At 37.1% G+C, this 72,089-nt stretch overlaps 1 protein-coding gene across 1 annotated transcript; it reads left to right on the forward strand.

The window, feature by feature from the left end:
* Positions 1-13,115: 13,115 nt before the first annotated feature.
* Positions 13,116-59,752, forward strand: TRPA1 (transient receptor potential cation channel subfamily A member 1). The gene is made up of 27 exons (XM_012786359.3): positions 13,116-13,309; positions 17,519-17,678; positions 19,317-19,492; positions 23,804-23,911; positions 24,517-24,625; positions 24,807-24,952; positions 25,927-26,063; positions 28,827-28,875; positions 30,424-30,523; positions 31,173-31,273; positions 32,232-32,401; positions 32,488-32,652; positions 33,640-33,754; positions 34,615-34,781; positions 36,158-36,251; positions 39,509-39,568; positions 40,108-40,206; positions 43,431-43,501; positions 44,425-44,587; positions 45,367-45,456; positions 47,085-47,254; positions 49,048-49,177; positions 49,609-49,791; positions 53,023-53,091; positions 56,883-56,996; positions 58,738-58,835; positions 59,542-59,752. Exons 1-27 carry the CDS (start codon positions 13,199-13,201, stop codon positions 59,750-59,752), a joined length of 3,366 nt encoding a protein of 1,121 aa, XP_012641813.3. The 5' UTR covers positions 13,116-13,198.
* Positions 59,753-72,089: the final 12,337 nt, after the last annotated feature.

Raw genomic sequence — 72,089 nt, forward strand, 5'->3', positions numbered from 1 at the left:
ACAAAATTATATGCCATAAATAAATTAGGTGATTGGTTTTGAGTAGGCAGTAATCAAATTTCAAATCTCAAATTATGAACACATAGTGTTCACTCACCATTTATATAAGGTAGTCTAATAAAAAGGCATAATATTGACTCTTAGAGTGAACCACCCTTTGTATAATTATATGGGACTATAAAAGTGGGTGCAACCTATTGACTGTGTGAGAAAAGGAACAGTTGTCCACTTCGTTATTTAAGCCTGTGTAACATCAGAAACAGGATGTCAATTTCCATGAACAAAGGTAAACACTTTTTTTTCAGTATCTTGTAATTTTCCTATTTTTACAGGATAATGCATGTATTTTAGATCTTAAATGAGTCAAAGTTTCTGATATATTAAATAAGTATATATATATTAATTATATTTATTTTATATATATATATATATATATATATATATATATATATATATATAAATGCCAATTGGGGTTTCAATTGTAAAGAATGTAGCTTCTCATTTTATACTTGATATTATTTAGTTACAATTTGATATAATTCCCATCATGAATTGGATGAGATAAAAACTTTATTATACACCTAATTCTATTTGAATTATTTGAACTATGGTTGTCCAGAATTCACTGAAAGGCTTATGACTTGGAATTCTCAAAAGGTTTTCTCTTCATAGACTGGGATAAATGAATATATCTTTGAAACAGTTGAACAAGAGTGTGTGTACATACTGAAGACAAACTTCAATCAATGTTATTGTTGATCACAAATGTTATTGTGTTAGCTACTTAGATAAATTTAATAAAATATTTCTACATAATAATTTAAAGTACCTCTGCATTCTGAAAGTTTCATATATAATAAAATTATTAATGTAAATAGCAGGGATGCTTAATGAGAGAAGAGCTTTCTTTTATAGTTTTACCGTGCCAACATAAAATGATCTCGGTATAAATTAAGTGCATAGCTGGCAACGTTGTACCATAGAGGATTTTTATACTCAATAAGTGGCTTACATTATATTTCCAAATCCTATAAAGTAATACCGGTACCATAAGAACTCTGCCATATCTCTCATTCACGGGCGGATATCATGGAAACACATTTTAAATTTTGACTGGTGCTTCAGGCTAAATAGTTAGAAATAAAAATTCACAACATAAAGATTAATTCCATCATCTGATTAAATAATAAAATGTGTGCACATTTACTAGAATTTAATACAAACAAAATACATTTATCTATCTTATTTTATGCTTGGAATTTGAAATACTATTTTCTCTGACACGACTGTTAAGCTAGGTTTCCCTTCTCTGGGGGACAACTTAATTAGCTTTTTTAATATCTCACATTTTAAATAATCTTATCAGATTTGTATTTTTATTAATGGTTACTTTAATCACTCTAGCCCACAGTTGCCAGGGGCCCTGGAAATGGTGTTGCTCAGGACAATCTGTGTGTATCAGTTGGTCTTCTGGGAAGTAGAAAGGGCAAGGCAAGATCTGTTTCAGGTCTCTCTGCAGCAAAGTACACTAAGTTTCTCTGATTCCCTGGTAGAATAAAAGCCATTTCATATGTGTCACAGAACATGTGTGTGTGTGTGTGTGTGTAATTTATCTTACCATTTATCCATATTAAGCAGAATTTTCTATCTGGAGCTCAGTTGTCTTCAAGCTAAAGACACAGCTTGGTATGTAGTAGAATCTCAATGAACACCAGTTTCTTCCTTTCTAACCCAGTCCTTTCTAATGTCATTCAAATATTTCAAGAGAAGCTATAGAAAAATTTTCTCCTTTCCATATAATTTGGTAGATATAGGATAGAAAATTTAAATTCCATAGAAACTAAGAGAAAGCAAATGGATTAAGATTGTTGTCTGAACACACCTATCTACCTTCCTTTCTATCTGACATCTTATAAAATGACCAAAAATTAAAAAAAAAAAAGTATTTCTGAAGAAAAAGTAAATCCAAAACAGGATGGGAAAAAAGAATGCCACCAACAGACTAGAAATGTTAGCAGATTCTGGAAAGATAGAAAGTAGGCAGGATCGGATATACAAAGTGACTAAAATGAAGGAAAACATATGTCAAACACAGGCAAAAGGATACTGTGATGGGAAGAATGGTAGGGGAGCCCTGGACACAAATTCAGTGGCCACAAGGATACGAGGTGGCCTCAAGCATTCATCAGAGAAGTTATTAATTGGGGAGCAACAGTGAGAGGCTAGTCAGCACTGCTCCCCTCTCTGGTCTGTACTAAGTAGCAGGCAGCAATGGTGTTTGCTCGTGGCTAAGGCTCAGTGTGGGCAACTGGACCCTGAGGCAGAGCAGTGCTCCAGGAGGACAAAGAGCTTCCATACCCAGAAAAGGAGCCAAGGCACATAGCATAGCCTCCTCGGCAGCACATATTGAGCCTTTCTCACGAGGCCGACCTTAACGAATAGAAGAGACAAGTGAATAGAGACACTGACACATAAAAATGAGTAGACAGGGATTATTCAACATTTGAAAGAAATGAACACTATTATACTGAGAAAATGAGATTAACAGGATAAGTAGATCAGCTCTCTAGAATAAAATAAAATGTGAGAATCTTTTACATTTACAAAGATTCAGAGACTTTGAAATAAAAATTTCTTCATACGATTAAAAAATATACTTGATAAATGGACATACCTGAAGTACAAAACAGTGAACTGGAAGATCAAGTCAAAGAATTTTCTCCTAATACAGTGTAAAAGAACAAAGGAGTAAAATATATGATAGTAAGCTTAAGACGCAAGGAAAATGGGTTGAGGAATTGTAGTATGTAGCCAGAGAAATCAGAGAAAATGGAAAGAAGGTATGTAAACATCTATACATCCAGCTAGAAATAGACACTCAACATCAATTCCTCCTTTTTAGCCAATGGTATATTCAAATTTCTCTCGGGGTGATGGAAACTATCCTCCCCCTTTCTCGATCTACTTTTATTAATAGTTTACCCAAATTCAATTTGAGTAAAGTTGGTTCCATGCCTGGGCTCAACAGGGGGTAGGTTATCTCAGGTCTGGATAATCTGATTATTGTTTTCCTGGCCAGGTGACTGAGAGATTGAATTCATAACTCAATTAGAGCCAATGATACACTATAAAATTTTATGAAGCTGGTAGAAAATTCAGTGATCATATCAGTAGATATATATTTGGAATATTTCAGCCTCATGCTGCCATAGCTATATAGGTGAGCCTTCAAAGAAGTAGAGAAACTTCTTTCTCTCAATGAAAAAAGAGATAAAAAGAAAGAGAACAGCTTTAATGACAATGAATCCCCAAAGTTAGCACTACCATAGGCCTTTTTAGTACTGCGACCAATGAATTCCACTTTGGATTAAGCCAGATTTTGGTTGTGTTTTTCTATCAATTGCCACGAAAAGATGCCTAACATATACAGAAATAAATGATGGTACTAATACAATCGGATGAAATTTCCCTAAGCCAAAGAAAGATAATCACTAGTTTGAAAGTGACCACAAAGTACAGAACAAAGTAAACAATAGAAGATCCCTTATTGAGTTGCATAATGGTGAAATTTCAGAACACCAAAAATAAAGATAAAAGTCCTGAAAGATTCTAGAGAGAAAATGAAATAACTTACAAGGAAATGAATGAGAAATGGATTGATATGGTACTTTGTCTGCAATAACGGATAATGAAAAGTAATATCCAAGTCTCTAAATTTATGAGAGAAAATGACTTTGAAAGAGTTTTATATCTGTTTAAACTACCATTCAGTAGGAGCCCAACATAACGACAGTTCCATTGTAGCTAAGGATATAAAAGGACTTAGAAATTTTAGTACCAACATTCCTTCTCTGGAAGAATTACTTATGTATGGAATACAGAGAATTAATATGAATACAAGACAGAGAATGATAAAGATTATGAGAAATAGCAATTTAAATATGATATAATAAAAATAAATTTTAGAATTGTGTAAGTATTTTTATAAAGTTTAATTTTTTAATTTGAAACTAAAATGCAGGATAAATTAGTATGGATGGGAGAGGTGGGGAGGGAGGAAAGAAATGTAGCCTTTTTAAGCTTATTGTATTGCCCATGGGGATGATATAGACAATCTTTCACTCTTGAGGTTGACAAAAATCTTAAGCTAAAATGTGATTGTTAAAATTAAGGAAAATTACAAGAAAAAAATAGCACGTTTAGTCCCTAAATTACAATTTAGAAAAATGCTCAAGGTAAACTTCATCAGGAAGGGAAAGTATAACAATAAAGAAGAAAACAGGTAAAATTTCAAAAGCTATATAGAAAGAACAAATGCAAATGTATTAGTGAGAACATTAAATATAAATGAATTAAACTTCTCCATTAAAAAGAAGAATCTTTCAGATTGGATTAAAAGCAAAACAAAACCAACTGTAAGCTGCTTGCATGAGACACATCTAAAGGAAAAAAGAAGTGCAGATAAATGTTAAAAATAAGGAGATAGAAAAATATATGAGGAAAATAATAACAAAGAGAAAGATGCTATGGCAGTATTAATATCCAATAAAAATGAAATTCAAGTAGAAAAAGCATTAAAGAAGACAAATATATATTTCACACTGTCAAAATTATAATTGACCAAAGTATAAATATATCACCATTGTTATGAACATTTATGTATATAAAAACATAGACTAGAAATATGTAAGAAAAAAAAACTGATGATACACATGACTAAATTTTCAATTCCACAATCGTAGTGAAATCCCTTAACACAGAAGTTCATATAAATGAAAAATTCACTAGCAGTCTCAACGGCACTTTTGAGATGGAAGAAAAATCAGTGAACTTGAAGAAAGAACAATAAAAATTATCTGATTTAAAGCAGAGAGAAAAAAGATTGCAAAAAATTGAACAGAGACTCAGAAACTCGTGGGGCAGTGTTAAGCTTATCAACATTTGCATAATGGAAGTCCCAAAATGAAAGGAGAGAGAGAGAAAGGAAAAGAAAAATTTCCAAATTTGATAAAACGTATTAACCTATTAATCTACAAATTCAAGAAGCTCAATGAATACTAAGTAGGATAAACACAAAGAAATCAACACCCAGACACCTTATAGTCATGTTGCTAAAAGACAAAGGCAAAGAGAAAAATCTCAAAAGCATAAAAAGAAAAACTACTTATCTCATTGTAACGAACAACAATAGGATAATTTGTGACTTTTCATCAAATACAATGGAGGCAAGAAGGCAGTGTAATAATATTCAACGTGCTGAAAGAAACATCTACCAAACAAAACTTCTACATCCAGCAAAAAAATATTCCTTATTATTTTTTTTGCAAGCAGACATCCTGTATAAGAAATTCTAAAAGTCCTTAAGATTGAAAGGAAATGACACCAGAGAGTTACTCAAATCTATAAGATATGTAGACCACAAGATATGGCAAATATGTAGGTAAATATAAAAGTCTCCATGTGTGTATGTGTATTCTGTCTTCTCTTAATTTATTTAAAAAAGTAAAATTGTTTAATGCAATAATTATAACACACTATTCTGGAGTACATAACACAGATGTAACATATATAAATGTATTACATATGGCAATAATAATATAAATAGGGGATAGGAAATGGTGGTACACTGGAGCAAAGTTGCCATAGTTTACTGGAATTAAATAAGTATTAACCCAAAGTAGATTGTGATAAGTCAAAGAGGAACATTGTAATCATTATACTATGAACGTAACTTTAAAACATCTAAAAAAAATCTACCAATGAATTAGAATGGTATGCTAAAAGAAATGTTAATTACAAATGAAGGCAGTAAAGAAGAAATGGAGTGACAGAAAAAGATATGACACATAGTAAACAATTTTCAAAATGGCAGTACCATATAAACAATTACATCACATTTCAGTAGCACAATGAGTAAACATTGTAATCAAAAGGGAGAGACTGTTAATCTAGGTCAAAGAGCAAGATCCAACTATATACTATTTATAAGAAATACCTTAAAGACACAAATACATTAAAAGTAAAAGGATGGAGAAAGATCTACCAGGCAAACAGTAAATATAAGAGATCTGGAGTGACTATATCAGGCAAAGTAGACTTTAAGACAAATATTAATGAAGACAAAAAAGAAAATTTTATAATGATAAAAAAGGAAAATATAGTGGAAAGACAACAATTATAAATATACATGCATCTAAGAATAGAGAACCTCCCTTCCCAAAATGAAGCAAATCCTGACAGAACTGAGAGAAGAAATAGACAATTTAACAATTATAATTGGAGGCTTTAATACTCCTCCTTCAGTAACTGATATAGCATAATAGACAGAAAATCACTAAGACTATAGAAACATGAACAATACTATTAACCAACTGGACCTAATAACATATTCAGAAACTACCAGTCAGCAGCAGAATACACATTCTTTTAAGTGAATATAGAAAAATATCCAAGATAGAGCTTATGCTAGCCATAAAACACATTTAAATAAGTGCACATTAAAATCTACATAGATTGAAATAATACAAAGTATGTTATCTGACCGTAACCAGATTGAATTAGAAACCAACAACAGAAAGAAATTTGGGGAAATCTCACATACTTGGAAATTAAGCAACACACTTAAAAACGTAATTTGTGAGTCAAAGAAGAAACCACAAATGAAAATACAATAAATCAAAATTTATGGGATGCAGTTAATGTAATGCTTAGCAAGTATTTTGTATCCTTAAATGATTACATTAGAAGCAAGAAAGATCTGAAACCAATAACCTAATGTTCTACCTTAAGGACATAGAGAAAGAAGAGCAAATCAAACCTCCCAAGTAATTAAAAAGAAAGAAAAATCAGAGAGAAAAAAACATTGAAAAAAATGAAATAAAAAACAATAGAGAAAAATCAATAAAATCAAAAGTTGGTTCTTTGAAAAAATGAACAAAATTGATCAACCATTATCTAGAAAAGAGAGATGACACAAATTACAAAAAAAGAAAAAAAAACAGGAATGAAAGAGGGAGACATTAGAGACCCTACAAGAATTAAATTGATTGTAAAGGAATTGAATGAACAACTTTATACCTACAAGTACATAGAGAACTTAGAGGAAATGGACAAATTTCTCAAAAGATTCATATTACCAATTATTCAAGCAAAAATATTAAGTCAAAATAGTTTTATAACAGATAAGAAAATTGAAGTAGTAATTAAATATCTTCCCAGAAAGAAAACAAAAAGCCCAGGCCCAAAGGGCTGCACTAGTGAATTCTATTAAATATCAAACATTTTAAAAAGAAATGATACCAATACTATATGAACTACTTCAGAAAATAGAAGGCAACATTTCTCAATTTATTCAGTGAGGCCACTCTTACACAAAGCTATACAAATGTACCATAAAAAAAGTAACTATAGACTAATATTCTTCATATACCTAAATATAAAAATCTTTGACAAAATATTAGCAAACTGAATCAAGTAACATAAAAAGGTTGATTTAATATTAAAAAATAAATTAATATAAAATAGTAGAATAAGTGAGAAAAAAACACATGATCATCTCAATGGTTGTAAAGAAAGCATCAAAGTTCAACACCCACTCATGACAAAAACTCTCAACAGAGTAAGAATAAAAGATACATTCCTCAACCTGGTAATAGGCATCTATGAAAATACTACCATTAACACCATATTTAATGCTGAAAGAGAATGCTTTCCCTCTAAGATTGGGAAAAAGGTGGAATGTCCACTATCTCCACTTCTATTCAACAATGTCCTAGAGCTTTTAACCAGTGCACTGAAGTGGAAAAAATAATTAAAGATATACATTGGTGAAAGGAAGAAGCAAACTGTCTTTATTAGCATAAGAAACAATCATATATATATATTTCTAAGGAATCAAAAAAAAAGCTACTAGAATTAATGAGCAAGATTAGTAATGGTATAGGAAATAAGATCAATATAAAAATTCAATTGTCTTTGCATATATTAACAACAGATATTAACAATAGACCATCTGAAAATGAAATTATGAAACCCATTCCAAAGCTGGAACTAACCAGTGGGCACACATGGGCACAGACAGAAGTAAAAGTCATTGGAAATTCAGAAGGGGGTAGGGGGGAGGAGGGGAGGGATAAAAACCTACCTGACAGGTACAATGAACAGCATTCAGGTAATGGGCACAAAGCTATCCATGTACCAAAAACACTTGTACCCCCTTAATATTTTGAAATAAAAAAGAAAGCCATTCCAATCAAAATAGCTTACAACTAATAAAATACTTAGGAATATATTTAATGACAAATCTACATGATCTGTACATGGAAAACTACAAAATGCTGCTGAGAGAATCAAGATAGATCTATATAAAAGGGGAAAATTACCACAATTACAGATCAGAAGACTCAATATTTTTTAAATGGCCCTTCTCGCCAAAGTGATCTACAGACTCAATGAAATTCTTATAAAAATACTAGCAGTCTTTTTCATTAAAATTGACAAACATACCAAAATTTATACAGAGGTGCAAAGGACCTAGCATAGCCAAAACAATATGAAAAAAGAACAAAGTTGGAGGACTTACACCATGTGTATCAGCCAGGGTTCTCCAGGGAGACAGAACCAGTAGCCTATATGGCAGGGAATTTACTAGGGGGAGTTGGCTCACAGAATCACAAAGGTGAAGTCCCACATTAGGTCAACTGCAAGCTGGAAAACAGAGAAGCTGGCAGCATGACTCAGTCTAAGACCCAAGATTCAGAACCAAGGAAGCCAGCAGTGCAGGCCCCATTCAGCTTCAAGATACTTCTACCCCACATACCAGAAAGCTCTTGGTAGAAGTCCCAGAGTCCCAAAACTGAAGAACCTGGAGTCTTATGTCCAAAGGCAGGAGGAGAGAAGAAGCATTCCACTCCAGAAGTGAAAGAGAAAACAGAGGGCGAATCCATCTTCCTCTGCCCCTTTTTTCCAGCTGGGCCCCAGCCCATTGGCTCCTGCCTACCTGCACTGAGGGTGGCAGGTCCCTGCTCAGTCCAGTAGCTCACATGCCAATCTCCTCTAGTAACACCCTCACAGACATACTCAGAAACAATCCTTCATCTGCCTCCTAGGCAATCCTCAACCCAGTCAAGCTGACACCAAAAATTAACCATCACATGGTTTGATTTCAAAATTTACTGTGAAGCCACAAAATCAAGACCACGTGGTATAACACAAGCCATGTGTCTTAAACATAGAGATCCATTCCATTTTGATCAATGGAATAGTCTAGAAACAAACACTTGTATTTATAGTGAATTGATTTTTGTCAATAGTTCCAAGGCAATTCTATGAGGGAAGTATAGTTTTTTCAACAATTGGTAGCAGTTATGTATATGTATGCTATAAAAATGAATTTAGACCTCTACCTCACACCTTACCCAAAAATTAACTCAAAATTGATCTATGTATTAATAAGAGCTAAAACTTCTAGAAGAAAATACTGAACAGAAACTTTTTAATCTTGGCATAGGCAAAAATTTCTACATGTGACATCCAAAGCACAGTTCAGAAAAAATTTAGAAATTAGACTTTTATCAAAATTAAAAGGTTTGCTTTTCACGAAGACACTATTAAGAAAATAAAAAGAAGCCACAGACTCTGAAAACATATTTTCAAATTATTTACCTGATAAAAGACTTGCATTTAGAATAAAGAACTCTTACAATTAAATAATAGTAAAAAGACAATCTAATTTAAAAAGAGGCAAAAGAATTTAATAAAAATTCATCAAAAAATTTCTAAACAAGAGAAATGCAAAATACATGTCCACTAAAAGGTTTATTTGAAAATGTTCAGCACTTTTATAATATTAATAGCATTATTTATAATAGACCAAAATTGGAAATAATCCAAATATCTGTCAACTGGTAAATGAATAAAGAAAACAAGGTATATCCATACAATAGAATACTATTGAGCATTAAGTAGTATGTAGTGTACTTATGATGCACTACAATATGGGTGAAATCTCAAGTGCATTATGCTAGTCAAAAGAAGCCAGTTGTAAAAGAGTATATACTGTATTACTTCATGTACTCAAAATTTCTAGAAAAGGCTAAACTATAGAGACAGAAACTATGCTATAGAGACAGATCAAAGGTTGCTTAGGGCCATGGGTGGGAGAGTGGAATGACTGCATGTTAGCATAGCTAACTAGATTGATGGAAGTATCCTAAAACTGGATTATGCAGACAGTGGCATAATTGCATAAATTTACTAAAAATCATCAAACTGCACACTTACTATGGGTGAACTTTATATGTTTTTGAAAAGATGCTACTTTCCATTCCTTCGTATCTTTATTAGGCCCCTTTTCATTATATTATTGAGTTAAGACACTTAAGGTAACCAAGCAGTTTTCCCTTCGGTTATCGGTACTAATAACATTATATTTGGATTGATGGCTTCAAAAATTTTCTGTAATTTGTAAATAAAAATTTTGTTTCAAATTTAAGGAACAAAATAAAGATAATTTTTGGTAATTTAGATTTTTCCTAAAAAGTTATTGAGCTTATATATGCATACTATATTTTCCCTGATCATTTAAATAAAATCACTTATTATTACTTTTAATTTTTTTGAATAAGGTCCTATGTAATAACAAAATATAATTTGATAATAAAAATTACCTTCAGGAAATTTCTATGAAGGCTTATTTTCTTTAATAATTATCCTTGTGTTGAAATTATAATTGGTATAAAAACATTGCATTTTATTACTATTCATCAATAATTAAACTTCAAAAGTAATAAGATCCTGATCGTAAATGGCTGGATACCATCCTGTTCATAACTACATTATGCATTTTAAGACCAAGATTTGTAGTAATTTAAAAGGGCGGCTTTATGAAAGAGATCATTTTTGATGGGCAGGAAATAATTTAACAATTAATAAGAAGCAGTCATGGGAATACCTAAGAGGTCTTAGGAAGATGCTGCCTGCAAAGTGCCTAAAATGGACAAGACCAGGAAAAGATAAAAAAAAAAAAAAATTAATACTGAATCCCTTTGTTTTTACAAGCAGAAAGCAGGAAAAAACATTCAGATCTATAATACCAACTATCTATAATTTTCAGTGTTAAAGCTGGAGAGGACAAGTTAAAAAGAATACATGCTTTGGGGGATGTAAATGAGGTGCAGAGCAAGAATGCAGATGGCATCATTCTGCAGAGATTCTGTGCTGGCAGCTGACACCAGGAGATGTTACATAGAAGGGGTGTTGTTGTTTTGGAGCCCCCCTCCTCCCCACAATCCCCTCCACCCTCCATTGCTGGAGTTCCCTGGCCCCCACAGCCCTCTCTCCCAGGGCCAACAGGGCCATCTGGCATTTGCTACCATGACATGCCCACTGCTCCAGCTTCCAAAATGACCCCTTTTATTCCCTTTTTCCCTAGTGACCCTTTTCAGCTGAATGTTGGGAGAAAAGCAATTGATCAAAGTAATTCATAATAACAAATAAAAAGTCTTAATATTCCTATGAGGCATTTCCACTCTGAAACATAAACCTGGTGTATGTAAAATGCCAGGTAGATGACAGTGGCTCTGTGAAAGTTATTCTCTTTTCTCATCCGTTGGATTCATTATTGGTTTTTCCAACTGCATTACCTTTAATTTAGCTGCATTACTTCAGCTAAATTGTAGCAAGGTATGCGGCTGATCTTTGTTTTGCACTCTCTGAACATAGATGCTGGTGGCAAAAGTGTGCAGAGGTGAAGCTGAACATCTGTATCCTTCACCAAGCTTTCAGCAGGCCACACTCACGGATTCGTGATGTGATACACTCAACATTAGCGTTCCAAGGAATTCCACTCCAGGGGTGGAATGGATAGCAATCTGCCATATGCATTGGAAGATTTGGGGGGACCTTTCATGGTTCCTCAATATCATCATGACCACTCTGCCTACCCCTAAGTTCAGTGCACTGGAGCCCCTAGATCAGGAAGTTCACAAACCATTACTGAGCCTCAGCTCTATGCCAGGCCCTGGATCCATGCGTGGCTTGTGTTAGGCACTGGAAATAGCCAGGTGGAAAATGGCAATCCAGGGCTTCAAGGAACACAACTTGCCAAAGCAAAAAGACTGTCAAAGCTACGTTCTGTCATGTGCAAATTATAATCAGCCTTGGAAAGAGGTTTTCTTGCTTTCTGGCCTTGCAGCTTAAATATACTGGCAATAATTTCAGAAGCTCCCCTGGCTGTGCATACATGTAGAAGCACCCTCTTCAATTGAGAGGGAACACCTTTTACTCTACACAATTAATACCTATGCTGTTGATTAATAAATGCAGCACGGGCCCATGAAGTCTCTCCAACAGAGCTGAGCGGGAACAAGCTCACATCAGTCACTAGTGGCTTATGTTTAACCAGACAGTCATTTTAATTAACCACTCTTAAACATCAAAGCATGAGGCGAATCAACATGATTAGCCACAGGAAATGGGCCCTGAGAGTCACAGGGACTTAATCTAGTCCTTCAAACCGGTGCCAGGATTTAACCATTCTCCCAAATGTCCAGAAAGAGAAGTTTTGCCAAAAACATTATTTCCAAATCAAAGAGAGGCCCCCAAAAGGAGGTGGACATGAGAAAGACAGGTCCATAGGCTTTAAAGGTTGGGGAAAAAGAAATCCTGAAAACTAAAAATCTTCCCAATATGCCCAGTTATTCTCGCATTCCTTCTTCCTCTCTTTACACACACACACACACACACACACACACACACACACACACACACACACACACCCCTCTCTCGGCGCTTTTATTATAACAAATTCGTTGTATCCACCCTGACCTGGCATACTTGGCTCGGCGAGTGCGCTGAGGCTGCTGCTACAGGACAGAGGGGACAGGCAAGTCACAAGTCACGTTGTTCCCCTAAAGGGGCGAGTCCCCTGGTGGACACGAGGTTTGTGTTTCTGCCTCCTTCCTGTGCCCCGCCTCCTTCCTGCGCTACAAGTAGCCCGAGCCTGAGAACTCCTTCCAGAAGTTCTCCTGGGCTTCCCGCGGAGCCCGTTTTTGCTCACCCCGGGAAGTGCAGGGTGCGGGAGAGCTCGGGCTCTGGCCCCGCCACCGGTGCAGCTCACGGCGCGCTCTCGCCCGCAGGTGCCGCAGGTGCCGGCGCACGTGGGGAGCAGCTGCACCAGGTGGCGTCAGGGGCGGGGTCAATGAAGCGCAGCCTGAGGAAGATTTTGCGCCCTGGCGAGAAGAAGGAGCCCCAGGACCTTGGCTACCAGGGCGTGCAGGTCGACATGGATGACTGCAAGGAGTCGCTGAAGGTACCCTGGGCGACTGGCGGTCGGGGACGCGCTCCGAAGTCCGGGCGGGGGTCCGGCTCGAGCTTCCTTGCGCGCAGCCCTTGCTTGGATGGGAGGGCAAGAAGTGGGAAGCCCGGAGAGGCCAGTGGGGGGTGCTCGCTTAGGGGCGTGTGCACACTTTCCAAGAGGAGACCTTCTCGCGGCGTGGGGAGCCTGCGGGGCCACGCTAATAACACGCCCACACCGTGCCTGCTTTGTCCTTCTTGTTTGCTTGCTTGTTTGTTCAACCTGTTCCTGCTCCTGAATAGGCAACTGCAGTCCGGGGAGAGACTTACTCAAAAAGTACCTTTGGCGTTTGGCTAAAAGCAGGACAATTTGGAGTGTGTGCCGTTTCACAGGGACCTTTTTGTAGATTTCGTATGCAGCCACACAGCGTGTCGGATAGCCCTCGGGTAGCTATTCAGGCAAGAGGTGCTTGGCGGAGAAACGTTCTTGTTTGATAGAGTGACACGGAGAAACCAATGGCCTGCGAATGAAGCCTTGTGGAGAAGGCGCTGGTAAAACGCAGGCAGGACTGGAGAATTCCTCCCCCAGCGAGTGGGGGCGTCAGGAAACACTGTGTGGGATGAGACCCTTTGAAGATGGGAGAGTGGTCTCCTGGGGACGCCAGGGGCTGAGCTGGGGGCTTCTATTCCTCATGCGCTTCTCCAGACAGTGGGACCTAAGGCGGCGCAGGGCCTGCCGGCCTAGTCTGAGGCATAGAGGCTGTTGGGTTCTCAAAACCCACCACATTGCCAGCAGGAGGAAAGGTCTCTTTTGAAACGTTGAGATGTCATTAAAAATTCTCTCCAAACCCCCATGACAAATCCCTTTCCGCAGTGGAATCATGTTAACAGTATGTATTTTCCAGGAAAAAAAAATGCCTCTACAAATACACATATGTTCATATATGTTTTTTTTAAAAAAATTACTTATAAAAGTATGAAGTCACAGAGATTTCCACTTTGATTGACTCACAAAATATATTTTAGAATACTGTTCAAATTAGCACTTGGAGTTATCCCTAGCTTTTTTTTTTAGCAGCTTCATAGTATTGCATTGTATGAGTGTATCATGATTTCTTTAGCCAGTCCAGCACTGATGGACAGACACTTAGGCTGTTTTTGTTTTCATTTTGTCTTGCTATTAGACACATAATTGTGTCTGTGAGTGTAGACGTGGCTTCTCTGCCTATCCATTCATACCTTTGTTGGTATGTCTATATGTTCAAGTCCTGACAGGGTCAAGAGGTATGTGCAGCTTTAATTTTAGGAGAAATTGCCAAATTGCTGTCTAAACAGCTTGCACAAATTGTCACTGTTGCCAACCATGTATGTGAGTTAGGCATGTGTAGTAAATCGCACACACCAACAAGCCAGGCCTCCCCAGGTGAGTCTGCATATCTAGGTCGATCACAGACATTTTTTTCTCCTAAATATTAGCATGTTAACTGATGCCATGTGGCTTCTCCAAAGAGCTGAGTCATGAGTGGATTTCAGCCACTGGGATAGTCTTACAATTTATACTGGACAGGAAGAAATTTTAAAATTTCAAAAATCACCCATGTGGTTTGCTTTTTCTAGAGACATTTGCTGAAGGATTTCTGTAGCTCAAAGTCTCAAACTTATTTTTCTTTATGTTTTTGTTTAATCGTCTTTAGTTTTATTGCCTAAGTACAGCCACTTATGTTATTGAAGGCTTTTAGAAGCTACATTAGGGCTTGTAGATTAAGGATTTATATATTTTATTTTATTAACTGCAGTAATTCCAGATCATTTCATAAAAAACACAGTGGTTAGACTTATTACAAAGCAACATATGTGAAGGGTTTTGAACTCTAGGGATTTTTTTATAGCTTCATAATATAAAAGATATGACATATAACATATTTTATATGCTAGCATTTGACCTTTCAGTTGTTATAATCTTTCACCTTAATTTCCTTCTTTCCTGCCCCATTACTGCCTGTCTGTATTTCGTTAAATCAACCTAAAGCAAATGTATTTGATATCTCTGTTTAAAGGGTTTTAGTTAAAATTAGCTTCTCTAAAAATGATCTAGTCTATTATGTTCTGAATCTAATCATATAGTTCAAAATCAACAAGAGTATGAAGTGGACCCTCTGACAACAGGAAACTACACTGAGTGTATAATAATTTGTCTAAATGACATCCTTGGCTTACTTTCAGGACTGTCTTTGAGAAATCTCTTCAAAGCCTGACAATATGTCAGGTACTGGATTGACACTGTTTAGCACAACTGATATTCTCATATAAAGTATCTAGATGCTGTTTTGTCATTGTGAATTCAGTGAGTTTCTTAACCTAGTACTTCCTCTAAAGAGTGTGGAATGGGTTTGTGGTGCTAGCACATACTGAATAGACCCTGTGCTCTTTCTGGCACTGGATAGTGGGCAATGCAACCCCTTTATTATCACCTGAAGAATATAACAAATTCAAGTACTAAAATGCTTCTGAATGGATTTGGGTAAATACTTTCTTTGATAGGGAGAGACATTGAGAAAGAGCTTATTTCTTTAAGAAGTCCATTTTTAATTTAATACTCAGTATGTATAAATTTGGAAATAGTTGGATGCTCATTGTCATATCCTGTAGTCACTAAAGCTATCATATGTATAGCATATATGGAATTCAGTTTTTTAGTTAAAAAGTGACACATCTCTATTTAAAAGACTGCCATAGAAGAGTGATTTTTAGGTACTATTCTGTGATAACAGAAGCAAAATCCAAAGTTCAAAATTTTAAGATATTAAGTTGTATTTATTTCAACCTGACATTTACTGAATGAATCCTAATATGGTAAATTCTTTATTAACTATATTAAAATGCATTAAGTAGTTTAACACTTCATTTTGTTTAATAGATTTTCTTCACAGTCGTGAGAAATGCTCTGGTTATCTTTTAAATAACAACTTAGAGTTTCAACACATATATATTATCATATGGCAAATGTGACCAGTCATGGGCAAATGTAGAATTAAAGAAAGTATCTAGGCCATTTATTACTATTTGGTGAAGATTTTTACATTTTCAGAAAATTGTAATTTCACAATGGTTTCCATGAAAAGCTACTGTCTTTATAGTACATTTTGTTTTTGGTCTATGTGATGAAATGTTTGCTAAGAAATTGAAAAAATTTCAGGCACATGTATCATTTGATCATATATTTGCAAAAGCTGAAAGAAGCATTGAGAAATAATTTTTAGTCTATATGTTGCCATAAGGCTGGAAGGAGGTTCTTTTAATTTTTCTTATTTTTAACATTGATTTTTTTTAAGCCTCTAGGGAATTAAAATTCATCAAATAATCTGGGGAAATTCTGGTGTGTATAATAGTCCATGTGGCCTGACCTGCTCTGTGAGAACTCTGCTTTCTTCTTCCTATCTCCCTTTCTCTCTTCTTTTCTTATTTTCTCCCTCCTTCCCTCCTTCCCTCCTTCCTTCCTTCCTCTCTTCCCTCTCTGGAAAAATTATTTGCACATATGAAAGTATCATGGAAAGATAAGTATACAGTGGGTAGTACATATTTAGCAACAGTGTGTAAAATGAGAGATTAAGAAAGAACTGGAGAGTGTTTCTCAAACTTTTTGTCTCAGAACCCTTTTAAACTTAAACATGATCAAGGATCCGGAAGAGTGCTTACTTATGTGAGTTATAGCCATCAATATTTATCCTATTGAAAATGACAGTGGATGAATATTTTAAAGCACAAGGCACAGCACACATTCCAGTAGCTATTAGTGCTGTGAGGTCACCATGCATCTTGTGGCATCTGGAAAAGCTCCACTGTGAACTTGAGGGAAATGAGCGAGAGAGGCTGGGCTGAAGACGGGCTGCTAGAGCTATCAGGAGGGCCTGCTAAAGGAGGGGTGCTTCAGGAAGCTAGGTGGATTGGGAACAAGGGAAAGGAAGAAGGCCTTTATTTCTACAGCATATGCAAGTTGGTGATCAGAAAATAAAAACATTTATTTAAAGTACTGATCAATATTTAGGCATTTGCTTATACCTTCTTTATGTCTGTAAGAATGTTGTGTTTTCAAGAAAAATATTTACCTTATTATAAGCATGATAAATAGTCTTGGATAATAAACTTTTTAAGGCTATAAAATGATTAACTTTATAAGCATTGCATATGCTTGCTTGGTGTAACAGTTTTTTTTATATACCTCTAGGTTGTTTTTGAAGGAAGTGCATGTGTATCACAAAACTTTATCCAGAAACAAAAGAGATTAAATGGCAAAGATGATACAAATGCCTCCCCTTTGCACCATGCTGCAGCTGAAGGTCAAGTTGAGCTGATGAACATGATCATCAATGATTCCTCTTGTGAAGGTAAAAAGTGTGTTACAATGAGTGTTCCATAAATCTATTATTCCATTAGATTCATTGGAAAGAGTGGTCTGAAGTGATTCTGAAGGGTAGATCAGTGCCAATTATAAAAGGCCCTAAAATTACCAACAATGGTAGGTAAGGGTGGAGTAACCAACATTCAGAGGCAGGTGGCAGAGGAAACGCCAGGAAAAGAATGAAGAGAATGATGGATAAGAGGTTGATGATGCAAAAGCCAAGGGAGAAGTTCCTGGGGCAGGTAAGTTAGAAGCAGCAGTTCCCACAAAGAGACCAAGTAGGAAGGAGATCACAGTAAAGCCCTTATTTTCGACCTTTGTAAAGATGATTTCTGAAAAGTGGTGAAGATAAAAGCCAAATTCAATTAATTTAATTAATGAATGGCAGTTTGTAGGTATAGGTCCCTGTTTAATTAAGTTTGGTGCCAAACAGAATGAAGAATGGAGTGACTCGTCTTGATCAGACAGAACGTTCAAGAGATGTGCGTGAGGATATGTGTGACTCTTGGTGTGTGTGTGTGTGTGTTGTTGAGAATGAGGCGCTCGGATGAGTGAAAGGAGATAGCGGAGAAAGAAATTTTTAAAAAGGAGAGAAACAGAAAACATGCCTGCCTGGTTCCAGGTATCATAGGTGGTCCCCAAATCATATTTATGAGCAAATATTTTTTTCTCCCTCCCCAGACATCAGGATATACTGCCACTAATTTAAATGGTTGGTGAAGCAGACAGCTGTGTCTATTTTAGAATACCCATAGCACACTGCAGGATGAAAAGACCTGTTGTTCTTATGCTGAGCTGACAAGGAAAATAGTGCTATATATCGTATTGTAGAAATACATGCAAACCATGTGTGCATCAGGGGCTCTAGCTTGAATTCTAGTCTTGTGGTTTATTAGTGGTGTTTCTTTTTTCTGTTAACATTTTTTGAACCATTGCTATCGGCCAGGCATTCTGCTAAGATCTTTAAAGACATGATTTAGTGTTATTCTCCCAACAACTTTGCAAGGAGTGTGGGGGGGTGTGCATGGGTGTAGGTGGATGTGTGTATGGTTCTTTTTTTTTTTTTTAGTTTATTTATTATACCAAATATGAATATGAGTGAAGTTCAAAGAGGTCAGGTGACTTTCACACCTCCTCACTTGCCGTGTGATGTGGGCAAGACTGCTAGCCTCTCTAGGCCTCAGAATCTTCATCTTTCTGAAAATTGATCATGCTGGTACCTTGTGGGCTGTTGGAGGCTCGAATGAAATAATAGTCATGTGGAACCTCCTAGAGTGCCTGGCACATGGTTCCTGCTTTTACATAATCTTGGTATTTTATCACACTCCCCAAATTCATGAACACATAAAAACATGTGGCAATAGGTGCTGTTTCTTATGAAGGCTCTTGATAGAAATTTAACTCAGTTGACAAAGTCAGTGCCATGCTTCTGTTTATTCTTGACAGGTGCCCATTAAGGTGGCTCGTGTTTCATGAGAACCGAAGCCGTGTCTTTGCTTTTCGTAAAGAAGATGCAGCTGATCAGAGTCACATTTAGCACTGAGTTTTGAAGTGAGGCGGCGCTCAGGAGGTGTTGGATACAGTCCCAGCAAACTTTAATCTATATTTTGGTGTCTTTTTCTAGTGCTGAATGTAATGGACGATTACGGGAACACCCCTCTGCACTGGGCTGCGGAAAAAAACCAGGTTGAAAGTGTTAAGTTTCTTCTCAGCAAAGGAGCAAACCCAAACCTTCGAAACAGCACCATGATGGCGGCCCTGCACGTGGCAGTGCAGGCCGTGCACAACGAGGTGGTCAAGGTGAGGATGCCACTGGCTCTCCCAGCAGCATCTCTGGCTGCTCCCAGCTCTGGCGCTCTCTGCCGGCCGGAATGGCCACCCTAAGCTGCCAGGGTAAACCAGATGTAGTTAGTGATTACAGTGTTTGCTTTACTTCTCCCCTGTTGATGATGACGATAGTCCTACCTTTATTGCGAAGCTCTTATTTACCACGCATTTTTCTAATAGTTTTGTGTGGTTTCGTTTATGAAATCCTCATTTAAAAAAACTCGCTATCAAGGAAGACTATTAATATTAGTATTTCCATTTCATAGCTGAGTACACTGAGGCATAGAGAGAACTGAATAACTTGCTTAATGTTGCATAACCCGTGAAGGCAAAGATATAAGAATTTCGTTCTTATCTCCATGTTTCCAAGTTCAGGCTTTATCATTTTTACCTGACTGATTCAATGACTAAGAGGAAGAAGGTAATGAGTGCATCAGTGAAAACAGAAAACATGGTTATAATTTGTTGGTTTTGTCAGAGGGATTAGTTAGTATAAGACATAATGATGCTATTGGGAAATTTATTGTTTTTCAAGGTTTGAGACTAAATTTGGTCAAATAAAGGAAACCCTGGTAAATACCTAAAGGGTAAGATTTGGGTGATGGCTTTTAAACTACATCTCAGGGTCTCACAGACACACTAGAACACAAGCATGCTTATCTAAAGAAGAATGCAATTTACAAATGGACCATGTTCTAGAAGTTCATTTCTAAGACAGGCTATTTGGAATTTATGATAAAGTTTTCCTGTAAAACAATATTGCAAATAATGATTTGCTATTGTGGTAAGCCACAACTAAACCTAATTGTCTGTAAATCACCAAAGAGATCCATGAGTTTCAAGTTCACTATAACTCAGAAACCTTCCTGTCAGCCCTCTGAGACCTTGGCTCCTTTAAGTCTGGCATAGATGGTGTGAGGGGAGCCCCTCCCAGCTCTCTGACCATGCCTTGTGTACGGCTCTATCGCAGTTCCCAGCACATGATCTGGGAATCAGATATCCATGTGCTTTTCTCACCACACTGGCTCTCCTTGAAGGAGGGGCTGTGTCTTACTAATCTAAATACCTCCAGTCCTCAGCACTGCTGGTAAATGATGGCTGTTGGATGGATGGATGGATGGATGGATGGATGGATGGATGAATAAATAAATGAGTAAATGGGAATTCTGGCTGAAGGAGGAAGGGAGAGCTGAAGTGTCAGTACCTATGACAATGAGTGAAGGCAGCCCCCAAGCAGGTTACCAGAAAGGCCCCTGAGATAGGCTGGTTTTTCTTTTTAATATCTGCATTCTTCATGAGCCAAGTGCCCTTCCATACCATCTGGCTTGGGCCTCTAGTGACTGCAGGGACTCCCCCAGAGATGTCACTTATTTCCTCATGGAGCTCTTGGTGCTTCCTCCAAAGGCTCTTTTTCAGAAACAGATGCCCATTAACTTAATTGATATTGGCTTTGAAAGTGTGATTTGGGAATTCAAATAAAGGCAGGTAACAGTTGGAAGACTCTTGTTAATTAGAAGGAAGAAATCTTCAGACTAACAAATATAGAAAGGGAGCTAGCACATAGAAATGGAAAAGAAACTTAAGCCATAAGCTCATAACTGATTTATAAACTAGATGGCAGACCTGAAAGAAATTTTGCTTCTGGTGACACCAGAATAAGAAAAAAAAATAGGTTATAAGAGTAATATAATAACTGTTATAAAATTGTCTCTTTCTTACTGGGTCTTGCCAACCATACTATGTCTAAAAACATTTTCAAGCCACTTTGGTTCACCAGAGATGAGAGTAAAAGAAGGAGGAGGAGTTTTAGAGTGTTTCCCTTTGTGCTTGCAAATAGCAGTCCTCCCTGCCTGCCTTTCCCAGTGAGACCCAGGAGTCAGGCCTGCACCTGCCCAGCCCTTGCCGGTTTAGAAAGCTGCTCCATCAGCTTCCCCCAACCCTTCCCCCGCTGTCTATATAGTTGAAAATAATAAATTTTCATCTGCGCAACACCTCAAGTCCCTGCACAGATGACCAATGGTATGCATGGTATTCCCTGGGACACGGCCTGGAGATTCGGGGAGCCCTGTGTCTCGGTGGCCTGCAGGCCTTAATCCTTGGAGCTTAACTTCAAAGTATCCAATCGTTTGAACCTTCCATGGGGCTTCCTAGATTCTCATCAAAGGGGTCTCTGGCGAGCTCACCTTCGAACCTTACAGACTTGCCTGGTCATGACTGAGTTTAGAGTAGGTGCGCAGTTCAGTTGATCTCTCTGGGTCTCCTGCCGCATGTAATGTAACATGGCTCTTTGAAAGACTGTGCTGGGCTGGGCGCGGTGGCTCACGCCTGTAATGCTAGCACTCTGGGAGGCCGAGGCAAGTGGTTTGTTTGAGCTCAGGAGTTCTAGATCAGCCTGAGCAAGAGCGATACCCCGTCTCTACTAAAACTAGAAATTCGCTGGACAACTAAAAATATATCGAAAAAATTAGTCAGGCATGGTGGCGCATGCCTGTAATCCCAGCTACTTGGGAGGCAGAGGCAGAAGGATTGCTTAAGCCCAGGAGTTTGAGGTTGCTGTGGGCTAGGCTGATGCCAGGGCACTCACTCTAGCCTGGGCAACAAAGCGAGACTCTGTCTCAAAATAAAAAAAAAGAAAGATTGCGCTTATGATAGTACAATAATAACAGCCTAATATAGGTGACAGATCTATGATCTATGATTCTAAGAGGTCAAAGAAAGAAAAATCTCTTTTTGTAGGCTTTGGTAGATTATTTTACATGTGAACCCAGACTTTGTAAGAACAGAAGGTGCCTAAAGTCCATAGAAGGAACATGTCCTCATGTCCCTGCATCCATCAATAATTTCCCTGTGTGTTCTTATGTGCTGAAATCTTGGTTTAATTTCCTCTTATGAGCAGAGCTAATTAGTAAGCCTGAATCATTTGCTAATAGATTGGGGTTCATTCTGTTAACAGGTGGCTCTGGTATTAGGTTGTATAGTCAAGGCTTTTAAGAAACAGTTTATTTAATAAATTTTTTAAAATAATTTATAAGCGCATGTCATAGTTTTATCATAGTCTTGCTGTAATAGGAAATGCCTCTATCTAATAGACTAATTCAAAGGTTTCTCTCTTGATAAGACATCTATATGAGATTATTTTGGTTACATTAAATATAAAACGAAGACTAGTTAAAGATCTATAGACTCTTGGGCAATAATTAGCAGGTAGTCAATCAGGTGAGGAAGTTACAGGTCTTCAATGAAATTCCATCAGAAAAGTTACTTGACCATTATATCAGCATGCGAATTTCTTATATTGTAGAAGAAGTTTCTGTTCTAGACCAAGTTTGAATTAATTGAGTTAAGGTATATCAAACTGTTACACAAAATTGTATTTCTTTTACTGAAGAGAATGGAGTTGGGTTTTTTTTTTTTTTTTTTTTTTTTTGAGACAGAGTCTCACTTTGTTGCCCAGGCTAGAGTGAGTGCCGTGGCGTCAGCCTGGCTCACAGCAACCTCAATTTCCGGGGCTCAAGCAATCCTCCTGCCTCGCCTCCCAAGTAGCTGGGAATACAGGCATGCGCCACCATGCCCAGCTAATTTTTTTGTATATATATTTTTAGTTGGTCAATTAATTTATTTCTATTTTTGGTAGAGACAGGGTCTCACTCAGGCTAGTTTCCAACTCCTGACCTTGAGCAATCCGCCCGCCTCGGCCTCCCAAAGTGCTAGGATTACAGGCGTGAGCCACCGTGCCCAGCCCTGAGAATGGAGTTTTTATTGACATTTCCCAGAATGCTTGTAATCTAGGTAAAAGAAAAATGAGTAGAGGGGAAAAAGAAACCATTCTCTCCCTCCCTCCCTCTCTTTCTCTCTCACTTTGTCCCTTCCTCCCTCCCTCCCTCCCTCCCTTCCTTCCTCCTCTCCCATGCACACATTTTAAATGACTCCACAGGTTTAATTTCTTGAAAATATTAGTTAGCATAGCTCACTTAATACAAGTGAGTGAGAAATATTAAGTGAAGCTATGTTACTAGTATCTACAATTCTTATTATGTTTCCAGTTCCACAACTCAGTATTGCCTTAATTGATATGATATTGAAATCATGACTATTTCATCTATTTGAGAAATTTATTTAGTGCCTAGTATGTGCAAGCTTTTGTGTTGGATTGTGTCAGAGAGGGATGAAACAAGGCAAATGGATATGGTCCCTGGCATCTACAAACTTGTAATCTGGTGGAAGACAAGGACCTTATTTGCAAATCAGCAGTTTAGCTTTTTGACAATTGTTCTCACCCTTTAGGTCCTGACTGAGCATAGCAGTACTAATGTTAATTTGGAAGGAGAAAACGGAAACACAGCTGTGCTAATGGCATGCACCAAAGATAACAGTGAAGCACTGCAAATTTTGGTTTGTATATTAATCATATTTTTTGCATCCTTTATCTTTTCATGAATGCAGCAGGTATTATTGATATTTACAACAGTTCTTTTGTTTCTGTCCTTAGCAAAATATAAAACATGTCAGAAGAATTCGTTCTCTATGGTTTTTGTATATGTACATACCCCTTAAGTGGATCCGAGATTGCTTACAGAAGACTGACAGGAAAGCAGTGAAAGTGTGAGAAAATTGAAGTGAAAAGAAAATATAGGCAGGAAAAATTAAGATGAAGCTGGGGGTCAGGTTAGAATATAAAATATAAAGTATAATCTCATTAATGGCCTTGAAGTATGTGATGACATTAGTTTGCTAGGTTATCAAGATTGATATTTTTGTGTCTACATTGCCACCTTGTCTTTGGGAGATATAAAATGTCTCAATTTTGCAGTAGGCTAAGATTATAAAATAATCTTCTTGCCTCGATTTCACATCATATGAAGCAATCTATGTATTTTTACATAGGCACACTATAATGAAATGATCTGATAGAGCCACATAAATTCTTGTTCACCCTTGTGGTTTGGGATTTAACATGTATCATTGGACTTTGTTTTTTCTACTTTCTTTTCCTCCAGTTTAATAAAGGAGCTAAGACATGTAAACCAAATAAATGGGGATGCTTCCCTGTTCACCAGGCTGCATTTTCAGGTGCCAAAAAATGCATGGAAATAATACTGAAGTTTGGTGAGTAGGGGCCTTCCTACATCACATGCTATAAAGAAGCCTTTTCTGGTGGATGCTATTCAATATTTAATAACATGTACAAATGGGCTTTTTTTGTAAGTCTAAATGCCCTTTCTTTTAAAAATATTTCTTATTGTTTATTTTAAATGTTTGTTGTCTTGAATGTTGTTTTCTTCTGCAGGTGAAGAAAATGGATACAGCCGAAAGTCTCACATTAACTTTGTGAATAATGGGAAAGCCAGCCCGCTCCACATGGCCGTTCAAAGTGGAGACTTGGAAATGATCAAAATGTGCCTGGACAATGGTGCACTCATAGACTTGATGGAGGTAATTGCTTGTATTCTACAGGACACTTGTATTTTAAAATTGTCATAAATTATTTTCTAAGATGTTTTGTAGCTCTTTTACAGTTAATTTAGATTGAGAGTGCATATAAGAGATATCATTTCCTTCTGTTCATATAGAAGCATAACAAGAGAAAATTTCAACTCTCAAATTTCAGTTTATGTAAGGAATATTGAGAGTTACTAAAAACAATTGCAGACACAAATATAGATACAACAAAGATCATATATACAGTTTAACTGCCATTAAGTGAGTTAAAGTCAACCCTCAGAAGATGATAATATGTTAATGTTGTCAGCCAGGAACATTAAGGCCCAATCATGAATGTCACTGGTTATAGTTCTTTTCTGAAGAGTTGTCATCTTTTAAACTAAGGGCCACTTAACTAATTTCTAAGGGTATGTATGTGAAAGTATTGACTGTGCTTGGGATGTGACCTTATGTTAGGCCTTTCTGACCAAAAGTGTAGAGTTCTGGCCCTTTTCCCTGAGTTTTGGGTGGCAGCATGCTCCCCGCCAAAGTCCTGTGCTTTCTGGAGGAAGAGAGGATTGGTTATTAATCTTGTGTGGCTTCTGGACACTGCTCCTAGGTGCCTTCAATATAGAAAAGAAGAGCCGCCACTGTTGGTATGGGGTCTGAAGTCACGTTATACACTGGGTGTCCTAGAGCAATGAATGAGACATGGTCCTCATACTCCTAGGAGGAAGAATGGCATCCCGATGATGATGGTGGAAGTACATGCGAAGAGCTGTCAGATTCCAAGGACGCCCAGTTGCTATCTGTGATATTTATACTGATGCTTTTCAATAGATGAGACGGATCACTGTTGATCATTTGAAATGTGATAGATATTCCTTGATTTTATTAACCTATGAAGGCAAAATTCATAGCTGAATATAAGCTATATTCTTAGATCGGGATTGAAACATTGATTCTGGTATCAAAATTCTTTACAGAACGGGAGGTGTATGGCCCTTCATTTTGCTGCCACCCAGGGAGCCACTGAGATTGTTAAACTGATGATATCATCCTATTCTGGTAGCACCGATATTGTTAATGCAGTTGACGGAAATCAGGAGACCCTGCTTCACAGGCAAGTTTCCTACCTATCATTCTGTATACAGATTTTCAGTCTGTTCAGTCTTCTCATGTTAAATTATAGATTGCAAGAAAAAGTCAGCACTCACACTAGCAAAGATTCCATTCAAAAGAAAAGAACAGAGATAACAAAGACCCTGTGGTTCAACTGGAATCTCTTGTGTTCCTTGGGAATTAGAGTAGAATGTTATTAATAATTAAGTTTCACAGAATGAAATCCTCAGTGGCGTATTCTGGATCAGCTCTTAGTCCAGTGGATATAGACTCAAGATTAATTTTCTGTATGCTAAGGAAGTCAACATACAAGACTTTTCAAGCCCTTTCTAATATATTCCAATTCTTCATGTGTATCTTATCTCCACTTTTAGTGACAATAATAGAGCAGATATATATATGGATATTCCACCTTTCCCACCGTAGTTCCTTCTGCTAACTCCGCAATTATAGATAAATGGGTTCAAAACACATACTTTTAGGAAATTATAACCAAGTCACCAAACAAGAAAAATTTCTGTGGAGTTTTACAGAGATACATATCAGGGAAAGTGTCTCAAAGTGTAGGCTTACTAGATGCTAGGATAAGGCTGTGAGCAGGCTGGAAGCAAAACTACCTGCGGCAATAGGATATGCATGAATGGAGGGGAATTCTCACTTAGGATGAGTTGACAAATTAAAATTTTGTAGCATAAAGGAAAACTAATAAAAAACAACAAAGTCAACGAAAGGCTAATTTATTTCTAAGGAAATAGAAATAATAAAACAATTGGAAAAGAATTTTAAAATAAAGATATTTGAGACCTTCAAAAACTTAAAGGAAGGCTGGGCACAGTGGCTCATGCCTGTAATCCTAGCACTCTGGGAGGCTGAGGCGGGAGGATTGCTTGAGCTCAGGAGTTCAAGACCAGCCCCAGCAAGAAAGAGACCCTGTCTCTACAAAAAATAGAAAAAATTATCCAGGCATTGTGGCATGCACCTATAGTCCCAGCTACTTGAGAGGCTGAGGCAGGAGGATCACTGAGCCCAGGAGTTTGAGGTTGCTGTGAGCTACAATGACACCATTGCACTATACCGGTGCAACAGAGAGAGACTCTGTCTGGAAAGAAAAAAAAAAAAAAGAAGGAATAATCTGTTATGTAATAATAAATTGGCATGTATGAAGCCAGGACCAGGATTGGTGATATGAAAAAGATCCAGTTAGAAACCCTAAAAATAATTAGATAAGGAACAGTTGAAATAAAATAAAAACTCAATAGATAGACTCACCTCTAGACCAGAGATTCTCAAACTGCTGCATGTTAGAATCCCATTGCCAGTGAATACCACAGATTATATCAGCATCTTTGGAAGAAGTCTCAGGAATTTTTTTAAAACCTTTGATTCCAATGTTTAGCCAATTTGGAAACACAATGATTTGGTTATAGTTAGAATGTATTTTTAGAACACAGCCTTAATATATAAATATGCTTAAGAAGTAATTATTTCAGGAAAATGGGGCCTTAATGTTATAATGTATTTCCTAAAATTACTAAATATAATGAATATATTTTAAATATAATGCAACCTCTTGTGAATTTTTGGTGAGAATCAGCAAACTGAAATTTATATACAAAGGGCCAAGAATAGCTGAGCTAATCTTAAAAGAAAGAAATGGGATTTGTAAGAGGAAACACATAAAGTTTTAAGTCGTTAGTATTAACATCTGTTATGGTGGTGTTTTTACTTGAAACTTTTGTTTCATTAATTATCCTTACGACTGTGAAATTATCCTTACGACTGTGATACCAAAATGACTTTAATTCTCTCCATAATGATTTTTGGCTTCATAAAAACTCAGGAAAGCTAATGGCGCCTTGTAAACTTTTGCTAGAGAGGAGCCCCCCAAAGAGGGAGCTTTTTGAACCCTGCAGGTGACTTTTAGGTCTACCTTGCATGCAGCTGTTGTTATTCCCCGTGATTGTGGTGATACCAGCCATTTCTTTTGTCTTTTGTATCTTGGGACAGATGTTATTGCTCACTTCAGAACATCTTCATCATGATCATACAGGAGAAAATAGGTTTACTAAAAGATGAGGAAGAAAATTTTGTGATGTATTTGCTTTTTTAAAACATTCTTTATTTTTATTATAAATACGTAATAGTTGTACGTATTTACGGGGCACATGTGATATTTTGATACAAGCATATAATGTGTAATGATCAAATCATGGTAATTGGGGTATCCATCACTGCAAGCATTTATTATATTTTTGTGTTAGGAACATTCTAATTCCACTCTTTTAATTATTTTGAAATCTATAATAAATTATCATTAACTATAGTTGCCCTATTGGGCTACTGAACACTAGGTCTTATTCCTTTTGTCTAACTATATTTCTGCACCGATTAGCCACCCCTCTTTATCACCCTCTCCTTCCCAGCCTCTGGTAACCATTATTCTACTCCCTGTCTCCATGAGATCTATTTTTCTTTCTAGCTCCCATCCATTAGTAAGAACATGTGATATTTATCTTTCTGTGCCTGGCTTATTTATTTCACTTAACATAAAAATGTCCTCCAGATTACTATTACTTTGAAAATATCACCCTAATCAGATTTAGTTATAAATTTTGAAAGGTTGCTATTAATAATTCACTAACATTTCATCATGTTATTCAATGAAGCGTTAAATTCACTTTATAAGTATCATGGCTTTATTTTATATATTTATATTTACATCCATAGTATTTTAATTATAATGTTTATAATTCTCTTTTTGTAGAGCCTCATTATTTGATCACCATGAACTAGCAGACTACTTAATTTCAGTGGTAACTATTCCATTTACTGGCTTATTTTTTATTACTATTTCTAGTTGAAAAACCAAGTAATTACATGCTATGGATTTTCAAACATAAAGCAAACTTTAATTTCTTGCTTATCAGCAAAAGAATCTTATAAAAGGATGATTGACACATTTACAAATAGAATATATTGTGTATGAATATGTAACAGCCAAACTTTATTACTGTGAAGTTAGAAGTGTACTTTGGATACCCATCTAAGTGCTTTTAGCATGGGGAGTTTGTGGCTGCATTGCAAGGCAAATTCTTCTGATGTCCTGTGAGTAAGTGCTACGGGACTGTGGGTTTGGGTGACTCTGCCAGGCTTCTTCACCCCTGGTGGCTTTGAGGTGGAGGCAGGATGGGCAGCATGTGGGCTGAGCTTCCACCCCAATTGCCTCAGCGCCACCTTCCAAACAATGAAAACCTGAGGAATTGAAAAATACTGTCCAAGGTTTGTTACAAGTGAAAGCAAAGATCGTTTTCACTTAAGAAATGGAATCAGTCAGCTTTTGAGTTAGATTTTAATAAGCTCTTTATTAAGATAAATATATGGTGGATTTATTTAAACCCTACCGTGTCAGCAAAGAATATATTTAATAGTTCCATTTGCATTATTGAACATGTGTATGTTGTCCATGGCAACTTACATAGAAGAATTCTGGAGAGACTCGTTGGATACCCTAGTTCATGCCATGCATGGTTTCCTGCAAAGGCAGCCATATCTTCAGCTGCCAAGAGAGAACTGTGGCAGAAACTCATGGACCACCACAGGGTGTGCAAAGCGGATGCCACTGCCATCATAGTTTATATTCAACAGGTCCCAAAAGAATAGGGAAATATCCACAGAGTTGAAGCTCTTTTTATTACTCTGTCCAAAGTATAGAATTCTTTCCAAGAAGTCTTAAAAAGCCTCTGATTTCTTCTCATATCAAGTATTATAACTATAATACATAATCATTAATATTGACTTATTCATTTTTAAAATATATTTATATACACATTTGTGATTTTTAAATTCAGATTTTTCTCAAATAAATGTGATACTAAAATTTTACTTTGGAATTTGAATGATTTCAATTCAGTTGTTTCAGTTTGTGTATTTCAGATGCAGCCAATTTTTTAAAAAGTGAATGGTTTCTGGTGAATGTTTGTTAAATCCCATATGCAATAAATGTGGAAGACTTTTAAAATTATTTAAAATTCATTTTTTACAGTGAGACTAAACTTCTAGGTCAAAAGATATTTTTATGGTTTAGGTAATATTATATATAGCACAGCTATTGCCAGATGTCAGTAAAAAGCCTAACATGAGAATAATTTCATTGTTGAAATTAAAAAAGAATGCCTTGATTTCTGATGTTACAACACATACATTATAGGGACGTTTCAAGTAATTCTATAATTAATTTTATGTGTTAGTACTAGCTTTGATATAGACACTCTATCTCAATGAAATAACATTATTTAGAGATTGCAATGTAAGCTGATTTATCTGTTTGTAAGCTCTTTCTTAAATGACTTGTTTTATTTTAGGGAGCAGATATTAATAGTATCGATTGTGAAGGACGCTCTCCACTTATATTAGCAACTGCTTCTGCATCTTGGAATATTGTAAATTTGCTACTCTCTAAAGGTACCAAGGGGAACCAAGCCATGCCTTTGGGATTACCACTCAATTTGGTTAGATAAACATTTATTAACCATCTATTATGTGCTAGTACTGGGCCAGGTGCTATGAATACAAAGATAAACAGAACACTTTCTGTGTCTATAATAATTTTCAGTCCAGTAAGGGAGCAATATTTTAAAAGACAATTTCAGAACAACAACAGGTACATTTATAAAGTGTTTGTTATACCCCAGTCATTTTGCTGAACATCTTGTCAACTTTCTTTCAATGAATCAGTCCCATGTGGTGTAGGTATTGTAACTGTCCCCATTCTAGGTGCTACCTGGTGCTGTGATATTATAACAAAAAAGCAAGGTTTCCTTCTCTTATACCCTCCTTTCTTAATCTTGAATCCCTCCATATTTATATTTTATGCTTTAAAAGGTGAGGCCTCATATATTAATATCATGCGTCACATATTTTCTACTTACACCCACATAGAGTAAGATAAACCCATTTAAAAGATGTTTAGTTTTCTCATCTAAATAAAATTTCCTGAAAATTAGAGATTGTCAATGTTTTAATTGAAAAATTTTTATTAAGATGAAAATGCACCGTAGACCATGCTTTCAATAAATGATTAGAATTTATATTTGTATTGTGCTTTTTTTAGGTGCCCGTGTAGACATAAAAGATCATTATGGGCGTAATTTTTTGCATTTGACTGTACAGCAACCTTATGGATTAAAAAATTTGCGACCTGAGTTTATGCAGGTAATATATATATGTTGATTTTCATAAACTGAGTTGGGTTCAACAGAGAATAAATTGATATTGTTATTATATAATAATATTCCTTATTGTGAAAGCTGATTCTAGAATTTGAAAAATGTTTTAAAATAAAGATGACATAATTGAATATTTAGTTACAACATGATGGTGATGATGATGATAATAATAGCCACCAGCTATAATAAAGATACATCCTTAATTAGTTTGATTTCCTTCACTTTGACCATTATGGTTTGCACGTCAGTGGAAAAGCCAAGTATGTTAGTGAATTAGCAATTCTCCTCCATCAATTAAGAAAAATTACTCAGCATATTTGACTTGTTGACAGGTCAAAAGCATTATTTCCATATTTATATTCACCAGCTAATATTTATTGACTATCATGTGCATGTGAAGTACACCATATTTTCATAGTAAATAGATTTTAATATTGTCACTGTCTTTAATAATCAAGAATACATATATTTGAATATTTTAAACAAAACAACAAAATGTTGATTGGATTAAGCTACTCCTGTCATTCATTTTTTTATTTAATATACATATAAAATATAATATAAACCTAATTTTAATATCTCATTCATTTTGACTAACAACATATTAGCATTAAACTCTTGGATGTTATTGGTGGGGGGAATGAGAGGAGGCACAGAGGAGGGGCTGTGGTCCAATGTTTGGAAAATGCTGGATTAGGTACATTTTCCCACTTGCAGGATGTCTCAGAGGCTTTAATATGGTGAGATACATTTTAGGGAGACAGAGCATTCCACTCCATCCACATTCATTTTACTCTAGTAGGACCCTTTAGGTTATTTACATTTTGCTCCCAAGGAATACATATTGACCCTTGCTGGAAAATACTGTGTTGTGAAATAGTTTGAAAAAACATCATATTAACATAATAGCAGAATTATATGTAGAATATTAATTTTTCCCACAGATGCAGCATATTAAAGAGCTGGTAATGGACGAAGACAACGATGGGTGTACTCCTCTACATTATGCATGTAGAGAGGGGGTCCCTGTCTCTGTAAATAACCTACTTGACTTTAATGTGTCCATTCATTCCAAAAGCAAAGATAAGAAATCACCCCTGCATTTTGCAGCCAGGTAAGGGGCAGTCTATGCAACATATGAGCATGTCTTCTTTCTGTTTAATATTTGCTTTGAAAATATGAAACATAATTTTTTCCAAGTTATGGGCGGATCAATACCTGTCAGAGGCTCCTACAAGACATCAGCGATACAAGGCTTTTGAATGAAGGTGATCTTCACGGAATGACTCCTCTCCACCTGGCAGCAAAAAACGGACATGATAAAGTAGTTCAACTTCTTCTGAAAAAAGGTGCATTATTTCTCAGGTGAGGATATATGATTGGAATATTTATATATTCTGTTTAATTAGCCATTTCAGGCTATTTTCCATTATATCTTATATTTTGATATCTATTATAACTGTATATCTCACTAAGTACTTTTATCCATCTAATTTAATACTCAAAATATATATAACTTCTCAAACATTGAAACAGTAGTCAGTATTATTCCCAGTTGACAAATGAAGTTTATAGAGTTGAAGAGTCTTATTCAAGATCACAGAATAAGTGGCTTTGTACAGACTGTTTCTCAGAATCTTTGAAATCCAGCTCCTCATATTTTACTTCATCATGCTGCCACCTTCCTATGTAAATACAGACTGTGGCTGTGTGTGTGTGTGTGTGTGTGTGTGTGTGTACATGTAGACATACACACACAAAACCGTGCGAGTTCAAATATCCTACTTTTTATTCAATCTGATGAATCATGGACATAATGGACATAAAAAGCTCCCTTTCAGTGACAACAGGAGACATTAAAAATTCCTGCACTTTATTATGCTTAGAAGAACTCTAATGCAAGAAAGAAAACCAAGTTAAAATATGCAAGCTTAATAAAATACGTGGCATAATTAAACGACATTGTTGTGAACGGAAAAAACCTAGAAACATTTTATAGAGGTACACTGATCTGTCTTCTGATTTCACGGAGTTGGTAGCAAAGAGCTCATGATAAGTCTACTTTCTCCCATCCCCAGGTGTTTGGTAATGTAAACGCATGCAACATATGAGCATGTATATAAATATAAAAGTATATATAAATATGTGTGAATCACATTATGGATCGATCATTTGAGACCATTAAGCTTGAAATTAGCTCATTTATTATAAATGTATAATATTTAGTTGCCACATCTCAATTATGCTTTTTTTTTTTTTGTTATCAGACTTAGGTAGAATGGGCCAAGTGACATCCTTCCCACATTTCGTCTGTACTGTGTATTCACACATCTTTTCTTAACTCTTTTCCAGTGATCACAATGGCTGGACTGCTTTGCACCACGCGGCCATGGGCGGGTACACCCAGACCATGAAGGTCATTCTTGATACTAATCTGAAGTGCACAGATCGGCTAGATGAAGAAGGGGTACGTGCCAGGGTCCTCATACTTACCGCAAATCTGGACACGGCAGAAACTTCCAAAGTGGCAGGAAAGCCGCCTTCTTAGCCACCTTCTTCCCTTCCGTGCTCTATTCCCAGCCTTTTGTTGGTTTTTTAACAGGCAGACTCTTAGAGTGAGAAATGAGTAAAAGGGGAACAGAAATAGGAGAATACCAAGGGCGGGGGGTGTTGAGGACACCCCCAGTGTCACAGAGGCTGGCCCTCAGGCCATTGCTGTTCTGTGATAAAGTTTTAACTCACTGGTGAACCTGGAGAAATGAAGAGGGCAGCAGTGAGTTTTTATTAATATTATTTGGAAGTGTGTTGATTTGAAGGACCAACCTTTATTAGCTATTATGTCCTTCTTCCTTTTGTGGAGAGTAAGTATTCAAATGAACACTCGTTCATGAAATGATGGAGATAGAAAATTGTTGTTGCTTTAAAAAAGGTCTTTACATGGCAAAACTTAAAAATTGGCAAGCTTATAATATTTTCTGATTTTTTAAAAAAATTTTACAAGCACCCGAAACCCTGAATCTGTAAGCCACTGCTCTTCTAGGCGATAAATCTCCCAGGAGTACTTCTTTGTTCACTTTACCATCCTCACCCTGAAAGCAAAACAACCCCTGGAATTCACGGCCCCACCTCCCATACTACCACACGCCATGTTTCAACTGTAAACTCATGATTCTGAACACTGGTTTTACATTTTAGGTGTTTTGGTGTTGAATAGTCAGGGTCATTGATAATTTCTTTTAAGCACTTCAACAATGAGACAAGGCAGTGAAATGGCCCACGGCTCATCACGCATTGTCTCCACGTTTCTGTGTCTGCTTTCTCTCAAAGAACACGGCGCTTCACTTTGCTGCCAGGGAAGGCCAGGCCAAAGCCGTCGGGCTGCTTCTGAGCCGCGATGCTGACATAGTCCTGAACAAGCAGCAGGCCTCGTTTTTGCACCTCGCGCTCCACAATAAGCGGAAGGAGGTGGTTCTTACAGCCATCAGGACCAAAAGGTACCCGTCTTCCTGTCCACTGTCATTTAGTGTTTTCTGGCATCAGGGATGATCCACAGCCAGAGAGGAAACAAGAAAGAGAGAGAAAAGGAATAAGTTTCAGTCATTAAACAACCTTTTAAAATGTCAGTTGTCTACGTAAATTTTTAAATGAACTTTTTGGGTGACGACAGGCACGTGGCTTAACCTCTCTGGTCTTCGTAGGGGAGTTGCTGCTAAGACCAGCCTTAGCAGCACTCTTGTCAGACTCGAGGGGTTCAGGCATGTGGACTGTCTGGAACCCTGTCATTGTCAAGCAAATGCTGGCTTGCCCTACCCGAACTTGCCCAACACTCTTTGCCAACAGAAACCCTCAAACTGGATGCTGGCAAAAATATACCCCAAGGTAAATCCATGTTTATGCCATGTAATGGAGCATCTCTGTAAGACATGATCTTTTGTGGTTGTGGTTTCTAAACCATACTCCAGGGAGTTCTAATGATGTAGTTCAAGGATAGTTTGTCTCACTTCTCGGACGTAAACTTTTCTGTATAGTCAGATGGGTACGCACGAGAGCTAAGTTTTTTTGCCCAGGATCGGATATACAGGTGAACGATCTCATATTCAAGGCAGGTTAAGCCTGTGTTTTTGAGGATGGGCAGTCTCGAAAATCTGCTGACCATTCCTTAGAAATACCAGTTAATGAAAGTGTGCAACCAGAAGTCTTCTGATGGTAATGCAGATATTCTAGATGGATTTGACTGATAGGGTTAACGGAAAATTTGCTAGGATCTTGGAGATAAATGGGCTCTTCTTGACTTCCTGTTGTAGACTTAGTTCCTCCTTGGTGTTGTAAGTACCTCCTTAACCCATCTAATTATTAATAGATGGTGATAAAGAAAGGGGCAAACTCTAATGTTCTGGCAGAGTCTATGCTTATCGACGTACTTGATGCGTGTTCATTTGTAGTTCACTCAATCTGAGATGTATACATGAATGTTAACTGTTAAATATGGGCACAGTACTAGGTTGCTGATGTATATATGTAAACGTAGATGTCTCTTATGACATAATCAGCTCTGGAAGTACTTACTGTTTCATGGCTTGAAGAGAAAAGGAAGATATAGGCTTGACTTCTTTAGGAGGCATTTAGAGAGGCAGAACAGTGATCATAGCCATCCTGGAATTTATCCACATTCCTAATTTCTATTAATGGACAAGGATCCTATTAATAAAATGATCTTGGTTCATGTATTGGTTCCATTGGAACCAATGGGTAAGCATTGCATTTCATGAATCAACTTAAAGTTTCTTCTAAATATATAATCTTGAGTTTCAACTGTTTTGCAGAACATATGGATTAAGAATTATGCTTGTCTTTTATATTTTTTTTATAGATGGGATGAATGTCTTAAAGTTTTTAGTCATCATTCTTCAAGCAACAAATGTCCGATCACGGAAATGATAGAATACCTTCCTGAATGCATGAAAGTAAGTTCTCTAAAACAAAACTCTTTCTGGGTATATACTTGGCCTATATTATGATGTGAGAATTTATTGTTATAATCACAACCTAATAATAATAATTCTGTCTTCAAATAAAGTTTCTAGCTTTCCATAGGCTATATGAGAAATTAGTCAATAAGTATTTAATGGGGACTTACTTGGATTAAAGAATCCTATCAGTTATTATATGTAATCTAAGAAAATGTGATAAACAGATTTTTTAAATTCAAACAATCCCGTGTCCAGAGGAGAACCTACAAACTGGTGTTTTTCTGGCTGAATAAAGCCCCTAGATATGTTTTTGTTTGGAATGCATGTCATTGTTTCAAATTCGCATTAATTGCTAACATTTAAAACCAGGATGCTTCCCTTAAGGATCCAGATATCTGGCTTCCCTTAAATATGAGATCTGGTAGCCGGGCCTGCCTTCTGATAAGGCAGGAGTTGCTGAGCAGAGTAGCAGCTGCTTCCCATGGATGGGACAAGCACTCTCCCGCTAGACACACCGCCCCCTCTCCCTTTTGTGTACTTGGCTCCAATGCCTAGTACTAGTTGTCACTTGTTGTCATTCCTGTGCAATTGCTTTCCGTATAGTAGACAGATATTTCTTGATAAATGGCTCTATCCCAACTGTGAAGATAAAAGCCAACCCCAATCCGAGGAGAGCATATGTTTCACTAACAATGGAAGAAAACTCTTATGCCTGGCATGGTTCATTCATTGATATTACTTGCATGGCCTCTGTGGGCCCTTGAATGTGTGACACCCTGTTCTGCGTTAAATACACACCCAGCATGTGACTGGTTGCCCACTACAAGACAAACATGCACAGACGGTTGAGTACCTGAGTGTTAAAGGATGCAAATAAAAGACCTCCTGAAAAAGTTGGGATTTTGAGGATTGGGGCAGACATAGAATAGTCAAGAAAAGCAGAATGACTTAAAATGTCATTAAAAGGGAAAAATACATTTAAACACTGGAGCAGTAAGACATAGTGACACAGGGGATAGAGGACTAGATTTGGAGCCCGGAGGCCCTGGGATTTAATCCTGACTATGCCTTTTGCTGTGCTACTTTGGATGAGTCATTCTACCTCTCTGAGCTTCATTTTCTATTTTCTTTATCTCTGAGAAAGTGATGCTGATAAAGATCTTGAAAAGTGATTACACAAAATAGAGGTAAAATATATAAAGTACTCAGGATAATGGTTGGCACATAACGTACCTTGTACTATTTTTATACTGCTTATGTGGCCACTAGTACTACAGCTACTAGCACTCATTGTTTTTATTTTTTGAATAAGTACTATGTGTTAAATATTTTATGTGCATTTTTTTTCTTTATGATGTCTAATGAAAATTGGTTCTAGTCTAGTGGCACAAATAGCATACAGATTAACTTTTTAGGTGACAAAATCTCATCAAAGGGCACATAAATATTCAGGGTTGAGAACCTGCACCTCAGACTTTCTTACCTGGTAATTATAGTTGTTATAATCTGTTCTAATGAATTTCCTGCAGCATTACTTATAATTGTAAAAATATATATGTTAGAATATTGACATATGGAAAACATAATAAGGAGTTGAAGAAATTATACCAAAAGAATCTTAAGAATGATCTGTTATGGGATCATGATTGGCTTTTTTTCCTTCTTTATGCTACTGTATTTTCTAGTTAGTTTTCTATAATGACATATCATTTTTGTGTTATTTTTTTCAATAAAATAAGGGAATCTAAAGGTCTTTTAGTTTAGCCTCACATCACATAGTTGATGCTTATATAACATTTCTGAAAAGTTGCTTTTACAGCCCCAACCCCACACAAGGCAGCCCATCTTTTCTTTTTCCTGATTATTAAAACTGTAACAACCAGACTTCGTCTGGTCCTGCCTTGCACAGCACTACCGACTGGTCTTGGCTTTATTTTTCATTATGTCTGTTATACCTCCCAATACTGCCATCTGGTCACCAACAAGGACTTTTCTTAAAATATTCTAAGTCCCTCTGGTACCCAAGATAGGTCAGGTCCCCGTTTCTTCCATTCAGGCACAGTCCAACCCTCTACCCTCCAGTTCGGCAGGTGGGGTTGACCAGATGTCTCAGGAACTCCTGGATACGTTGATGGGGCCATCTGGGGCCTTGTGTCCCACTCTGGTCCCAAGAAGGCAGCCAGGCTAGAGAGTATGTCTTTCTCAGGATCACAGATTTAGGCTACCAGATTTGGGCTGTCTCTCATTGTTTATGTACACAGGGACCCCATAAAAATGTATCTCTACACACTGTAGGCAGCACTCTAATGACCCCATAAGTGTTCTTTCCCTGAGTTAAACATCTAGAGGGTCTTCATTTCTTGTTATGACATCTATTCCCCACTATCCTGTCTGAATCCCCTCTGAACACATACTCTCTCTGTGTTGGTTGGTGAGCGAGGAAGAGAAGCAAACACAGTACTCCAGACTGGAGCAGCACAGAAGATGGGGACCTAAACCATAGAAAGAACCCAGTGCTGGGATGAAAGGTCTCGGTTAGGGACAATACATTTTAACTGTAAGATAGTGAGCACAGGAACCCTTAATGCAGATTGAGTATTCCTTATCCAAAATGTTTGGGACCAGAAGTGTTTGGATTCTTTTGGATTTGGGAATATTTGCATATATATAATGATATATTTGGGGGATGGGATCTGAGTCTAAATATGAAATACATTTATGTTTCATACATACCTTACACACATAGCCTGAAGGTAGTTTTCTGTAACATTTTTAATAATTTCGTGCATGCAACAAAGTTTGTGCTTAGTACTTATGCGTAAAATTTTCCACTTACGGCATCTTGTTGGTGCTCAAAAAATTTTGGATTTTGGAGCATTTCAGATTTTCTGACTAGAAAATCTATATATTCTCTAGAAGCCCAGAAAGACATCAAATCATAGGCAAAACTAGTGGAATATCTCTTACCCAAATTTTAGTATGTACAATTCCATTCTCAAGCACATGGTACATTTCTGAATTAGCTGATATTTCTGAGGTATGCAGAAGTATTTGTAACACTTTGTATTTGAAACTTTGTTCCTTGAATGACATAGGTTAGAGTTTGTCCTTGAGGTGTAAGAAGCAAAGTAATGGAAGGAAAATACCTTATGTGTTATCTTAGCAATGGGATAAAATCCTCTCTCATATATAGCGTGCTGCCCTGCCCAGATGTCTTAGCTGCTTTTTTGTTTTTTTTTTTTCTCTCGGAGGTTCTTTTAGATTTCTGCATGTTGCATTCCACAGAGGACAAGTCCTGTCTAGACTACCATGTGAGTTTATTTTATCATGATAATTTGAAATTTATTTTTTTATAATTCTCCCAAGGACTATTAAAAATATTGTTCCTTTAGTTCTACAGTCTATTGTCAATGGTAAATATTGGTTTCATCTGTCATATTATTATATTATCTAATTGTAAGAAAAATTTTCCCTCACATCTTTGGTTTTCCCCTGATATTTTAATTGTGTCTAATAGCATTATTTAGTGTTGTTTTTAGTCTTTATATCTTCTGAGGTAGTTTTGCCAGAAGAACGAAGGTCTAAAATATCTAAATGATCCTTTGAGAATTCCTCTTTTTCCATGCCTATGAGTTGTAAAGCAATTGCATAACAACTTTCCAGCATATTTATTTTTGTAATTAATATGCAAGAATTTAATTTTCTTTTCTCCACTTGAAATGACTCAGCTTTTTTCAAATCACTTAATTTTCAGCAGAATTGTAAGCTTAGATATTTGATTTGTCAGTTACTACTTTTTGGAGTCTATACTAAGCTAACTAATTTCTTTTAAAATTTATGTCTTCTACAGATTGAATATAATTTCAAATATCTTCAATGTCCATTAGAATTCACCAAAAAAGGAAGACCTACACAGAATGTTGTATACGAGCCTCTTACAGCCCTAAATGTAAGTCCAGTGTTCTCATCCTCCAGGCACTTTCCACCTGGGTTCTCAAATATTTTGGTACAAGCTCACATTTGGGAGAAATGGAAGGGGCCTGGAGAGAATTCTGGTTTTATAGTTCCATGTCTGTGTCTGCCATGTGTCCCGGCCCTTTTTTATTAAAGTAAGCAGTTTTTTTTTGTTTTTTTTTTTTTACAATTGCTGTAATTTAAAGTTCTACACTTCAGTTCTAATGGTCATGTAAGACCTGCCCCAATCCAGAATCAAATAGACCATGGATGATACAGTCAGTACTTGCTCCACACCTCTACCCACCTATATAGTCAAGAGTTTCCTCCAGTGTAAACCATAGGAAAATGCAGGGGTTGAAATTTTACAGCCACAGCTTCCAAATTCAATCAGCTGCTGGGCTCCAAGGTAAAGTCTGACCATTCAGAAGCTCTTGGCTCCATCCAGAGGGATGAACCAAATCTAAAGAAGGCTCTGAACATATAGCATGGACCTGAATTTCCTGAGACTTGCTCCAAACCGGCTCTTATTTCAAAGAGTGCTTTTGAAACCAATGAAGCAATGAAGGCCATGCATATGATCTACTTAAGTCAAATAAAGGGTCTCATACTCAAATAAATAACTGCAGAGAAAACAGACAACACATGAGTAACATAGGCTCCTGGTTATAAGGAGAGTGGCCACTAGTTTCAACAAATTGTTGCCATGTGGCTATAACTGCCCACACTTGTGTAAAAATCGACAAATTAAAATTGTGTGCATGCAAAATAAAACATCTTTGAGGATTAGATCTGAAAATTATTTCAAGTGCTCAGTAGCTCCTGTGGTTTGTGGCTCTCATTATTGGACAGGACAGATATAAGACATTTCTATCACAGTAGAAAGTTCTATTGGACAACCCTGATCTAGGCCAATGAGGAATTTTCATTTACCTTAAATGAGTTTATTTGCCTACATTGAAGCCTTTTGTACAGACCATGGTACCAACTGCCACATAAAGTGAAATTTACAGGCTTACTGGGCACTTGGAGTGTGAAGGTTGCAGACTCATGTGGATTTTCTGCACTCAACACTGGTGATGGCAACGGACCATCATGCAAAGGATTTTAGCTCTACAGAGCCTTTATTTTTGGAGGATAGTTTTACTAGTTATAGTATTCTTGGTTAGTAGTTTATTTTCTTTCAGCACTTTGAATATATCATCTCATTCTCTTTTAGCCTGCCAGGTTTCTGCTGAGATATTTACTGATAATATTATTAAAGCTCCTTTGTAGGTAATGAGTTGCTTTTCTCGTGCTGATTTCAAGATTCTCTTTTTATCTGTGACTTACAACAGTTTAATTATAATGTGTTTCAGAGTAGGTCTCTTTGGAGCAATTTGTGATAATTGAAGTTACTTGAGCTTCTTGAATGATTGTATCCATTTCTCTTCTCAGATTTCGGAAATATTCAGACGATTATTTTGTCAAATAGGCTGTCTAACCCTCTCCTTCTTTTTTCTCCTTTAGGATATCCATAAATGCATATTTTGTTCTGCTTGATCATGTCCCTTAAATCCCATAGGTTTTCCTCAGTTTTCTTTATTCTTTTTGCTTTTCTGACTCAGTGCTTTCACACATACTGTCTTTGAGTTCACTCATTCTTTGTTCTGCTTGGTCAGAACTGCTGTCAGGTGGCTACTGAACTCCTCTAGTGAAATTTTTCAACTCAATTATTGTATTCTTCAGTTACAGAATTTCTGTTTGCTTCTTTTTTATAGTTTTTATCTCTTTGTTGATATTTTAATTTTGTTCATGCATGGTTTTCCTGATTTTGTTTAGTTTTCTATCTGTTCTTTTTTAGTTAATTAAGCATCTTTATGATGGTCGTTTTCTGTTAATTGTCTGATAATCCATATATCTCTGTTTCTTTAGAGTTCAATTTTTGAGATTTAATTTGTTCCTTTGCTTGGGTTATGTTTTTATGTTTCTTTGTATGACTTGTTATCATTTGTTGGAGCTTGGCTTTTGGAAAAAAACAAAACAAAACAGTCACATCTCCCGGTGTTTACAGTCTTACTTTGTATAAGTAGGTCCCTCATCGATCAGCCTAGCTAGATTCTGGAAAACTCTTAAGCCTTTTCTAGAGATTCATATTGTCTGGGCATGTGAATGTAATTTCAAAGTTGAAGAGATGTGCCTTCCCCCTGGGACTTCCCCCTGATGTATGTTTGCGGTATTGTAGCCTCTCTGATGCTATAGCAAGCCATGATATTAGAGCACAGTCTAGTGTCTGTGATACTGCAGCTTCTCTGGTACTAGACCAAGCCCCTGTGACCTACTTTGTTTTCAATGGCCCTCTCCTGGTGCCTGTTCCTGTCAGCACTTAGCTTCAGGCAAGATAGAACTCATTCCCTTGGGCAGTCCTCCAAAAGTTCCACTCTTCTGTTTCTCTCCCCAAGGAGAAGCCAAGAGTTGGGAGTTTTCCCCCAATGGCATTGTGCTGTGCCAGAGGGAAGAGCTGTGATGACTAAATGTCATGAATTTCCCTACTGTTTTTGATTTGGTACTTTTTGGCTACATGCTCATCTGGGGTGCAAGAACCTTTTAACTGGGTTCTGGATTGCTCACAATGCAAATTAGTTTGTATATTGTTGTTATAATCATTTGGTGTCTCTGTTGGAGGAAGGAGGGTGGAGCTTCCTGGGGCAGCAAGATTCAGCCATCTTGCTGACATCAGTCCCTCTATTTATGTATTTCTTGAATAATTAAAATTTAATTTTTAAATAGATACTAGTAATTCCTAATAACTCTCATGAAAACTTATGATCTACAGATTAACTTAACTACTATTTAAGTGTATTCTACGATTTAAAATCCTTCTAGAAAGATAAGCCTGAATTTCTTGAGGAAAGAATAAAGGTGTAACTCTTGGTGATTTATCTTTAATGTTCTTTCCTATTGTAATCCTATATAAGATTTAGAAGCTTATACTATCTCAATCAATCAGAGATCAAAAGAAACAGACAGAATCAAATAATTGCCCTGTATAATGGTTCTCTCTAGCTGTGTTTTTTTTTCAATCTTATGTCATTTTTAATTTTTTCAAATTTTCTAAAATAAGCAAGTGTTACTTTTATAATATCAAAATTAAGTTATAAAACCATAAAATACAAAGCTTAGTTTATATCTGGTGGTTTAATATGATTGTAATTTTATCGCTCTTCCCTTATTTTTCAGGCAATGGTACAATATAACCGCATAGAGCTTCTCAATCATCCTGTGTGTAAAGAATACTTACTTATGAAATGGTATGTACTGAGTAGTATTTCTTTTTCTAATGTTGTTCCTATTGAATCTATTAAGTCTTCTAAACAATTATGTTCTAATTGTATTTTAATGTTTTAAATTTTGTTATTTTAATGTTTTATACTTGGAAAAAAATATCAAAGGCAAGTTTTGGTATTGAAAATGCTGACATTGTTTATCTTTGACATTAAATAAAATATTTGGGGAGTGAGAGGGAATCATTATATAAAACTTGAAGAAGTATCCTGGACCCTATAGTTTATTGGCAATGAAATAAGAAGTATGTTCTAGGGAAGAACATTTAACCCTTGAGTCAAGTCATATGGGCTTAAATTCTCTGCTCTTTTATTAATTGGTAAGCCATGGTTTGCTTAGAAGTTGAGATTCCTTCTTAGAAAATGAAAAAGTTGAATTAGAAAGTTCTCTTGGTTCTAAAGTTCAGTGAATTTACCAAATAGAGTCCTGAAAGAGATTATAACTACTTTTTCCATAGGTATCTTAAGCAAATATTTTTTTATTTATAGTTTTGTTTTTTTCCTTTTATCTTGTTTTTGTGTTTTTAAAAAATTCTTTGTTTTTACAAACCATTGAGTTGAGGGCTTTCAATAGATAGTAGGAAGGTAGTTTCTCTGCTATGTACAGAACCCCCACCCAGAAGCAGGTTGTCTACGAATGGTTGAGCACCAGGTCCCCCGCAAACATGCCTTGCATGAGGGGCAAGGGTGTGGTCCCCTTCTGGCCAAACCCCAGTTTCCAGGACAAAGGGCTCTCCAAACCACACCCCAGTCCCAGTGTGTGGGGGGACATGCCACACACACGGGGGTTTGTGCTGTGACTTGCTGGTGGAGACAGTGAAGAACCAGCTCTCCAAGGCCAATTTTTGTTTGAAATGACTCAATTATGGTTTGCTTATTTGTTTTTGTAGGGTGGCTTATGGATTTAGAGCCCATATGATGAACCTAGGATCTTACTGTCTTGGTCTCATACCTATGACTCTTCTTGTTGTCAATATAAAGCCAGGAATGGCTTTCAACTCAACTGGAATCATCAATGAAACTAGCGATCATTTGGAAATATTAGACACCACGGTATTTTCAAACTTCAACTTTTTAAAATAAGAGAATATTTTTAAAATATTTGTTCTTAAGAATCCTAAGTCAATAATAAATCTGAAATATCAGGACATTGATTATTATAAATATCCTATAGAATTCATATATGGTACCAATTTCTCCAAAAAAAATACTTTGTGAAATGAGAGGAAGTAAAAATAAATAGGTTAATAAATGAGTGTGTAAACAAATTTAAAAGGCATTGACATTTGTGAGATGCTAGCTTGAAGGCCAAAGTGTAAAACTGCAAAATAGGTCTACAGGGAAGCAGATTTGTGGTTGCCAAGGACTGCAGGGAGTGGGCGGGCATGGGGTTTCCATTTGGAATGATGAAAAAGTAATAGAAGTAGATAGTGGTGATGGCTGCAGAACATTGTATTTAATGTTACTGAATTATACATTTTAAAGTGTAAATGTACATATAAAAGATAAAACTTTTAAAATGGCAAATTTTATGTCATGTGTATTTTACCACAATTTAAAAATTTTATATAGGTCTACAGATTCATATTCCTTTAGAATCTGTAGACCTAAATCAATTTTTGAACTCTTAATAAGGACATTATGAAATGAGTATGTGTCATCTCTACTAAATGAGATGAGTATTAACATCACAATAATTTTCAGTTTAACTCAAATGTACATAGAAATGAAGCACTCCCAAATAAATATTTAATAGTAGAAATTATGAAGAAGTTAAAGTGTTTTATTTTATATCCCTAATAACTACTTGTCTTACCCTTTTTTTGTTTTAGAATTCATATCCAATAAAAGTTTGTATGATTTTAGTGTTTTTATCAAGTTTATTTGGGTATTTCAAAGAAGTGGCCCAGATTTTCCAACAGGTATGTAATACATTCTGTATCTCTAAAGTTGCAAATAGTTTAACATAAATTAAATAATAAACTATTATTTGACATTTTATTTTATATTTTTAACAAATTATTATTTATGTTAAAATTTTATACTTTAACATAAATTTAACTGATAAGCTATTTTTGAAATAATATGAAATAATATTATGTCATAATAAAATCACATAGCTTGGCTAATGTATAGAGTAGAAATATCAAGGGTAAGCTTTTCAAAATGTAGAAATAACATGATTTTAGGTAAAATCACTGTCTGATATATCCATAAAAGAGATGTTCCACTTTTACTGGTCCATATGGATCTGTCTGGCAACATATGATCATTATGAATGACTATTCTGTGTTTTCTCTTGCATCATTTTTAATATTTTGCTAACATAATAGATTTTGAATTTGATAATTTTAAATGTAAATGTTTATAAAGAATTTATCTGGCTGACTCCATTTTCAATGGGTCTGTCTTTGAATTTCTTTTTTAACAGGAATGCTTTTCTTTATTAAATAAAGTTCCAAGTTATAATACAATTTTGGAACTTGTTATAAAATAATTTTTAGTTTATACTCTATTTTTTAAATGTTTGAACCAAGTTCATATCCGACCCAAGAATTATATAAATTATCTGTAGGTCTTTGGTTTTGTTGATAAATGACATAGATCCTTCCTCAGTGTGAAGGTTTACAGGCTTTTATTATTTGTTTTTGTATATTTTTGTAAATGTTATTATATGCCATATGCCTCTTATACAACATCTCATTTTCTATGAAAATTTTCTGTGTTACATCATGTAAGCACATGGATATTTGCAGTAAATAATTTGATGGTAATAATAATGCTTTGCATTTATTTAATATTGTATTTTACAAGTGCTTTCATATATATACTTTAAGTATTAATAAATTATCCCAATTCTGAGAGTTAGACTATGTTGTTCCATTTTATCTTAAATGATTTAGGGCATATTACTGAATCTCTCTTGCCATTATTTTCATTTTTCCCAAAATAAAAATTATAGATTACAGTTTAAATCGAACTATAAAGTTGTATGAATTCTGTGTCAAATTTGATCTCCACATTTTCTTCTTGCTATTTAAGTGGTCTACTCTATGGGAAATTTAATGTCCAAAACATGAAATCTTTAGGAACACCATTATGATTTGTTCTCATTTCCTAATTAAGTCTCAGAAGAGGTCTCAAACTTCCTTAGAAACAGCTGTAGTTCAGGTATCCTGAGAACTCCACATGCATGTCCTTATACAGATAAAAGGTCCCAGGGATTACCAAACCAGCTTGCAGTCCCAATAAGTTTCCTTAAGATGGAGTGGACTGTACAGGAAAAGCCCAGCAACTTGTAGGATGTCCTTAGACATCAGACTCCCGTAGTACCAGGTTAACAGATGACTCTGGGCCACCTCCAACACTGGTCTGTACCCCAGGGGCTCTGAAGTCAATGCAAGATGGTAGGAAGTGACTCCTTGGTCCTAAACTTCTCTCCTGATGCCTGTAATTTCAGAAAAATTTTGTTACTGGTTACATATGTATAACCACCCGTAAGATGCCAGGTCTCTTATATGTGGTCATTTTTCATTCTTTTCAATCACAGAAAAGTAATTACTTTCGTGATATTAATAATCTCCTTGAATGGATTATCTACACAACAAGCATCATTTTTGTGCTGCCCTTGTTTTCTAACATACCAGCTTTTATGCAGTGGCAATGTGGAGCAATTGCTATATACTTATACTGGATGAACTTCTTGTTGTATCTTCAAAGGTAAAACCAGCTTGAATGATTTCTACATCTTTTAAGCATTTTTAAATCAAGAGAAAAACTCACCTAAGTGGACATATAGGAGTAACATTTATCGGGTGTCGGGAGGGTGGGAGGGGGGAGAAGGGGATGGGTATACACAACCACAACGAGTAAGATGTGCAACGTTTGGGGGATAGACACACTTGAAGCTCTTACTTGAGGCAGGAGGGGGGCATGGGCAATATATGTAACCTTAACACTTGTACCCCCATAATATGCTAAAATAAAAAAAAGAGAGAGAAAACTATTATAAGTGGCTTTGTTTTCCAATGGTTTTAAAATATGAAGATATTTGTTATATCCTATTAAGGAAAGATGTGGGGGGTTCTTGAGTTCAGGGTGGAGACCAGGGTTTCCCAACTTTGGCACTATTGAAATTTGAGGTCAGATAATTCTTTTTATTATGTGAGGGGACTGTCTTGTGTATTGTAAAATGTTTAACAGCCTTCCTGGATTTTACCTACTAGGTGCCAGTAGCATATATACCACCCCAGTTGTAACAATCAAAAATATATCCAGACATTACCAAATGTCTCCTGATGCCAAATAAACCCAGGTCAAGAACAACTAACTGGTCTAGATAAATCTAGATTAAAATCGAGGAATTAAGTAGGAATAAAAGTGTTGGCTATTTTTGTTTTACCTGATACTATTTTGTAAGCATCTACTTTGTGTTAAAATACTCAAAAGGAACTCATAGGTAGTATGGGAAATAAAAGTGGTATAAAAAGCAAAAAAATAAGCCCAAAGAATCTAATTTTAGAGAGGGGAAAAAAAGGCTGAGTTACTCTACCTCTGACAGTTGCTAATGTTGAGTTAAATGTTATTTCATACAATCTTTACAATAACAGGAGGCAAAAATGACTCAAGGAAGCTGAAGCACTTAGTTAAGTAACTTTCTCAAGAAAGTTGTCACTCAAGACATAGGTATTTAACCAAAGTCTTTCTGACTCCAACGATCATGCTTTTCCCACTGTACCATGTGCGTTGCTGTGTCATAAGCACAGTGACACAGAGGTGACCCTGGCCTCTCAGGGCCTGGTATGTGGGAAGGGCAGCAACCCAGAAGTCAAGAGGATTCAAGACAGGTTCATTATCAAGTTACTGGACATCTCTGTGTACTTAGCCAAAGTCTCTTTCAGCTTTAGAATCTTATGATTCCTTCTTTTAACAAGTTGTCTTTGCCAGAGGAAAAGTACAAGTTAGTGGCCCGATGACACACTCATTGTCTACCCAAACATTTCACAATGTAGGATGCCGAGGTGAGAAAAGGAAATCAAAGGAGGTCGTGAGGATGGGTGAATGTGAATTATGTGTTGTGTGCCCTGCAATAGGTGCCTTCAGGAACGTGAGCTCATTTAATCAATCTCTTCTTGGGGCATCACACAATTCATCTCACTAATATCTGTACTAAGCATTTGGTAGCAATATTCCCAATATTCTTTGATATTGGGAAGTTACAATTTTTTGTTCCTACTTTTATTGAAGTAATGTCCAGTGGTCAAGTGATAAAATGATTTAAAACAGACATTAACAAGAAGAGGGAAAAAAAGTAATTGGATAAAGAGCTTGAAAATAAGACTTGATTCTTCATGAATTCTCATGTCTTCTTTTTTAAAATAATTGACCTCATCTGTAATCTCATCTGTGAAATCCAGTACCTGATTTAACACATGATAATTATTGTCACTGAATGAAATACACTTTGACTACAAAAGTGAGTAATTACTTTAAATTTGTCTTTATTTTCCTAGATTTGAAAATTGTGGAATTTTCATTGTTATGTTGGAGGTGATTATGAAAACTTTGTTTAGATCTACAGTTGTATTTGTCTTCCTTTTTGTGGGTTTTGGACTCAGCTTTTATGTCCTCCTGAATATACAGGTAAGGCACTTGCATCAGTAATTGATTTCGTCACTGTGAATATTGGAAATATATATGTTTATACTTAAATCTTAATGGCCTAGAAAATTAGTAATCATATAACAATGGTATTTAAATACTTTAGTTTTTTTAAATCTGATGTATCTTTCAAATGATTTTTATTGCAGAAAAAAGTCTAATCTTACTAAATGATTTTTTCCATTGCCAAAAAGTTTATGTAGAATGCACAATGATTTGTTATTTGTGTAGAAAAGAGCTTTTTATGACTTTGCCGCAGTTCATTAATGTTTCTTATCACTGCATTTCAGTAGCTACATGCCTGTGACTTTTAAAAAATATTCTAATATAATTTTTATCATTTTACTCTCCAGGAAACAGTTTTTCATCATATACATTTCACATTTCACTTTTACCTTCCCGTCTGTTGTCAGGACACCTTCAGCACCCCGTGGCTAGCCATAATCCAGACCTTCAGCATGATGCTGGGAGACATCAGTTACCGGGATGCCTTCCTAGAACCGTTTTTGAGAAATGAATTGACGTATCCATTTCTGTCCTTTCTGCTCCTTATCACCTTCACAATATTTGTCCCAATTGTCCTCATGAATTTACTTGTAAGTAATTTTTCTCTGTAGTTCCTGTTTGTTGATCATTTGGCACATTTGATAATGATAATTGTTCTTAACTTCCCTAGTATCCCTCCACTGTGGGATGGGGAAGGGGCTACTATAAAATCCATTCATTCAACATTCACCTGGTACCTGGGAATACCAGGCACATCAAGAGGCTCAGGAGATGCAATTGATGCATTCACTTGGCAAATACTTAAATACGTCTACTAAATGCCAGGCACTGTTGTAGGTTCTGGGAAACGGTGGTGAACAAAACAGACAAATACTCGGTCATGGGGGTGATAAATGTTATGAAGAACTAGGATTGGGGAGGGCGTCAGAGGTTAGGCAGAGACCTTTATGGAGGGTAGATTGTCTCTACACTCAAATTTATTGTTGACCAGAGATCCAAATGAGGAAGAGTCTCTCATGCAGAGGGTGTCTGCGGCATTCAGATGCCACTTCTAATCCAAAGGCTAGGTGCCCTCAGCAGACACCAGAGTGCCCTTCCCCATGGAAGGCTTTAGAGAATCTGCTTGAGCCATGAACATGTTGGCCAATGCAGGCAGAAGTGCACCCCACTCCAGGTCTATGGGGAGCTGTTGTTGACTTATGGTGCCTGTTTTTCCCTTATCCATCTAAGCACACATGCATGCATTTATCACACTTATCTTTGAGTCTGACCATGTACCAGAATCTGTGTTATGCAGCATTCTTGGAGAGAAAAAAATAATACAGACTCCTAGGTGTTTTTAGCCACTTACATGATACAGCTCCAGAGTTTTATTTTGGTGACCTAGAAAAACAAAGGATGGCACTAGGAATGATAGAGGAGGACATAGAGCCCACATTCTTCTCTTCTAATTGCTTATGTTTTGGAAGATAATTATCCAGAGGAGAGAGGGGCTTAGCAGCAGAACTACAGGTTGGCACCATGCTGAGGATCCACAGGCCCAGCACCCACCGGGCATCTCTACCTGCGTGTCCTGGAGCAAAATCAAACCCGACAGAGCCCAGACTGACATTATCTTTCCTTCTAAATCTGCTACTGCCTCTCAGTACCATCTCTTGTTGGCAGATATTCTCGACCCCACCCTCCCCCTTTTTCCCTTAGTTCTTTGGATAATTATTTGTGTTTTACATCTATTTCCAGTCGGCTTCACCTCATAGCTCCTCCTCTACATTGCTGCAGTAGCCTTAAGGGTAAATCTCTGTCTTGTCTCACTTCTCTGTACAATTCTTCCTACAAATCATCGCCACAGTGATGTTCTGATAATAAAAAGCTGCATCCATTAGTGGCTCTTTTAAAGTTTTTATCTATGAATGTGAAAAGGATTTTATCCAGTCTAAACCCATCAGCAATCACTTCTCAGCCTTTTGGCTAAGATCAAGTGTAGTAAACCCATCAGCACCCCAGGCAAGGGTCTCTACAATCTAGATCTCACTGTTCCCAGGATCCATCCAGAAATGCACATTCCTTGCATGTACCACACTTTCCTTCATGCCTCGTGGATTCTGCACAGTCTGTTCCTTTTGGCTGGACAAACCTCCCACCATGGATTAACTCCACAATGGGTTAACTCTTTGTAAGCTTTCAAAACTCAGCTCAAGCATCATCTCTTCTGGGAAGCCTTCCTTCACCAATCCCAACCCCTGTTACCTTAGTCTAAATTGAGTTCCCTTTTCTTGTATTGTCATTGTTTTGAGGACACAAATCAGACAAAGATGATAATAATGAAACCTACTTCCTAGGTTATTGTGGAGATTAAATGAGCTGATTACAGTGCTTGGCACGAGAGAAGCATTCAGTAAATGTTACATATTATTAAGAGCTGTTCTGTGGCTCACAAGCCCAGATAGCTTTAGAGCCCAGGGAATATCTTAAGTGTGTGAAGCGCAACAGGTGTGAGACGATTAGTTTTGATGGGAGCTGTTGTAAATTGGAGAGAACGCCCATCTAAGGAAGGGCTTGCAAATTAAAAACCAAGCAACATTATCCTGCCCAGTAAAACCTATTTGCTGACTATATATGGCTCTCAGTGCTAGTTTATAAGCCCTAGGATACACTCTCCCACTGTTCAATCATTCGGTGAATATATTGTGTGTCTACTGTGTGTCCTGCTCTATGCTAAGCACTGGGCATACAGTGGTGACCTTGACAGAGAGAGCCCTTCTCTCATGGAGTTTACTCATCTTTGAGTGCCCTGAGGGCAAGCACTGGCTTTTCCTCTCTGATGCAGCATGCAGGATGCTAGCTCAGCATAGGCAGGGACTAAAAGTGCCTCAGAAATAAATGAAAGGGTGAGTGGAATGATCTAATTTTCCTCTCACCTGATTCTTTCTTGCCATGGATATCTAGATGAGTTTCTCACCAGAGCCTCTCTCACCCCTAAAGTGTACCTTTTTCTGCTGAATATATGTAAGATATAAAATATCTCAATCCTCAGTTTAATGTTTTAACTTTTCCATGTTGTCACATCACTCTTATCTCTACCTTAGTTGGTAAACTCTTTAAGTTTCCAACCATGTTATGTGGCTAAACCCAATAGCATTTGACATCAGATCATCCCTGTCCTCTCCAAAAATAATGTATTTTTATCATAAATTAAAATGAATTTCAGATTAATTTATGTGTCTTAAGTTTTCATGGTGACACTTAAAATTCCTGGACCCACCAATGTGGCCATCACTGTTGCAAAGGTATACAGGCTTTGCAGTTTTCTATAAGGTACGTTAGCAAAGGATTGTGCAGCCACTACTAGTGAGTAGATCACATGCCCACTCTCTCACTTTAGCCAGAGAGACCTTGCTACGGTTTGGATGTTTATGTCTCTTCTAAAATGTATATATAGAACCCTCATTTCCAAAGAGATGGTATTAGAAGGTGAGGCTGTTGGGAGGTGATTAGGCCATGAAGGCAGAGCTCTCATGAATGGGAGTAGCACCTTTATGAAAGGAAGTGCAAGGGAGCTGTTAGCCCCTTTTTGACTTTCTGCCATGTGAGAACACATAGAAGGCACCAGCTATGAGTTCCCTTGTCAGATGCCAAATCTGCTGTCGCCTTGATTTTGAACTTCCCAACCTCCAGAACCACGAGCAATAGATTTATGCCGTTTATAAATTACCTAGTGTAAGTTATTTTATTATAGTAGCTTAGATGGACTAAGACAGACCTTAGTGCATTTTTAGGTGGGCCATTAAGCTGTAGTGATTAAATTTTGTGTCATACTTCAGATTGGTTTGGCAGTTGGCGACATCGCTGAGGTTCAGAAACATGCATCACTGAAGAGAATCGCTATGCAGGTAAGCGTGGATATTCTTTAACTTATGATGGGCTGTGTCCTGGTAAATCCATTGAAAGTTGAAAATATTGTTAAGTTGAAAACTTACTAAAATTAACACCATTATAATTATTTGTACGTAAGAAGGGCTGATTTTCTGAGAACACAGTTATTTAATATGGATATTTTCTCAATCCTGAGGAGCAACATCCTGTTTGCATATTCTCTGGTATCCTGCTATGATAAAAAATGATGAACAAAATGTTCCAGAACAATCTCAGTAGAGAAATTGAGAAATTGCCAGAGGCTCTTTTTTTATGTCAACATGTGGCTAACCAGGTAGCTGGACCAAGAACCTCCCTGGTGTGAGGTATTCTGTCTTATACAAACCCGCTGTTCAAAGGATTTCCTGATATTCGGGGTAGGGAATTACAGGGTCCCCATGGCATGTTTAATATGGAAGTTTTAACTACATCCATGATGTTTTGCTCTCTTGGGACATCTCTCATTTTTCTAGACAATTTGATGTAGAATTTGCTAGACTCAAAGGTTTCTGGATAGGTCCTTGGCTATGGAATCTTGTGAGGTAGTTTCCTGTCATACAACACAAAGTTATTTCTTTGCTCTAACTGCATTGTCTTTAAATTTCAAATTCGATTGGGAATATTTGATGCTTCAAGAATATCTGATGACCAGTTGAGTGTATACATTCAGAAACTTCAGTCTGTTCAGTGGAAAGAAAAATCCATGCAAAGATACAACTTTCTCTTCACTCTTGTCTCCACTTTTTTTTTTTTTTTTGGTCTGAGTCACAGTTGTTTCTTTCCTGTTATACATTCATCTACACATTAGCATTTATTTGTTCAAAAACAATGTTGCAGTACATGGTATGTGCAAAACGCAGTACAACTTGGCATGAGAACCCAGAGGAAATAAGTGGATGTGGTTCCTGATTTTACTGAGTAAAATGTGCTTAGTTAGCACTCCAGCTAAACACTCAGAGAATGAAATATCAAAATCAGCGTAGCGACTTTGCTTTCTGGATCAGTCTACACTTCCTGTTTCTGTAATAGTGTACTTTGCTTTTAAAAACCTCTCTGCTTTTGCTCATAAAAAAGAAAATCAACTTAGAACAATTCCTAAACTGTATGACCTTTGCCTTAGCTGTGTATTGTACAGAAAGCTTGGAACATTTAGGGAACAAAAACATACTAATTAAATTGTTGTTAGGTACAGAAAAAAATGCAAAACTAATTAAGGGACTGCCACATGGAAGATGTGGGATAAGTCAGTGTTAAAAGATGCTGGGATTTAAAAGGACCTGAAACTGTCCAGGACTCGGGGACTCTAGCAGGAGCAAAGGGGCAGAACACAAGTAGGGAAAGTGGCTAAGGTGCTGTCACGAGGCCCCCTTGCCTAGAAAGATGATTCGTGTTAGAGGGCAGTAAGGTTACCCCAGATGATGGAGGATTTTATTGAAAAACAGCAAACAAAGACCGTAGCTTTGACAGGGCAGCAAATGATGAAGTGCTTCAGGTTACTTTGTTAGTGAGTGAAGACTTTTTATCAGCTCTCATAAAATGAAAGTGGTATTTAAGATGATCTGCTATTATCTTGGTTTAGTGAGGAAAGACTGGAGGAAGGAAGCTCTAATGACAGGTTATTACTATTAATAAGGGTAGAGTTTAGGACTCCAGGCAGATGATAAGGAGAACGCTATATAAATCTCTTGGCAGGGACGTCAGCAGTCCCCCATAACTGTCCTGAAAACTCTTTAAAATAACAAGGAAAATAAATTTAAAATAATAATATAAGCAACAGCACCAGATAAAATGTTTTGAGGAAGCCCACACAACTACAGTGTCAGTGTGGTTGAGTTGAAAAGCATGATCCTCTATTGTATTTACATCACTCCCTAAAACCAAACAGCACAAAACCTAGTACCCCCATGTTACCTGTTCCCTGTTTTGGATCAAGAACAGCATCGGCCAGAAAACCAGGACACCATTCTCCCAGTCCCTCCGAGTTGTTTCTTAAGCAACTCTCTGCAGCCATTCTGAAACCTATGTCTGAGTCCACAGCAGAACTGGGAGCAAAGAGGGATGAGTCACTTATTTTACATGGTCATTTACAGGGTCATTTAGTCCCTTTACAGAGTGGTCTTGAGCACGTGTGGAGACAGAGAGGTCCCTGGGATAGCACATGCTGGGAGATGTGTCCAATACAGGAACTTTCCGTTCCTCGGGGCGGGAGTTGTGATTATTTTGAAGGGCTGAGAGCTGTTTGGGGTACATTGGCATAGCCACTTTCCAGCACAGTGCTGGCAGGTGTAGACACCCCATAAACATATATAGCCTCACTGCAAATTAGGAAAAGAAATTCACAGAGTGCATCTTGCCCTTCAATATGGAAACTCCACCAGTTAGAGAAGGTAAAGATGCTACCATAGGCCTATAGAGCCACTCTCAGTGGGTCCCATTGAGCCCACACTGGACTTGGAGTTTTGCTTGTCAGCCTCTGCCAGGACCATATTTGAGAGAGGCAATCTGGCAGCTCCTATGTAGACCATGAACAGGTTAAGCTACACCATGAACTTTATCTGTTGGCAAACACTGGGCTTGGGTAAATCTTTCCAGTCAAGTTTGAATAAGTTAGTAATGACACATGACCTCAAAATAAATAAATAAATATATGTATAATATATATATGTATGCACATACATACATATATATATATGGCAAGGGGAAAGGAATATTACCCTAAAGACCCAAGGAAAAAAAAGAATCTTGAAAATTATTATAGAAAATCAAAGAACAACTAACTGATATTGTTAATAAAATACAAAAAAACACATAGCTTTCCTTGAAACTGGAACTAATATATAGTATGTTAGGTAGTTGTAAGTGCTTTAAAAATAGCAAGGAAGCAAGATAGGGAGAGTGTCATTGTGGGGTGGAGTGATGGGGGTTACAATTTTAAGCAGTGTGGTCAGGAAAGTTCTTACCTTGTCACCATTCGTGACTGTAAATCATGTATTGAAAATCCTATGGTCTTATATTAGAAAGCAAGTCTCACTACATGGTAATTATAATAAACATATCTAAACAACAGACACACCAAAGAGTCCCAGATAAATTTGGCTAACACAAACAAAAAGGTAGAAAATATGAAAAATTAAATGTAAATTCAAGATAAAAGAATTAAATGGGATACAATATTATATTCCAAAAAAATAGAAATTATATTCAACATAGGTCATGGATAAACCAAATTACACCTGACAGCACAGCATGAAAAATGTCTAAAATCCTCTTAGGCATGCTAGTTCAAGTTCTTTTACTGCTTACCTTTGTCTTTTCCCAGTTATGCACTTCTTCCTGTCTCCTACCCTAGGTGTATGTGCATATACATTCATATATGCATAAATTATATGTATATATTCATACCACTCATATTTCCCAGTCGTGCACGTTTTGTAGTACTGTAACATCCCAAGAGTATGACTGTCTTTTTCTTCTTTATATCTTCAGTGTTACTCACAGTCCCTGAACAGTAAACACCTGCTGGTTTAAATTGAATTTTCTTAAACATCTTGCCCCTGGACTGCCGATCGCTGCCCTTGTCTTGTCAATGAGTGAGATGAGGGGCAGGGGCCAGTGACTGAGCTAGGGACTAAGGACAGCCCACCTGGTGTGCAGAAGTCAGATGTAGGAATCCGTTCTCATTTTGCTGAACTAATGATTGCTTCTGTGCAGTACAAAAGTTCCAGATACTAATTAATGATTCTATCAATAAATCCAAAATGCACTTTAGGTGGAACTTCATACCAGCTTAGAGAAGAAGCTGCCATTCTGGTTCCTACGCAGAGTGGATCAGAAATCCACCATTGTCTATCCCAACAAACCCAGATCTACTGGGAGGTTATTTGTAAGTACACGTAACAAATACCATCAATAAGGTGCTACTGCTTGACTTCATTCATTGTGTTATGCATAAGGGGGCCCTTTTGCAGACTTTGTGTCTGCTCTGCCTGTGGGAAAAAATTGTTGTGGGTTTTTTTGTTGTTGTTTTTGTTTTAAAGGACATGAGTAAGTGATAGGCAGGAAGAGGGAGGCATTTGCTTTGCTCTTCCAGGAGGCTCATACAGAGCATCTGTGTTAAATGTAAGCCATGGCCCTGTGAGAGCAGATGGGTGAGCAGACCAGCCATACCCTTCAGTATCTTTTTTTACAGTGCAGGTACTTCATTTGTTTTTCTTAGTCACATGTCACATTTATGAGCAGATATAGGTATATATATATATATATATATATATATATATATATATATGTATATGTATATATATGTGTGTGTGTGTGTGTGTGTGTATGTATTTGTATGTCTAAGGGTATATATAGAACACACAGGTACATACACACACACACACAGGGCATGGCCACTATTGAAATATACAAAGCCATCAAAGACTAAACAGTGCTATTGCATTATAGTGGAAGAGGGACCACAGAAAGAGTACTAGTGCTAATCCTAACCAGGCCTGGGCTTCCCTCATGTCTGTGATTATTTTTCATGAGTCCTTTGCAGGTTAATTTTCCCTGATGTAGTCATAAAATGAAAAAAATGACCTAAGTGTCAGTCTAGGCTTTTATCATAACCTCGCATTGTCTCCGTGTCTGATTGCACGCATATGCATAGTTGCTGTTACTACCTGAACACAGAGTGCCTGGCAGTTGATTTCTCTATCCTAGAGCTCAGCCTTGAGTTCCAGGCCCCTATACCCAGCTGCCAACTTGGCATCTCCCTTGTATGTCTTGAAGGTGCCTCAAATCCAGCATGTTTGAAACCAGTCTTCACTGCTCCCATGTCCCACCCTCTGCTCACACCCCCTACTGAAAACTAGTGAAGAAGTCCCAGTCCTTCACCAAGTTCCTAGTTGCAACACAATGATGTCAACACCATTCATTTGCCTATGTCAGCCAGCCACCCAGGAGGCACGCTGGACGGCACACTTGACATGTCCCCTTCCTCTCTCTGTCCCCTCAAGTCCAGTCAAGCCCCATGTTCAGTGCATTTGACTGGGTGGTGGTCTGTGCAGTAGCCATCGTCCCTTGCCTGGACTCCTAGAATCTTCTCATTCTTGGTCATTTCACCTCTTCCCTGGACTCTCCCCATGGTTTTGAAGATACTAAATTAAAACAGAATTTATCAAAATAACAATTCAGAAATTTTTCCCTGTGAAATTTTGTTGCATGGTTCAGTTGTGTTGAATAATGGTGCAGAGCAGCTTGAGAGAATTAACAATTAATTTTGTATGGAATGCCATCTCCCATGATGGGAATTTTTCACGATAATTTAAAAAATGATTCAATTAAGGCCCTTCTTAAACAATCCCATACCCCATTTTACTCCTTTTGTTTTACTTGCACGTTTTAATGTTTCTCATGCATTTTTAATGTATTTGTACATTTTTAATGTTATATTTTAATATATGACTTAATTTTATAGCTCTTTACATGTATGTTTCTCATAGAAAACTGGATTCTTTGAGGGCCACAGTTTTGCCTTATCAATATTTGTGCTAGTGAGCCTAGTTGAATTTTGGCACATGCTCAAGAAATAACTTCTGAATTGAATTTGATTTGAGTAATTATTTTGTTTTATCCGACAGAATTTATTTTGTTACTTGTTTTGCAACCGAGAAAAAAGACAAGAAACACCAAATGCTGATACATCTTTGGAAATGGAAATTTTGAAACAGAAATACCGGTATGGATTTTTCCTTCCATCTGTATTTGAGAAATTTAAAACTCTTAAATAATAATACATGGTATAAGGTGATATTGTATATTGGTGTTTACTTATTTTATATATTAAGCTGTCTTTTATTGACCGATGTGGCTAGTGTACTGAGAGTCATGAGACATTTTTCAGATCCAAAAGCTTATTTGCCACTACTCACCAATCAGTTTGCCTTCCAAAAATAAATGAATGAAAATGTAAATGCTGATTTCCTTTCTCTTGTGAGCAGTATTGTAAACTACATGCTTCATGAGCCATCTGAATTCATAGAGCAAAGCTCTAAAAGCTTTAGAGGATCCCTGGAGTAACTATGTTGTTGACAGTGGTTAAGCCTGCGGGCTTTAGGGTTAGTTTACTTGAGTTTAAACCGCTGTTTAACTAGGTACTTACTAACTCTGTGACCCTGGGCAAGCTGCTTAACCTTTCCATATAGTAGTCTCTTGTTTGTAAATGGGGGTGGGGGTAGAATAAACCTAGCCTTTAACAGTGTAACTTTGGAAAATCACTTAAACTTCAAAAATAAGTATTCCTTGGAAGGATCATGAGTACCATGAGGCTGTAATATGAGCACAAATAATCTGATGAAGAACACTTCTAGTACCTATGCCTGCCTGTACTCAGAAGGGCTAAAAGAGGAATTGAAAGGATATTCAAAATGTGTCTGTTTTTTTAGGCTGAAGGATCTCACTGTTCTTCTCGAAAAACAGCATGAGCTCATTAAACTCATCATTCAGAAAATGGAGATCATCTCCGAGGCAGAGGATGAAGATAACCATTGTTCTTTTCAAGACAAGTTTAAGAAAGAGCAGCTGGAACAAAGGAATAGCAAATGGAATTGTGTGTTGAAAGCAGTCAAGGCAAAAACGTACCAGCCAGAGCGTTAGTTACCAACAGCTTTCATGGGGCTTCCCATGGGGAGTTAGCATCACTTGCTGGGTCTAATTTCCAATTCCAAAAGAATGAGAAAGAAACAGAAATCTGATTGATTTCACTACATGTGAAATTGTGGTTCCTGAATTCTATATAAAAGTGTAAACCATCTTTTTCTCTCTCTTTTCATATTTTCTGCCGATCACTATGTATTGAGAATATCCTTGCAGATATATTCAATTTGGATTTTAATGAGTGGTAACCTCATTATTGGAATGAGTAGAAAACTAGTTTGCTAGCACACACATTTTCAATAATAAGGAGTAGTAAACGCAACTATTAAGCTAGAATGCAAATGTCAGTACTGAATTCCTGCTTGAGAATTGTCTAATCTGTTATACCTTAGAAAAATCATCTCAAGCATTAGTAATACCTTAGATGATAGTCTCAAGTATTAGGTTGAGTTCTACCAGTTGGAAAGCTGCTTTGTGTTGGAAGAACCTGTGGGTGGTACCCTGTGTACTCTGCTGTCCCTGCAAGGATGAATGGCACCATCCTTCTTACTGCTTTCAACACACCTGGTGTCACTGCACGTCGTATAGCTAGAGATCAAATTAGTAGACCTTATGATATGCATGAATTTTACTATAGATAATGTATTTGTTCACCAATGATCATAATAAATGTAACACCTATATGGTATTCCTCAGTCATTATTGTGTGAGCCTTTTTGTTGCATTTAATTTTTTGAGACTTGCAAAAATGCCTCCATCACATACTGCCTTTTTTCTTTTGATGTCTAGGCAAAGTGTGAATTAATCACACACCTCATCATTGATCTTTGCAAGGTCGTGCTCTTGCTTTATTTCCCCCTTTCTCCTGATTCTCACATTTATTCCCTCACTGCCCCTGGGAGATGTCACTCTAATGAATATGCCTTTGGCTGTGTGTGTGTGTCCTTGTGTTATGCTGAACAGTGTTGTGTGGAGCACGTTGTGTTTATGTACGTAGATTTTATTATGCTATGGCTCTTATTTCTGTTTTTTTTTTTTGTTTTTTTTTTTTACTTATTTGTTATACTTCTTATTTCTGTTTCTTATTTATTACCACTGGACATTATGCTTAAAATACAGTTATGTTACCATGTGTCCATCTAACACCTGTGACAGCTGCTTATTATTTCATTGTGTGCACCCATAACACTGGATTTAGCTATTCTAGAGATGGACAGCTTGGTGGCCACACGCCTTCCTGCTATCACACACTTTCTCAAACATGCATTCATACAAACCAGCAGAGTGCTGAGTGATACTATGTAATATCACAAAAGCAGACATTTTTACATTTGCGGTCCAACAGAGCACATGGCCTAGAGACAATGTCGTGTGTTCCTTAATACAAAGGAGATCTTTGTTCTTTATTTTCCTTAAAACAGAAAGGCTGGAAATTCATGATACAGGAGCAATAACCAAGAATCTCCTGCTCTTCAAAAAATGGTTATTTTTTTTGTCTTCACACTTCTCAAACTTCGTATAGATTTCCAGTCAACATTTACTGAGCCCCAAGAGGGTGTGAAACACTGAACCACATCTGCTGTGTGGATATTGAAATAAATGGCTTGTCTTAAAATCACCTCAGCAACTGGTGAGCTCTCAAGAAGCTTACAGTTGGAGGAGTCAACATTTACTTTCCACAGTCCTCTCCTCTTACTGCACGCACTGCATTCTCCTGCTTTTCCACTGTTTCCCTGACTGCTGCTTCCCTCTTCCCCACCCGGCCTCCCTTTCCTGCCGGCCAGCTCCCTGTGGACATCCCCGAGTTCTGTGCTTGGCCCTTTCCTTTTCGGCCTCATCATCTTCATAACTGCATTTACATATGCAGCTGACAAACTGATACAAACTCTCTCCCCTTTCTTCCAAAGCCCAGGCCGGCAGGTCCATATTTTATCAAATCAAATAGATATAAATCTGAATTTGGTGGAGTGCGGAAAGCAAACTACTCCTGATTTCCCATCTTTCATCAATGGTACCAGTATTCTCTCAGACTCCTAGACTTGAAAGAATATAGTATTCATATGTTGAGTTAACTTTCCTAAACTAGAGCTCTGGGCCTTCACATCCATATTATAATAAAAAGCTTTAAAGGTTTTGTCTTCATAACAACCTAATCTTAACCTGTCTACTCAATCTAAATTAGCTTTACTGTCCAGTATTCTGCACTTTGCCCAAACCAGAAGACCTCTGTTTTATCCAAACAGTTCATGGTTTCCCATCTATTTATCTCCAGCTATACTGTCTTCCACCCTGAGTGTCCTCTTTTCAACTCTTTTAGAGCTCAGTTTCAACGGCACCTCCACTTTGAAGTCTCTCCTAATCCTGCCAACTGATTGTGCCTCCTGCCTGCCCTGAACTGGCGCACATGTGCTTCTCCTCTGGTACTGCTGCCTCTATGGTCACCGTGACTTGCCCTGCCCCTCCCCCAACTAGGGGTACACTCCCTGAGGTTCACATTCACTGTCACCATTGGTCTCAAGTGATACAAAGAATTACACCCTGTTTTATCTTTTTCATCCTGTGTAGCTCCTGGCACAGTGCTTTACACATAACAGACGCTCAACTATACACATACACAAATAATAAAAATCAGTGAAAATATTATCATAGGCCTGAAAGATAATGCAAGAAGAGCCACTAAAATATCACTTTTCTGTTTTTTTGTTCCCACTGCTTCAATCTGGGTTGTTGTTTTTATGATTTTTAACTAGGGTTAAAAATATGGCTGGGCGCGGGGGGTGGCTCACGCCTGTAATCCTAGCACTCTGGGAGGCCGAGGCAGGCGGATTGCTCGAGGTCAGGAGTTCAAAACCAGCCTGAGCAAGTGCGAGACCTGTCTCTACTATAAATAGAAATTAATTGGCCAACTAACATATATATAGAAAAAATTAGCCGGGCATGGTGGTGCATGCCTGTAGTCCCAGCTACTCAGGAGGCTGAGGCAGGAGGATTGCTTGAGCCCAGGAGTTTGAGGTTGTTGTGAGCTAGGCCGATGCCACAGCACTCACTCTAGCCTGGGCAACAAAGTGAGACTCTGTCTCAAAAAAAAAAAAAAAAAAAAAATTATGGCATGAGCAAAAGAAAGGGTTCATACTTTGCAAGAAGACAACTCGTTCCTTAATACTGACTTTGATTCCTATTGGTTGAGTGACTCTGAGTATGTTTCCTCCTTTCTATAATGGTGGTAATAGAATATATTTCTGGCCAGGCATGGTGGCTCACTTGTTGGCTCACAAAGTGCTTGGTAAATCCAAGCACTTTGGCAGGCCAAGGCAGGAGGATTGCTTGAACCCAGGAGTTCAAAGCTCAAAGCTGCAGTGAGCTATGATTGTGCCACTGCACTGCAGGCTGGGTGACAGAGCAAGACCTCATCTCAAAAATAAACAAAAAACAGAATATATTCCTTATGGTGTTAGTAGGATTGGACAATTCCATGCATGCAGAGTACCTAGCTCAATACATGCTATTGCAATGTGTTTAAGAAAAATGATTTACCTGAGATTAAGGAGATATAAAGCACTGGAATTTTTATATTATACCAATTACTCATGGGAATTTCCTTGAACAATAATTAATTGGCAGCCTGATGTAAGCTGAAGCTCCAGGTACTTTTGGATCCCATTAGTCAAATCCTGGAGTGTGCATACTACAATAAAAAGTTTTCACATTTAGAGAAAACTTTGATTAAAATAAATATTTTAGCACTTTTTATCTTTATTTTTGCCTTAGACTCAGATCACCCAACATCGCAGGTTCTGTGAAGAAATAATCAGTAAAGCCAAACAGTCTTCATCAAGGACTCAAAGTCCCTTCCACTGTAGCAGTGGCAGCCGGCACCCGGCAGCTTGATGACCCATGTGGTTGGTTGATTGCCTCTCAAATGCTGACTAGGGCACAGAAACCAGGAAACTCTTGGAGAGTTATAATACCGAATTGTAAAACTGTGTGCACTTACCACCATCCTGTACCACTTTGAAAACTTTCCCAATTATAAATGTGCTAAGAAATATTTATTTGTCCATCCAAATTTAAATAAGATGAAAAATGTATTAAACCAAATTGTCTCTATACTCACAAGAATAGAAGCCAGTTCTGCCTCTAAACCCAGCAGTTATAGCATCACAGTCTAGTGGTCAGCTCTGCCATTTCTTCTTAGTTTGTAGAGAATGGACTCCTTCACTCCCAGCCACTATAGACTTAACATTCTGTATGCAAGATCTGACAGTGTTTTACCAACCTATAATTGCTATGCTGCTACATCATGCCTTGAAATGGATTGAAACCAAGCTGGTAAAGGATATTGTCAGTAAATGACTGGCCAGAAGATCAGAAATTTTGTAAGTTTCCATCAACTGATGAATGACGGTCAACAGAACATTATCAAACCTTTGAAATGTGCAACATGTTAATTTCATAATATGAAATATATTGCCTATGTGGCATTCTAATTTTTCAAAGTTGTATGTTTTTTAAATGATTTCAATGTATAATTTTTAAACTATGAAGAAATTTCAAGGAGAGCTAAAGCTAAATTCTATTAAAACATTTTGAGCTATGTTTGATACTGCTATTTTAAGTCTTAGCTTTTATAATGAGAATCATTAAAATGTGATTTCTTTGTTATTTATAATAATATCACGAGAACTTCACTGATGTTCTTTGCAAGTGAAGATTCAGCAAAGAGACCGTTTCTGAAAAGCTAGACTGCTGCTTTGAGTTGTAAGATGAAAACTCAGCTACCATAAGCCAGTTTGAAAACAACGCCAAAAGTGCCACATTGCTTACAGTAGTCATTCTGTTCTTTTTTTTATTTTTAAGCTTGTTTAATGTGAAAAGAATGCTAATAGAGCCAAAATGTAGGGTGGGCCGTTCAGGGTGGGCACGGCAGCTTTGCTGTTTGGGTGAAGTGCTTCCTAAGATTCAAGTACTTGCTTGCTTGGAAAGGACAAGTGGGAAAGAAATCAGGATGGGGTGTTTTGATTAAACCATTTAGAATGGCAATTGCAAAGATAAGTACAATTTTTAATGTTTTTATTTATTGTTACTATTTGCTTTTAAATATTTTGGGAAAACATTATAAAAGAAAAAATAGTATGTGTATACACACATAAAATATCAGAAAATAGTGATTAGCTGCAGAATTTAAGCCTATAAGGATGTATACATACATTTTTATGTTCTGAAAAATAACATTCCAGGAACTACTTACAAGTGAGTGTACTGAGAGTTACTACTGAAGATAACATTTGAAACGTAAAAATCTGGTTTAAAAAGTACATTTTAAATGACAGAGTATACCTTGTAATGTTAGTTACACGAATCAGATGAGTAAATAGCAAACTAGGACTATACACTTGAGACGTGCTAATATACAGAGTTTTATGTTTATTATTTTAAAATATTGATTAAGACAAGAAGTATCAGATACTTTCGAATTAAATAACGAATGTATCACTGATAAAAAAAAAATAACCACTTAGTCACTAAGCAACTATCACAACCTTCGAAGGAGAAGATTTAAGGCAACACAAACAAAAATATGTCTCCAAGCTTAACCGTACATGTCAGTCTTCTGAGAAGGCAGCTCTAGACAGAGGTTTCAATTCTGTGCCGCTGCCGCCTGTAACCCACAGAATTCCCCGCTGGATTTAGCCTATCTGCACTGCACTTTTAAAACAAGTAGGAAAAGGCAAACTCCCTGTTCTTCTGGTGCCATGTGTATATATTTTGGCTATTTCAGGACATAGTGTAATGGGAAAAAAACACCTTTTGTTTCATTTTTCATCATAATGAGGGACATCATTTGACATGTGTGACAACTCCTTTGGATAAGCAAGACTAGAGGAATAAAACACGGGGCTGAAACATGAAAAAAAAGAATGTTTCCTAAGGTCCTCTTGGGCATCAGATAGTTGTTCTATGGTATTTTAAAACTTATTTTTAATTGGCCATGCCCATACCCAAACTTTGGCATAAGAGACACCTATGAATATTTGCTACTCGACAACTGTTACTAGAGATCAGGGAGGCAGTGGCATGAATGTGTGATGGCATAGTCTACATGGGCAGATGTTTATGGGAAAATGACTAAGCCATTCGTAAATTATCACTGCTTACATTTCAAAGACCAAGCCAGTCACTTTGTGACTATAGATTATGCCTTCAGTATTGATCACTGACAACTATTTAAAAAGTCAAACTGTTTGCATTCATAGTTGTGGGCAGTGAACAAGGGATGGCAAACACACTAAATTATTCATTTTTCTTAGCGAAGAGTCAATTCTATTAAAATCCAAGTTAAAGATGCTGTTTCATAATTGACATTTGAAACTAAAGAAACTATAGGGTAAATAATTTCTTTGAAAAATTGTTGGTAACCAAGTACCTAATTTGGATAGAATAAATACCCATCAATGCACATACACAAAAAGATGAAAAGAAACAAAACAGGCAATATAAGAAAAGCTAAACAAATAAAGGAAATCACGAAGAACCTGCCAAAATTCAAAAACACAAAAAGACTACACAAATAAAATAAAATGTATCAATTCTAACAACAAATCTAAATTTCAACAAAAGACAAAATACTCTACATTTGGATTAATAAATATAATTGCTATAGAATAATCTAAACTAGTATAGAGGGAGGGGGGCATGGGCAATATGCGTAACCTTAACACTTGTGCCCCTATAATATGCTAAAATAAAAAAAAGGAAAAAGAAATAAACTGGTATAGAAAGATTAGCAAATAAATATAAAAATGCAAACAGCAGGAGTTACAAAATGAATTTAACCCGAAGAACACAAGGGAAAAGTATAAAATTAGACAAAATTATTGCTTTACACTGATAAAGGTTGATCTGCAATGAAGTTGTGAGTTATTAACCTTTCTGTTTTCGATAAGTTATCAAAATATATCGAGCTATAACTGGTGCAAGTAATCGTTGGCAGAAATATTGTGGGAGAGCCTTATCTATCACACCTCCATTAGTTTAATCCCAGCTCCACACTTAGGAGTCTTGTGACACACAAAGTTTACTAAAACCCTGTTGCTAAGGAACCAGGAGAGAAGAGTCTGGCAGGCCAAGGTACCAGCACAGAGTAGCCACTGCTGGAATAACACAGGCGCCCAAATAATCAGGTTTCTAGGCAAGAGCAGGGCCCGGATTAGGTCAGGAAAATGGGTCTTTATGAGATAGGAGGGTTTAGGAAGCCTTAAAATAGCTGATTACATTTTGTAGCATTACCTCCTCACCAGACCCAGGTGAACTTCTTTTTATCTCAGTCCATATTGTTCCCATCCAATTTATAACATTAATATTCTATTTTCAATAATTGAAGAGTTTTTAAAAATTTGTAACCCATGGAGCTTGAGTTTGTGGGTAGAAAGAGAAAAGAACTAAACTTGACCTGATGCTGTGCCTAGCTTTCTTCTCCTCTTTCTTAGGTTTTAAGGATAAAAATGAAGCTACTTAGTACATACGCCGATTGAGGGGCTGTTGAACCATCCCTGTGTCCCTTCACTAACGAATTCATCACCTAGACTTCAGCTGAATGAGTCCTGCCATACTGCAGCTATTTAATTTAGTCCTGCTCTTTGCTTTGTTACTCTGTCACCCTCTAACAACACACTTCTTTAGACAGTTGGTCCTGAGATCGAGGAGGAGGCTATTTCAGTAATGTCATCTGCTCTTTCACTGGGAGGCCAAATATTTCTTCTTGACCCAAGTGTGTTCCAGTGTCTCCTCCCTATTCAAAGTGCGGCCTGTAGAAAACAGCAGCCTGGGCATCCCCTGGGAGCTTATTAGAAATGCAGAATCTCAGACCCTACCTTAGGCCCACAGAATCAGAATTTGCATTTTAATAAGGTCCCCTGGTGATTGATTCATATGCAAGTTAATATCTGAGAAGCACCAGATACTGCTGGCTGCTTCATTAGAAAAAAAAAATCGATAATCAAATGTGGGAAATTCTACCTACTGCCTTCAGAGTTCACAATGCACATTGGTTTAATGGAGTTCTGAGCAAACCTGTAGCAAATAAACCAATTCTTTTTTTGTTACCTTACTATATTTCAATCATTTTTCTGAGGGTCCCCCAGCACACAGCAACTTATCCTTCAGAATTCACAATCTATGGAACACATTTTGGAAAACACTGGTCTAATGGACATAACGGATGAAAAAAAAAATCATTAATTAGGCACCTCTTTAGACTTCAGTTCCCTCATCTATGCCTTGGGGATAAAACAGAACCTATCAATGTCAAAGATGCAATAGATTTGAAAGCCTTTTGAAAATGCAAGTGTTTGGGAAATTTTCATTTACGTATTCATTCACTTTACAAGTATTTACGAGTGCCTACTCTCTCCTAGGCCTGTGCCAGGTGTGGAGGCTACAGCAATGAGGAAAGCTCTTACTTTCATGGACCCAAAAATCAATTCAAGTGAACTAAGAATTAAGGTCTATAGATCACAAATAAATGCACTGATTCTTCCAAGGTAATAAATTGCTAAAGGAATCTCGTCGGTGTTATTTTAATTCAAAATCATTTATTTAATCAGCAGAATGCCTTCTCAACACCATAGGGAAGAGGAGTACCTACTGGATGATAATAATAATGTTAACGTTTATACAGAACTTAATTAGCGTCATCAAAGAACATATAAGTGTCAACTAACCAATGGTGTGCCGGTATATAGCCATTCCCAGTGTATAGTGTTTGCCCATTTCCATGGTGTCAATACTTCCACCATGGCCGATTAATTTCAATCTCCTAATATGATGTCACTGGATGTGGGGATGGGAAGATTAGCAGAATCAGAAAAAATGCACCCTATCAGTCCTTGTGAGCCAGTTTAAACCAACTGTAGTATATCATGGCATGGAACATGCTAAGTATTTCACATAAAATAAATCATAACCACCCTACAAGAAAATAACTGTTACATTTCCTATTTTAGAGATGAGGAAACTGAAGCATAAAATGTTTATATAACTCTTCCTAGATCATGCAACTAGTAAATGATAGAGCTGGAATTGGAACCCAAAGACATATGACTCAAGAGCCCTATCTTTAAACACTATGGCCCAGTACTTAGTGAAAGACTGATGGAATTCCTAAGGCTAGTGTCAGCCAAATCCACCTCATTCATTCATTTATTCATTCAGTAATTGACCAATGATGGTGAATTCACTTTGGATGAGATGTTTATAGTTGCTCCACTGGGGTGAATATATCCTATGTGGAGAGTAAAATAAACCAAATATTTGGGTTTGGCTAACACACTCCTGTGTGATAGAGCTATACTTTCGTAGGACAAACACAAAAAAATTACCTTGCTTGTCATTCCAAATAAACTGGGATTTGGTCAAACTGCAAATCGGTGACTGGGCTGAGAGATTATGATAGAAGTTCAGGTGGGCATGTGGGTATGTGTATGTACTTTCTACTGTTGGAATGGTGAGAATATTGCCTTAGATTAAGATAAGGTTATTCTAATCTATCTTTAATTGGCTATGATAATGTATTAGTTTGCTAATACATTATCATAATTTATTAATATATATGATAATGTATTAGTTTGCCTGCCATCAAAAAGAACTACAAACTGGGTGGCTTAAACCACAGAAATGTATTGTCTCACAGTTCTGGAGACTAGAAGTCTTCCACTGGAGCATTGGCAGGATTGGTTGCTTCTCAAGGCTGTGAGAGAGAACCTGTTCCATGCCTCCTGCCTCACTTCTGGTGATTTTTCTGGCAACCTGTGGCATTCCTTGGCTTGTAGAAGTGTCACCCTGATTTGTGCCTTCATCTTCATGTTGTATTCTGTGTGTGTGTGTGTGTGTGTGTGTGTGTGTACGTGTTTCTCTGTGCCCTAATTCCCCCTTTTTATAAGGATGACAGTCATATCAAATTAGAGCCCACCTTAATGACTACATCTTAACTAATTACATCTGCAATGACCCTATTTCCAAATAAGACCTATTCTGAGCTATGGTGGGTTAGTACTACAACATATGAATTTTGGGGGGAAGGAGTACAATTCAACTTGTAACAGAAAGATCTGTCTATAAGAGCAGCACTCAAAATAGCTAGTCCTTAAAAAATGAAATAAATAAAATGTTGATTTCTTTCTGACATAAAGTGTAAAGGTGAGTCCTACAGAGCTAATGTGGCAACTCTGTTTCACAACATCCTTTGCTCACCACGGCTCCCCCTTCACCATCCACATTTGTGGCCCTTGTCCTCAAGATTCAAAATACTGGCTTGCATGTTCCAGGCTACCGATTAAAGGATGGGAAAGGGGAAAGGGCTGCATCAGTTGTCTCTTAAAGAAGGTTCCTGGAATCTGCACTTCATATTTTGCTTATATGCCATTTCCTGAACTTAGTATAATAGAAATGGCCACATTTTGCTTTAGGAGGAAATACAGTTTTAATTCCCTGCAGGTGTGTGCTCAGCTAAACTTGCTATTATTTGGAGCAATGGGCCAATATATGTTGGCAGCCAACCAGCAATCTCTACCGCAGTTTATAAAGAAAAGTTATACAATTACCCTACCTGTAAGTAGAGGGCAAGCCATTTTCTGATGTCATTTACCTCACCTGACTGGGAAGGTTTGAGTCTTACAACAGAAACTTCCCTGGGAGGGTGAGCCTCAGCTAAATGGCAGAGCGCACTTGGCTCAATCTGATCTTTGGAAGACACAGATGTCCACAATGGCTTGCAAGAAGTGGAGTGCTGAATAGAAAGCCCAGCCCTAAGGAAGTACGAGAGAAACTAGTTAATGCAGGAAAGGTCTTCTTTTTCTTTCTGGAAATCCATGGGCAATGGAATCACATTTGAAAGTTCCTAGAAATCAAGCACTTTTTTACAAGCCAGATTATTAAGTTTTATTGCACTCTGTATGTTTATTTCTTTTTTTCTCAAGCATTTACTCTAGTTTTTTTTTTTTTTTTGAACATTTTATTCCTGTTTCATCTGTGAGCCAGTTATTGACTCAAGGGATTTTGCTCACACTTAGGCCAGAATATTTAAATGATCAAGCAGAGATCATCTGAGGCCACCATGGTAGAGGTGGTGGTGATTACTCTAATTGCAGTCTTGATACAGCATGATCTATTATCCCCTCCTTTCCTGCTAGCACAACTTTTGCCAGAGTGAACTTTGGAAGTCTGGAGTTTGTGTGGATATTTTATTAAAGAAGGTTACATTGCCTCACTGTGAGTTAATAGCTTCCACAGTCTGTTACACCCACTTTCACTCCCAGAGCTCTCTCTCCTTTTCTCCTCTGACTCTCTGCTCACTTGTTGAATTCAACAGCTGCTGATCCATGGCCACCACCGTGTTTAGCCAAAAAAGGACTAGTTAGTAATTTTCTTGCTCCTCTGATAACCTCAGGAATCAATTCCAAAAAGAACAGAAAAGAGAGAAAAACACATGTAATTCCTGAACGTTTAACAACCAGCTCTTGAGCTGATATGGGAAGACCCACACACCAATGATTGTTGAACTAACAGGTGACATTATAAGAGAGATTTTTTTCAGATTCTAGAAGTTGTGTTAAAATCCAGTCTCAAGTTGCTGATGCCAAAGCAGCCCTACAAAATAGAGGAACGTTAGTATAAGTATGGCATTTTGTTGATTTTGCTATTTATCAAATTCACTAAGACAACTATAAATTCCATATAAAACTGTGGAAGTTTCATACGAGCAACTCTGTAACTGGAGACATTTGAAACAAGGGCTATTTCTGTGTGCCCAGAGATGTATTTACTATAGTTATAAACATGAAAGCAACTTGATGCTTAGCTAAATAACTTTTAGTTGATTTTTAGAAACTATTTCAGAACCTTGGGAACTGAAGTATTTCCTTAATACAAAGTTAAGAGGCTATTTTAACTCACTTGCAAAAATGAAGAGGTACTTAGTCATCTCTCCAATTTATTTGTGAGTTATAGACTTTCTCGTTCTGTTACAAACTTTCTGCTCAGCAACTGATGAATCTGGTCTATGAGATCACAGTGTGACAATGATGGCAGTCCAGGGAAGATGGACGGACAGAGAATGAGCTGAGACACTGAGCCACAGGTTATGCCTGGGTGGGCAGGAAACACGTGGGTTTTCAGGACACAGATATCACAGCACAAGACTAGATGCGTGGGAAAGACAGTTCGTATGCCCCACTTTAATCTGAATACACAGAGCTGGAAAAGAAATTTAGGAAAGCAAAATAATATGGAAAAAAAATCCATTCATCTGATTAACACTAGATGGCACTGAATGATAATTATT

Source organism: Microcebus murinus, chromosome 7, assembly GCF_040939455.1.
Source record: "Microcebus murinus isolate Inina chromosome 7, M.murinus_Inina_mat1.0, whole genome shotgun sequence".
NCBI lineage: Eukaryota > Metazoa > Chordata > Mammalia > Primates > Cheirogaleidae > Microcebus > Microcebus murinus.

What these genes read in the sequence shown, in the direction of transcription:
- TRPA1 (XM_012786359.3), top strand. Translation starts at nt 13,199, where the DNA reads ATGAAGCGCAGCCTGAGGAAGATTTTGCGCCCTGGCGAGAAGAAGGAG. An exon ending in AAATTTGCTACTCTCTAAAG is followed by an intron (nt 30,524 to 31,172) that starts GTACCAAGGGGA and finishes TGCTTTTTTTAG; the next exon opens with GTGCCCGTGTAGACATAAAA. An exon ending in ATTTTGAAACAGAAATACCG is followed by an intron (nt 58,836 to 59,541) that starts GTATGGATTTTT and finishes CTGTTTTTTTAG; the next exon opens with GCTGAAGGATCTCACTGTTC.